At 36.7% G+C, this 71,624-nt stretch overlaps 6 protein-coding genes across 6 annotated transcripts in view; 3 read left to right on the top strand and 3 right to left on the bottom strand.

Moving 5' to 3' along the window:
• Positions 1–499: 499 nt before the first annotated feature.
• LOC132153301 (uncharacterized) lies at positions 500–7,037 on the top strand. The gene is made up of 9 exons (XM_059562672.1): positions 500–741; positions 1,697–1,868; positions 3,101–3,265; positions 3,358–3,445; positions 4,130–4,285; positions 4,454–4,672; positions 5,655–5,820; positions 6,330–6,409; positions 6,786–7,037. The coding sequence occupies exons 1-9, from the start codon at positions 624–626 to the stop codon at positions 7,035–7,037; spliced, it is 1,416 nt and encodes a 471-aa protein (XP_059418655.1). The 5' UTR covers positions 500–623.
• A 6,227-nt stretch (positions 7,038–13,264) lies between these two features.
• On the bottom strand, positions 13,265–19,324 carry LOC132153247 (nuclear factor 7, brain-like). The gene is made up of 6 exons (XM_059562632.1): positions 18,685–19,324; positions 18,225–18,320; positions 17,760–17,990; positions 17,652–17,674; positions 17,450–17,571; positions 13,265–14,311 (listed from the first exon to the last, which is right to left on the bottom strand). Exons 1-6 carry the CDS (start codon positions 19,078–19,080, stop codon positions 13,818–13,820), a joined length of 1,362 nt encoding a protein of 453 aa, XP_059418615.1. The 5' UTR covers positions 19,081–19,324; the 3' UTR covers positions 13,265–13,817.
• Positions 19,325–26,974: 7,650 nt separating this feature from the next.
• Positions 26,975–33,517, top strand: LOC132153300 (uncharacterized). Its single transcript, XM_059562671.1, has 9 exons — positions 26,975–27,221; positions 28,177–28,348; positions 29,581–29,745; positions 29,838–29,925; positions 30,610–30,765; positions 30,934–31,152; positions 32,135–32,300; positions 32,810–32,889; positions 33,266–33,517. The coding sequence occupies exons 1-9, from the start codon at positions 27,104–27,106 to the stop codon at positions 33,515–33,517; spliced, it is 1,416 nt and encodes a 471-aa protein (XP_059418654.1). The 5' UTR covers positions 26,975–27,103.
• A 6,227-nt stretch (positions 33,518–39,744) lies between these two features.
• LOC132153246 (nuclear factor 7, brain-like) lies at positions 39,745–45,970 on the bottom strand. Its single transcript, XM_059562630.1, has 6 exons — positions 45,169–45,970; positions 44,709–44,804; positions 44,244–44,474; positions 44,136–44,158; positions 43,934–44,055; positions 39,745–40,791 (listed from the first exon to the last, which is right to left on the bottom strand). The coding sequence occupies exons 1-6, from the start codon at positions 45,562–45,564 to the stop codon at positions 40,298–40,300; spliced, it is 1,362 nt and encodes a 453-aa protein (XP_059418613.1). The 5' UTR covers positions 45,565–45,970; the 3' UTR covers positions 39,745–40,297.
• Positions 45,971–53,533: 7,563 nt separating this feature from the next.
• Positions 53,534–60,062, top strand: LOC132153299 (uncharacterized). The gene is made up of 9 exons (XM_059562670.1): positions 53,534–53,791; positions 54,745–54,916; positions 56,149–56,313; positions 56,406–56,493; positions 57,174–57,329; positions 57,498–57,716; positions 58,680–58,845; positions 59,355–59,434; positions 59,811–60,062. Exons 1-9 carry the CDS (start codon positions 53,674–53,676, stop codon positions 60,060–60,062), a joined length of 1,416 nt encoding a protein of 471 aa, XP_059418653.1. The 5' UTR covers positions 53,534–53,673.
• Positions 60,063–66,330: 6,268 nt separating this feature from the next.
• LOC132153241 (nuclear factor 7, brain-like) overlaps positions 66,331–71,624 on the bottom strand; it is a 6,002-nt gene continuing 708 nt past the window's right edge. The window contains exons 2-6 of the mRNA XM_059562627.1: positions 71,291–71,386; positions 70,826–71,056; positions 70,722–70,744; positions 70,520–70,641; positions 66,331–67,377 (exon numbers count right to left, since the gene is read on the bottom strand). Of these exons, the coding sequence (XP_059418610.1) occupies positions 66,884–67,377; positions 70,520–70,641; positions 70,722–70,744; positions 70,826–71,056; positions 71,291–71,386 (966 nt within the window). The 3' untranslated portion in view covers positions 66,331–66,883. The remainder of the gene's footprint in view (positions 67,378–70,519; positions 70,642–70,721; positions 70,745–70,825; positions 71,057–71,290; positions 71,387–71,624) is intronic.

Here is a 71,624-nt window from a genome sequence, read left to right as displayed (position 1 = left end):
ATATTTATAAAACAAAATACTTCATGCAGTTTTTTAATAAATATTTTCAAAGACAATCATGATGAAATACATTTATCATTGGTCTCCATGCAATTTGTCGTTTGCTTTCCATTGCAATCTATCCTACCAAATTACTGTTTCATGCACGATTGGTTGCTGTGTTAAATAATTTGCATAGCAACAAGACACTGATTGGTCGAAGGCGGCGGCGCTGCTGCAGCCGTTACGGAATTTTCTCTGTCATTAAGGAGAGCGGGAAGAAGCACTTCTGAAACACACGTCCAGGCATTTTGCCTCTTGTCTTTTTCGACTTAAAAGCTTAAAAAAATTAAGAAGGTGGATTTTAATGAACAAATAGTTCGTAGACGAAATGTAAAGGTGAGTTTTGACTATTTGTGTTTATATTTAGTTCATGAGGCAAACAATTTAAATGTTTCAACTATTCAAAGCGAAATTAGCAACGTAAATTTAGCATATTTGACACCATGCAATGCTGTTAGCCATTTGTGTACACTTTTTGACATTTTTAAAGCAGTTAATTACTTTAATATTACGTTACAATACACAATATGGCATTAGGCATTGCAACACGACATTGATGGGCCAAAGAATTTTCAAACGGAATGGAGAGCGGGAAGCAGACAACCATGGCTTTATCGTCGATGTCGTCAGAAAAACTCCTATTAAAATTAACAGAGGCCGGACTCGAATTCTCAGAGGAAGAAAAGAGAAAATTCAAAGGTGAGTTTTATATTTAATCAAATCAAAAATGTATAAAATGTTATACAACTCTTTAAGCATGGCATTAGCAAGTGTATTTAGCTTATGTATGAATCCAGTGCTATTAACCGTCCGCTTATAGTATAAAGTGATTTAGTTTGTGTGCTGCAATTCTGGTAAATTAAGTTATGCCTGGTTCAGATTAATTTACAAGATTTTTGTGTCTGTTATGATAGTCACGGTGTCAGATTACACGATTTTGACTCCTAAAATCTTGTGTTGTGGACAAGAAACATGTCAGACTACACGTTGCTTTCCGACCAGTCATCGCGTGCCGACACACACACACACACTGTCCCTCGCCCACACACCCATACACACACACTGTCGCTCACTCACTCACTGTTGCTCGCTCACATACTCACTCACTCTTGACAGAACCATAGTGGAGGACCGTTAAAAAATTAAACATGCTAGTCTTTTTGTCGTGATGTCCTGAAGCATCGCAGACGCGACATTGGTTGTCGCCTACTATGACACACTATACGAGAGATGAAATGAAACTATTGAATCTTGCGTCCCGACGCCGGTTGTCGTTTACGAATCCCCACGACACCCTACGTCAAACGGATCTGTTAAAATCGTGTAATCTGAACCAGGCATTAATTTAACGTTTGACATTCGTTACACATACGGTTTCATACCTATTAAACTCTGTGCATTTCATGTTTGCAGCCCAAACCCAACTCAGATATACAAATAACCTCCGTCTTGTGCATGTTCACAAAGTATATCTTGCAAAAGTCCAGACAAACTTGTGACGTGTGTTCTTTGTGGTCTGCCCATCACTCTTTCCCTGTGTTTAAAATAGTGTGATTAACGTTACCTGATTCTGCCCTATCTATAAGTCATATACATTTCATTCAGTGTATTACATAAGTTTTTGAAACTTAGCAAATGTCTCTTTGACTCTTAGATTTTGAAGTTGATGGGGAAACTGTCAGTGCTGGTCTCACGGATCACATGATAGGACAACTTTTTGAGAAGTCTTTTAAGAAGCAAGTTAAATTTATCAAACTTATCCAACAACTTAAAGAGAACCAGAGTGAAGAACTGTCTGAAAGTCTGACTACACCTTCAGCTTTGAGGCAAGTATTAGTATTTTTTTATTTATGTTCCCTTATATTTTCTACTGATTGACTGATTTTCTTTAAGTCCTTAAATTTATTTATTTTTTTGCCAGAATGACATTGATGTCAGTCTTGATAAAGCACAATAAAACTGCACTTCAAATTAAAGTCTGAAAGATTTCACAGAAGTCACTTTATTAAAAGTCTATTCACCCAAAATTCTGATGCTTCAGAACTTCAATAAAGAGATCGTAAAATAAGTCCAAATGAATTAAGTCGGTTAATTAATTTGTTTATTTAAAATTTGGCCATCATTTTATGTTACAAAAAGTGCATAATGCTGCTAATTTTTGTTGGTTTCGACATACAACTCTGTGAAGTGATTTCAGTATATGTGAATACTTTTTGAACATTCCAGAACATTTTATCAATAGCTGCGTTTACATGGACACTTGTAATTGAATTGATGGCTCAATCGGACTAAAAAACCTTCATGTAAACACCTTAATCGATCCGATTTAGCTTGATCCGGATGAAATTTCGATCGGATTGAAATGGGTGGTTTATCCCTTTTGTAATCCTAGCGAGAGAACATGTAAACACTTGATCGGATTGAAAACTGAAAAGACTGTGCAATGACGTTAAATAGCGTAATGACGTATGGCGCGTGGAACGAGCTGTTCTTCCTGTTGAATAAAGTGTCATATTAATAAGTTTCCCGTCATTCTAAAATCCTCATTTCACTCGCGTCTCTGTGAAGTGAAGCAGGACAACGTCCCACCAGTCCTTGTTTTGGATTCTCATCCACAGACGTCTGGTTTTGGCCGTGGGGAGGGGCACTTTTCCTGCGTGATCAATAAGCAGCATGGCAAAACGGTTAATCTGCTCTAAATTATGACCAGAGACGAATTAATATTACGTCTGCTGTTTAAAACAAATAAATAACCAATAGAGGAGAATATTTATGCGCGAACAGCGGGAAACTGTATATTTGTGCAGTGTGCGCATGTCAAAACATCAAATCCGATTTGAAACTTGTGACACATAAACGCGCACATCAACCCGATTACTTTATTTATCATTCATGTAAACACCTTGTTCGGATTCATCAATTGTATTGATTTCATTCTGATTGTGTCCATGTAAACGTATGCTGTTAAAATTCAGAGATCATTTTGGTGACTATAATCATGATATGAACATTTCATACTGTTTCATCTCTATTCTGCGTCATTCCTCTGTCTAAACAGCCAAGAGCAAAGAATTCCAGCCCCATTTCCTCTTGTCTTCTCACTACCAAAATTCCCAAAGGATGTTCAGTTAAAATTGGATAACAAAGAACCATGTCATAAGATCAGCACTTACCGGCATACAATTGTACGAGTGCTGCACGAGACTATGGCTCAGCACACACTGTAAGTTTAATAAACACTATTTTGTTTTTTAAATTCCAAACCCTGGTAAACATTTGTAGTAAATTTGCACACTTTTTTTAATCTTCTGATAGATATCCTTCAAACAGTGACTATGTTTGCGCAGTCAAGGCTCTTATCTCCAAATACCCTTTCCTGAGAGATGCAGAGGGAAATGGATATGTAAGTCAAATGTTTAATATTTATTTTTAGACAATGTAATTTATAGACCTGCTTAAAAGGTCATGAAACCTGCTGTTTAAGCACCAGTTGGTTCTCGCTACAGTTTCAAATTTTTCTTTTTGAAAATTTTATTATGGCAATATTCACTTGTTCAGTGCACTTTCTCTTAAAAGATGAATTTTGAGTTCGTAAGCTTTCGAATGATTCCTTATCTATGATGATTACTAAAATGTGATATGAAAAAAGGCAATAAATAAGAGCGCCAATCGTCCCGCTAGCAGGATGTGACAGTTAATTAAACCTGTTTTTCTCAAAATTCCGTTCCTGAAAATCATAGCGATCAGCCGACTTAAGATAACCATAAAGTATTACCAACAAACAATGTAAGAAATAAAAACAGATTTCAAAAGGGCTTGAAACAAGCTTTAATATGGTATCAATTACATAATAGTGGCATCCATAATCGTAATCGCGATTGAAAATTAGATTAATTGTACAGCCCTAATCAAAATTCACTATTTTCTTTTACAATTGAAACTCAGATTTAGTTTACTGTTTCATGACCCTTTAACAATACTGCTATTTGGCTTTTTGTCAACCATCGACTAGTAGGGCACATTTTAACTGCCTTCCCAGAAAACACTAACTTCAGCTTGACATCATTTGTTTTGTTTTTTACAACAGCATACGTGGCACATGTCCCTGAAAAGAAAATTTAAAACTGAAAGGTCCCCACTTGTTAACGAAGAGGAGGTAAAAAAGATTAAAATGAAATATGGTCACAATGTAAAGAAACCTGGAGAAAAAGAGGCTAGTTGTCAGAGAACCAGCAGATCTGTGGTAAGCAATGTCTAGCAGTGATGCATCACAATATAAAACTCTAAAATAAATGTTTAGAATCTACAGCTTTAAACTGTAGTCTTTCATCAAAAGAATAATTCACTCAGATTATATATGACTAAATCTTGAAACCTGTAATCTTGTCATTACATGTGTTTTGCATTATAGGCAGATGAAGACTGCGTGTCTTCTATTGGTGAGGATGCTATTTCAATCAATGCCCATGTAAAGACCTTACAGGACCAGTACAAGAAGACCCAACCAGATGCTGCAATAGTGGATGAAAAAATGAAACAAACATTTGCTTGGAGGAGGAGGGAAATAACCAATGGCATTCCTACTGCAGAAATTTTTCAAAAATATCCCTTCCTTAAGACCCCTTCAGTTGTAAGTAAAAAAAAAAAAAGCTTATACATATTGTTTACTGATTTCCATACAATGGCAGCTGATTATTACTTTAAAAACAATTCTGAAAGCATAAAAAAATATATATTTATAAAAATAAAATATTTTACTTTTTACCGTACAGTACTGTTTCCCACAGTATTTTTGTGGGTGGAGCTTGGTACCTCTGGAGGGTGGGGTGGGGGGGTTCTGTGGACATGCACTTTTTTTTTTTTTTTACATTTTAAAGATAAATTCATTAATCGCCACTTAACATTAAATCAGAATCATCCTCGCGTTTTCGGTGATTCCCTAGTTATACAATTTTTTTAATATTGAAAATTCTTTAAATCAGGGCATTTGTCCGGTCAGGCAAGTACAATTCTCTTTCACTTGTCCCTTAAAAAAACACGCGTGTCACAGACGAGCGTTATTATCAAGCCCTGATATGTTTTCCTTTAATGTTTTTCCCTGAAGAGAATTACGTTGTTTAAAACGAAAGTGTCGCACGTTCTTTGCGTTTTACAGTGATGAGAGTTCCGTGTCTTTATTAAACTCAACGCATTATAATGATTTATTTGTCATCCACCCTTGATTAATTAAAATGTTATGTTTTTATTAAAAAAATGTATTAAAAAAATTTATCTGAGCATGTGACTGTCTGTCCCAGTTTTGTTTGAGATCCGGCACGAAATTTGACTTAGGCGGCCGCCTTGTAATTCTCTCTTTAGGAAAAACCCTGCTCTCCTTTGAACATTCAAGAGTGCATGAGAGAAGCCCATTCACAATAGCTGTGCATAAATGCTGCTTAAGTGAAAACAATATTTTTGTGTAAACAACACAATTTCTCAATGTGGGAACAAGCTTTTGAAAGTTTCCATTAGAGCATGGTGTGTGAACGGTTGCTTTATACTATGGTGAGAAAAGAAATAACATTAATTTAAATTAATTGTTTTTTTTTTTCCTTTTCGTATTTGTATTTCAGTTATTCCAGGAAATGGGTCGAATGCATGCCGTAAATTTAAGCCGGTGTTTCCAGGATTCCTTCAGCAAAATTGTGTCCAATGTTTTGAGTTTGGCTAAGGGGAAATCCGTTATAGAAGCACATTACATGGATGCCAGAAGAGAAGCTGTTGCAGAGAGCCTTTGTGGTATGCATTTTTGTATTGAAAATACAAACTGAATATTGTACGTCTTTATAACTGCTATAAGCTGCCTGTGGGGCGGGATGTTAAATCACTAATTCGAGAGTAAAACGTTCACATTTTTAATTGTAGTGTTGTTCTCTAACTGAACTAAATTACTTTTGTTACCATAAGAACATTGGGTAAGTGATGTAACCGGTGTTGCAGCTGAGCACCGGTAACAATAATGGTTTGTAACAATAATATGGTTTGTTGAAGAAAAATTGTGTGAAACAGTTCCACTATCCAAAATAATTACCAGAAAAACCTGAAAAGCACTTTATTTTATTTGTATCTTTGCTTTATTGTATTTATTTGTGCAGTTGCTTGTAGTTTGATTTTTTTTTTTTTGTCAGTAGACCTTTTTCTCTGAACATGACATGTACCAAAACCATGACCCTTAAAACCATGATACAAACAGAACCGTGAGCAATTTGAACTGTTACACTACTAATACCTATTCAATGTCTTTTTAGATATGGATTTTCGTGCTGCTCTGGTTTTACTTCCGGTGATTTTCAGGGAGAAAGTGGACGATTATGTCACAATCAGACAGGTATTTAATGCAAAGAATCTAAAGCAAGTAGGGATGCACCGAAATTTCGACTTTCGAAAATTATTTTCATTTATTGGCTTGTATGTTTTAAATTCAGAATCATTAAATAATTGAATTTAATTAAAGTCTTTTAATAATACAATTATACAAAAAAAAAAAAAAAAAAATTATTTTTAAAAAGTAATTTTCGGTTTTCGGCCAAGTGCATCTAGAAGTTTTGGCCCTGAATTTATTCGGTGCATCCCTAAAAGTAAGATAATATAAAAACTATTCTGGCTTAAGTGTAGATAAACAGTTGTAACTAGTCATTGGGAACATGAATTTAATCCAGATTTTCTTTTGATGTTTGTAATATTGTTTTTTCCATTCTGTTTAGGAAGAACCAGCCACACCATATCCCACTGTACAGATGGACTGTGTGAACTTTTCACAGACACGAGGAGCAGTGTCATTCATTTACAACAGACTGCTCAAGCTCAGCTGTGGAAAGCTCCCCATCACCACGACATGGGAAAAGGAATTAGCTCCTTGCAAACTAAATTGGGACTGGATATGGGACACTATTCCAACATTGTCAAAAAATCTTGCCCATCAGTTAATACACTATAAACTGCTGCATAGGGCTTGAAACAATTAATAGATAATCATAAAAACCAAACCAATGCAATCAGGCTTTGTTGATGCAATGAAGCAGCTCATGAACTTTTTCTGTCAACTTTATCTTAAAGCTATTAACCAAACCCCTGCAACAACTAAGTGTTGGCTTTTTTTACTCACCATTTTTTACTCACCATCCCTGTGGCGGGATTTAAACCTATCCAGCAGTTTACTGTGCTATCAATGCTAACACATTTATCAGTTCCCAACTTACATTTTTTGCATTCCTCCACTATAACTGATTTTCCCACACAAATGTTAATGCTTTGATGCCAACCTAAGTTTGCTAATAAAACTGCTATTTAAATATGTTAGTTTTATAGGCTAAACAAAATAAACAAATAAATAAATAAATAGGCTGAATAAGCTGATCTATAATATCTTAAAGGGTGGTCGTCCAGTCTATTTCTGGTACACCCCCCTAAGCTCACAGAAATGGTTTGACCCAAGTCTTCAGCAGCAAATGATACTGACCTGTTTTCTAGATGTTAAACAATTTATCCTCTGATGATCAGATTAGGCTATTTAAAAACAAAGTCCATCCTCCTGAGATGTAAATTCAGAACTGCTATAAAAGCTAAGATGTAAACTCAGAATTCTTAAAAGAAACAGAATTTCAAGATTTGTACTTAAAAAAAACAAAAAAACGTGCATGATGTAAACTGAACTGTTAAAAACAACTGAATTGAAATATGCAAACTTAAGAGTTATATCAAATAATTTGCAAGATGTAGTCATAAATCTTAATAAATTGCAAAAATTTGCAAGAATTCTTAAAAAAAGTAAGATTTAAACTCATAATTATAAAAAAAAAAAAAAAAAAAAAAAAAAAAAACAGTAATCTCAAAATTCTAAAGAAAAAAAAACAATGGGAAGATGTAAACTCAACTCTTACGAGAATTAGCAAGATTTAAACACAGAATTCTTAAAGTCAAGTCAAGTCTGTAGATTTAGATACAACTATACAATAAGGGAATGTAAAAAAGACATATAATAAAATTAAAACTCAAGTTAAATAAACCATGTGCAAGGCACATGGCAGATAGAGTGCAAATCAGTGAAGTGAACAAACAGTGCAGATAAAAGATTTTTAGTGCAAAAAGAAGCTTATTCAGTCTGATTAAATTGACAAAGGGCTCAAGAGCAGTTATTTTATTTAACTGACTGATGAGTTGGTAGAATGACGCCAGTTCCATGCTGAATGAGGTAGTGAGCAGACCAATGCAGGACAAAGTGACTGGTGCATGATATTGTATATTAGTGTGTGTGTGTGTGTGTGTGGAAGGATGGGGATGTGGAATCTGGGGGGGTACATAGTTCAGTGGTGCAAGTTCGGGAGCGAGTTTAGCTTCCTGACAGCCTGCTGGATGAAGCTGTCCTTCAGTCTGCTAGTCCTGTCCTGGAGACTCCGCAGTCTCCTCCCTGATGGTAGCAGACTGAAGAAGCTGTGTGATGGGTGGGTGGGATCACCTGCGATGCAGAGGGCTTTGCGGGTGAGACCGGTACCATAAATATCCTGCAGGGAGGGGAGAGAGACACCAATGATATTCTCTGCTGCTCTCACTATGCGTTGCAGAGTCTTTCGGCAGGACACGTTGCAGGCTCCATAACACACAGTGATGCAGCTCGACAGGATGCTATCGATGGTGCCTCTGTAGAAGGTGTACATGATGGGGGCCAGGGCTCTGGCTCTCCTCAGTTTGCGGAGGAAGTAGAGACGCTGTTGTGATTTCTTGGCCAGTGTTGCTGTGTTTTCAGTCCAGGAGAGCTCCTCTGTGATGTGCCACCCAGGAACTTGGTGCTGCTCACTCTCTCCACAGTCGCACCATTGATGGTCAGAGGAACATGCTGAGTGTGTGCTCTCCTGAAGTCTACAACAATCTCCTTTTGTCTTCTCCATGTTCAGAGAGAGATTGCACCACTGCACCACCCGGCCAGGCGGCTCACCTCGCTCCTGTAGTTTGTCTCATCTTTGTTGCTAATGAGACCCACCACAGTCGTGTCATCTGCAAACTTAATGAAGAGGTGGAGTTGCGTGACGGTGTGCAGTCATGGGTCTGTAGAGTAAAGAGGAGGGGGCTCAACACACATCCTTGGGGGGCCCCAGTGTTCAGTGTGATGGTGCTGGATGTGTTGCTGCCGACCCGTACTGCCTGAGGTCTTCCAGTCAGAAAGTCCAACAGCCAGTTGCACAGCGAAGTGTTGAGCCCCAGCTGGACCAGTTTGTAAATGAGCTATTGAGGGATGATTGTGTTGAATGCTGAACTGAAGTCAATGAACAGCATTCTGACATATGATTCCTAAAAAAGTACAAACACAGAATTCTTAAAAAAAAAAGATTTACACTCAGAATTCTAAAAACAAACAAACAAACAAACAAACAAACAAACAAAAAAAACCTGCAAGATTTAAACATATATATAAAAAAATGCAAGATGTAAAATCAATTACAAAAAATGTGCGAGATTTAAACTCGGATTTGTTAAAAACAACTGAATTACAAGATGTAAATCCAAAATAGCTGCTGCTGCTGCATTGACTGTTTGAGGATCTTTAGATACATCTATGTATATGAGTTACTTTAAAACTAGGTGTTGTCTTATTTTATTTTAATAAGCCACTCACACTTACTTTAGCAGCCTAAATCCTTTAATATGTCTTTTATTTTGTCAATATTAACTTCTGGCATGAAATTATACATTCATAAATGTATGTTTTTCAAAACTCCCCACGTTTAGTGGCGTTTAATTTGGAGACGTTAAAAGGAATGAAAAGTCCCAAAGCAAGGTTTATGTATTCTTCATTAGAGGACTTTGGTTTCTTAATGTGAAAATCTGTTAACCCCTACTTTTTCTTTATCTTTATATATATTCTTTTTTCTTAAATGTTTTTTTTATTTATTTATTTTACATTTATTTTGTTTTATGATGTACAGAGTGTGAACGAAAATTGAGTGTAATCTCAGACCGTATTTGTAAATCTACCAGTAATGAATGCCTTTCTGTGTTAATGTTCAAAGCAACTGATGTTTTTACTTTAAAAATTAGGTTAACATATACGATTTTTTCTATTTTAAAAGTCCTTGTTGGAAAAAAGTGATGTTTTATTTTATTTTGATAAGTCACTCACACATACTTTAGTAGCCTAAATCCTTTAATATGTATTTTATGTTGTCAATATTAACTTCTGGCATTGCTATATCAGTTTAAACCCTGTAGACGCATACAAATATTAAACAGGAATGAATGTGGTAAGTCAAGATGGGATTTTCTTGCCAAAGAAACTTTTACAACATTACACGGAAGGCTAAATATATTTCATCTCAAGTCGTGCACAGAAACGCGTCTGGTGTCTGGCATCTGATGTCTTTGTGTTTAAGGTTACGACCATGTCAACGAAGATTGTAAAACATCTAAAGGTTTTCGGGGATTGCAACTGGACTGTAAACGAATTAGTTTTGCCGGGGTTCTGGCGTTGTAAATGGTGGTGGTGCAGGTCAGCTAAAGTTCAAAAAATGTTGTGTATTCAGTGATCAAAGGGTGACAATTTCAACTTTATGACGTAGACCTGTTAGTTCATTTACTGGTCAAAAGGATGTTTGATCTTTTAACAAGTCAGACCATAGGAAAATGTTGTTTAATTTGAGTTAATTTAGTTTTATTTTAGCTACATTTATAATTTTTTATTAAAACCCCTAGATCTTTCAACCTCAACATAAAAGTACTGAGAATGCAAACAAGTACACAAACACAGGCATAATCACAAACAAACTTAAACACACACACACACACACACACACACACAAACAAAATAGGTCACAAACACGAAAATACCTATAATAGATTGAAAATGAGTTGTCATAAGTTTTCTTTGAAACCAAAAGTGTTTGTTGCTACAAATGTCTCCCAGAACTTTTTACAACAGATTAGACGTGGTTTCTCACTTTACAAATGGTGTTGTTAACCATACTGTATAAAATAGTTTTAAAAAGTATTCTTTTTTAGCTTTCATGTAGGATTCATGATTTTAGTAAGAGTCCAGAGAAATGAAAATAGATGCATGAAAAAAAACAAAAAAAAAACTTCTCTTTAAGATGAAAACTGTGTTTGTAGTAAAGTAGTTTGTAGTAAAATCACATATATAAGCTAAAACATTTTTCTTTCAAACCACAGTTTTCACAAACACTCCTCACAAAACTGCCAACAAGGACCTTAAGTATTGTTTTAACGTTTAGCTGTAGCTGAGACCTTGGTGGAATTATTTTATTCACAGATTTGGGGAGGTTACTATGAACTTTGTAATAGGTTATAGATCACAAATTACCCTGTTCAAAATCTAAAAGGTTGTGCAACTATATCAATTTCATTAAAAAAGTAATGTAACTGATACCATTTGATTACATGTTTTAAGACTTTTCAACCGTTAATCTTTTGAAACGTAAACAGGACGGGGTTAACATTAGAGCGCTCAACAGCTAATGACCGTCAGACTTTTCAAAATCCTTCATCACTTAAATTAGGATTGTGATCATTTCATTTTAAAGCACAACCACCACAAAATCAGATTTGTTTGGAGATTGTTCTGAGATTAACCCTCTCAGGCTCAAATTAAGTTTTAGTAACTTAGTAACTTTAGTAACCTTTAGTAAAGTTTTTAGTACTCCACATACATAAAATATGTATCTGGAGTAATAAGGTTTTTAGTTTTTAACTGTTGCAAATCAGCAACGCCTGCCTTGAGAGGGTTAAATACATATTTAAAAACACAGCAAGAAAGTTTAATAGCTATGATACTGTTTTGAAATCAAGTTTTTGCACACCTATAAAGGGAAATGCCACGGCATCTAACAATCTAATCTGACTGTACCTGATTACATTTATTTTTGTAATCAAAGGATATAATTTAGCTATATGTAACTAGTTGACCCCTAACACTGATTATGAATTCTAACAATAATAGATGGTGAAAGAGTTCATTAACCTCTTTAACTTTAAAAATGCGGACAATGTCACTTTAGCAAACAAGGGTTCGCTCATAAAACAACCCAAACCCGACTTAAAAGCACCGTAACAAGTATAGCCATTGCAGAAATGTATTATTATAGGCTGTATATATAGTTTAATATATAGTTTAATATACTGTTATAGTTTTTACTGATATTTTACATTTTTATTTATTTGTTTTTTTATTTAAATTTCTTTTCTCTTATATCTTCATTTTAATTTTAGTTACAATTTTGTTAACTGATTTTTCCCCAAAGTTTTTTTTTTATGTCTGTATTATTTGTATTGATTTCTGTTTAAGTTATTGTAGTACTTCAATTTAAGATAAATGAAAATGAGCATTTTTTTTTTTTTACATTTTTTTAATGTTAACATTAAATAATCATTTATTTTTTTTAAATCGACTAAAATGTTTTTTTTTTTATTATTCTTATTCTTTTGGATTTAATTAACAATAATAACCCTGAAGGAAAGTCACTCGGGTCTGGAACGACACAAGGGACAGTAAATGATGCCAGAATACTCACTTTTAGGTGAACGATCTGTTAAATAATACTTTGTGACATTATTTTCCAGGCAAATAATCACATTTCCCTCCCACATTCATACATCTTATGGAGAATATTTTCGTCTCATTTGGTTTTATGACTCTTCTATAGTTAAATCACGTTTCGACTGCTGTTAATTTGAGGCAGGAGGAGCTGAAATATATAATGCATATCATTTTGTCAGCTTTTAGGAGTGTTTACAGTGTGTGTTCACTTTTCTTTCCATTTCTTCTTTGTTTCTTTCTTTAGAGCAGTACATTAGACAAACTATAGGAAGATGACACTAAAGGACAAAACAAATGAAAACAAAGCTAAATAATAATAATAATAATAATATATAAAAAATAGTTTTTACAGATGATTATGCGGTGTGCTGTGCATGTGTTTATACATTCATGATAGAGATATACACATGCACAGCATATTAAAGTTATGTGGAAATATTTCTACATTAAATATATATAACAATGTTTGTAGAGTGAAATCATTGATTTTCTTTTATCGCAGCATCACAATACAATAGAAGACTTCTGTGATGTTCTGTGGTTTTAGTTGTTCTGTGTTACTTCATATGTTTCCTGCTTGAACAAAATTGTATATAAGAAAACAAAAATAAACCCAGCTGAATATGATATGAATGACTTTATAAACAGTGATGTAATGGAGATTTAAACTGAAATCTTTCATTATTACACGTCCAGACAATCCAAACGTATGGGTTTCTCCTTGAACTTGCTATAAACATAAACTATTTACCATCTTTACCAGAAAATATGATTTTCACTGTCAATTGATTGATTTGATTGATTTATTTGTTTCTAATGTGAGTGAATGATGACATTCGAGTGCACATCTACTAATTACTACACAGTAATTAATACAGTCAGCGGTTATTAACATCATAAACTGAGAGCAATCTTTCGGTGTCTTACTTATCAAATGTTGTCAAGTTGATCATCCAATCATAAGATGATCCAGCGGCCGAACTTAAAAACACTGCAGACGTCAGTTACCCATCTCTGATTTACACCAGTGAACAAACTGATCAGAGTTATCATTTAATCTCTATAACTGAAATAAACAATTAATCTTTTAGTCTCAAGTTCAGCAAATATTGAAATTGTGATATGGATTGAATATTGAAAACATGATGAGTGTAGAAGATGAAAGCAGATCGATCCAGAACTACAGGAGTCACATTTACTGACTATTGAACGATAAGATCCTCAGAGAGTCAGGAGTATAAGTACAGAAGAAAGGAAAGAGTGTGTGAGTGAAGGTGGTTGTGAATGTGTGTAGATGTGTGTTAGTTACAGGATCAGAGAATGACACTGTTCCTCTCTCATAGTCCAGATCAACTCTCACACGCTCAAGATCCTGTTTAACATGAAAACCAAACTGATCAGAACATCCTCGCTGCACAAACCAGACATCAGTGTTAAAGAAAACACGTCCCTTCCTCTGGTTTGATTCTGTAGTTACTCCAAGAATCCACCATGGACTCTGTTTAACCTCCACATCCCAGCAGTGTGTTCCTGAGTTAAAACCCTCTGAACCCAGAACACAGGAATAATAGTTAAATCTCTCTGGATTATCAGGAAGAGGTTGTTTGTTCCAGCTGTTTCTCACACTGGTCAGATCATCAGACAGGACGAGATCTGGACGTGCAGTGTTTGGATCCAGAATCACAGGAGCTGATGAGACACAATCAACAGCTGCTTTTATTCTGATGTTCATATAATGATCAAGAGTGAACCACACACAGATTATTATGAATTATGACCAGTGTTCATTTTGACACGCATTTCTGATTTAGTCTTAGTCTTTATCTTGAGTCTTAGTCACATTTCATTTGAGTCTTTCATAGTTTTAGTCGATGAAAAGTCATTGCATTTTCGATTTTTCGTCAACTTTTAGTCAAACTGCAGATACTAATATTTATTTTGGTAGCTATTTCATATGTATTTTTCAAACAAAACTAGTCGTTAATTCTTCTCTCTCTCTGGCCCTTTTCGGTCATAATACACACCAATCAATGAATGGAAAAAATACAAAAGGGGCTCTCTCTCTCTCACACACACACACACACACACACACACACACACACACACACACACACACACACACACACACACACTGATACTTATCTAACCAAAAATATCTAAACCTTGACAAAAAGTAATCTTTTAGAATGTCTAGATATAGATCTAAATGCAAAACCTAAAAAAATGAAGAGATGAGGTCTAAAAAACTATGGGAATCCAAAAGCCTCTGTATATATCTAGATATGGTGCTAATACAAGAGGTTAAGCAACATTACACAAGTTTATATTTTTTAATGCCTCCAGATTGCCCAATTCTCACATCAAAAAATTGATTTTAAATGCTTTCACTCTATTTTAATGTGAAATATTGCATTTATTTAAAAAAATTGTAAATAAATAAAGAGATATATCAAAATATATATTAATAGTAATGGAAAAAAATATCCCATTAAAATTGTATAAATATTGCATAGTATCATAAAATTCCCCTTAAAAATCAAAAATAATAATCAAAAAATATTGTTAAACACAAATATATTACATTGGTTTTCCTGAAGAAAAAAAAAGTTAGATTTCAAAGCTTCAGTCACTTTTGACCGCGGAGAAGGTAAGTGTGACTCCTAAACGAAGAGGGACAGAAATCAATTAAGCTTATCAGAAATTTGAATTAAGGATTGTATTTGAAAAAACTTGAATAAATGATGACAAATTTCATTTTTGGATGAGCTATTCCTTTAACAGTAGTGAAAAGGGAGAAAAAAATAAAATATTATAGTTGTTCATATATAATATTGATCACAAAAAATATGATTTATAAATTTTGAAACAGAAGCCAAGGCAATAAGGCTCATTAAGGCAATAAGACAAATATGAAAGAGATGCAAATTAAACACATTTTTCAGATACAGAAGGTTTACTTAACATTTGTACATTTATTTAACATCTTTTGTTGATTAACATTAATGACACGGACAGGTGCATAATTAGGAATACTGTCCCTTTTTAAAGGTCCCATGATGTGGATTATTTTCTTTTTTAAATGCTTTTTTAATGTTCCCTGACGTGTACTTATGATATTGTTAGTATGATTTTTACTTTTAAAATTTAGAAATAAAAGGCATTTTTATATCCTGATTTTATCCCTCTGGCTTGAATGCTCTGTTTGAAGGGGCGTGTCTGCTGTGAGACTCTGTTGTGATTGGCTGACATCTCTGCATTTGAAATGCGTATTACATGTGGACGCCCTCTCAAATACTTTTACTAGTTTTTTTTTTTACTATTACAACTGTCGAGATTTTCATGTCATGGGACTTTTAAGACGGAAGGCATGCGTGTACTGCTATGGTACGATGGTTCTTGACTCGAGAACGAGTCAATGTTTCGTTCGTTATCTGGCTCGGCTCGGTGTTCATCTTCAGTTCTCTCTTCACAGCAGTTCAGTCAGTGTACTGTTTGAGTAAATGAATTACTCCGGGATATTGGTTTGTTTGAACTCAGAGGGAGTGTCAGCCACATTAAAAAAGTTAACAGCTTAAGTCATTTGTGGATTAATGCGTATTGGAGACGTGAACAAGATTTTTGGGTGAACTATCCCTTTAATTTGATCCACTGCTCCACATGGGGAAAAAAAACAAACAAACAAAAATAAAAATACAGACAGGCCAACTAGTTAGTGATCCAGTACCGCTGCTCCCTACACGCAGAGTACGCAGTTTGCATTGGGCACCAACTCCCCGGGGGGCACCATTCAGATACTCAGAAAAGAAAAAGAAAAAGAAAAAGAAAAAAAAGGCGCCTTTCCAACAACCACGCTCGCAAACGCTCGCACCTCATGTTTGCTGGTGAATGCTCATAATTGAAGGATGGACATCTTGTGGAAAAGACATCACCAATCCGGAGCAGAGAGAAGAAAATGGAAGGAAGAAAGTAAAAAAAAAAAAAACAGGCATAAGGTTGATGATAGACTTCGATTATTTAGGGACCGTCTCTAAAGTTTCATGCGATATTGGTTTACACTTGTCTAACGTCAATAGCATTCGAAGAGAATGACGTGCAGTCATAAAAACAAATGTAAACTGTTCATTATTTATAATTCACAGCTTTTACATGTTTTATATTTATTAACATAAACTGTAAATTGTTTATTGTTTTGTGTGTTTATTTTTTAAATATTTTCACCTGAACACTGGGGCAGTGACCAGTTAATCCATGAGTGTTAACTTTGAACACCAACTTTCATCATTCTGGTGTTAATATTATACACCTCAAGAGTTTGCTGGGTAACACTGTCAGAGTGTTAATAATGTTAACTCTTTCAAAAGTGTTAATTTAACACTTTACCAGTGATTCCCATATATACTCTGGGCAAGTGGTAATTTGAACTCTGAGGAAGTTTAATTCACTCTTTAAAATTTGCTTTGTATAGACGAGCCGCACCTGATCTTATATTTAGTTTTAGCTTGTCAACATCTCGTCTTTGTTGAAGAAATGAACACTGATTATGAAACTCGTGTTATTGATCAAACACATCAGACTCTCTCCTCTGATCACTGTCAGTGTTTGTTACAGTAAATATTTTAGATTTGTCGATCAATCAAACTGAACTGAGATCTGCTGTATCACTGTAACTAAATATCATGTGGACCAAAGTTGTTCTTCTCTTGTTTTCGGCTCATTTTGGTGAAGCAGCTCATCTGGTTATTCACACATAATGCTGAAATCTGTCAATATTCCCTCATGCGTCATTCCCAGTGTGTGTGTAACAGCACAGATCTTCTCCAGACTCACTGTTTTGGACGATGTCCTGCATCTTCTTCCAGACTCTGAAGGGCAGGTTGCCCAAGTAACGCGGCACATGAATCAAAGCTCCAGAAGGCGTCTGTGGATCCGGCTGTGATGAGATCTGGACTCTGGAAAAACATTCAGGATCAGATCTGCAGTGGCTTTGGATCAGAAGCAGAGAGAGCAGAGACACCAGCAGATCACTTACCTTTCCATCGTGACTGGAAACTCCTGCAGAACAAACACACCATTGATCATCAAGAACTCAATCAATCATCAATCAATCAATCAATCAATGGATGATCTGAAATCAGACCTTCAGAAAGCAGACGTCACTGGCTTTCATCATCTCCTCCGTGTCTTTGATTGTGTGTGAAAGAGCTGAGATGTGTGTGTTCATCTCCTCCAGCTTCTCCTTCATCATCTGCTTCTTCTGCTCCTCTTCCTCTCTCAGTGCAGTGATTGTAGCTTCTTCTTCATCTCTGAGAAACTGATGAAGCTTCTCAAACTGCTGTTTAATCTGACGCTCTGTGTGCTCAGCTTGAGACTGAAATCAAATCACATTCACTTCAATCAACTCCATCAACACACATCAACACATCACATCATTCAGATCCCAGAGAAACTCAGACAAGGACATATAACAGATCCAGAAGCAGATTGCTGCTCATCATTTACAAAAATAATCAACTGGAATCATTATATGAAATATAACGCATCATAATTGTGTTTAGTGATGCTACAGCTGTACTGAAAATGACTCTTGATTGTGTTTCCTCACCTTGATGTGTTGAACTGTTTTCTCAAACTCTCTTTTAATGTTTTGATTGTGTTGAAGTTTCTTCTGTAAGGACTTCAGTGCTGTATTGAGCTCCTCCTAGAATTGAACAAAATAAAAATACATAAAACAGCAGATTACAGTGAAGAGAAGAGAATACAGTGATCATACAGTGCTGTGTTTGTGTGTATCTCACACTAAATTGATTCAGAAATTAAAAGTAAACGTAAATCAAACACAACCTGAGTAAAAACAAAATACACTTTTTCATCAGTATGAATATGATCTCTTACCCAGTGACTACACTTTAGTTCACAAACACAGAACAAATCAGAGCAGAGTTTATGTCATATGAAGTTGATTAAAACAGCAGAGAGAAATACTGAGTGCATGAATGTGATGATATCTGTGTTTATGACTTATTATTGTTCTTTATAAATGAAACAAGAGACATTTGTCCTACCTTATATGAAGGAACAACTTCACTGATGGGTCTGAATGTGTGACTGACGTGTTTCTGTGAAGTAAAGCACACTACACACGCCGGCTGTTTGTCCTCCAGACAGAAGAGTTTGAGTTTCTCACTGTGTAAACTGCAGATCTCCTCAGATCCTGATGAACGACTCTCATTTCTCTCCTTCAGGAACGACTCACACAAGTTTTGTAATGCCAGATTTAATGGAGGACGATCTTTTGAGGATCTTCTCCTGCAGACAGGACACTCCTGAGTTTTCTTGGTTCTCCAGAACTGTTGAAGACACTCTTTACAGACACTGTGACTACATGATAAAATAACAGGAGTCTTGAAGATATCACAGCAAACGGGACAATTATAGTCATATTCAGCTGATGAAGCCATTTTCACTGTTTGAGCTCCAGCAACCTAAACTTTACTTTCACTTTCTGAACGACGGTTTCAAACACGAATAACCTCGAGAATCACAAAGATCTGCTGTCTGTTCTGAAATACACTTCTTCAAAGTCTTTCTCTTCGTTGTCCTCTGATGACTGATTCTTGTTTGATTTTGTCAAAGAGAAGAAAATCGGTGACAGAAAGAAGAAATAACAAGTCAGTCTCTTCCTGGTTAGTGTTGTAAGAGGGAGGAGTTTCTGATCATCAAACAGTCTGACGACAACAGCAGGACTTCTTCAGGTTATATATCAATAAAATACATTAATGATTAACTTGCATTGAAACTTTCTTAAGTATAATGCTAGAAAACCTTAAATCAAACACAAAAGAACAATGAAAAACACAAATGTTGATAATATGTTTTAGTTCTTGCTCTATATTTCTCACAGAGTTCCTCCAGGATGTCATGTCAGATGATTTCTTCATAAGCTGAGAATTATGGAAGGCCAAAAGCGCCAAAAACATAAATTTTAACGCGTTATCAACAGGTTAAACACGTGTATTTCACATACATATATTAAACATGTGTTTCATGTGTTAAATATATGATGTTTGTGGTTTAAAAATCTGTGCAATAAATATGCATATTCAACTCTTATATAATGTGTTAAATACACATTAAAAATCAGTTTGAATGGGTCAGTGTCATTGACTGCTGAAGACTTGGGTCAAATAATTTCTGTGATCTTAGCGGGGTGTACCATTCATAGACTACCAACATTTATAGATCAGCTTATTCAGCCTATTTATTTTGTCCTTTTTTTGTATAGCCTATAGAAATTCCTCAAATTAATATTTGCATGGGGAAGTCAGTTACTGTTGAGGTAAGCAAAAATGCAAATTCAAGATACAGACCATTCCAGTCAATATATATATATATATATATATATATATATTAGTGGTGGACTGTTATCGGCGTTAACGTGCTGCGTTAACGTGAGACTCTTATCGGGCGATAAAAAAATATCGCCGTTAATCTATTCTCAAAGTTGGGTTGGGAGCTGGGTCTATATTAAGCAAGCTATGATGACTTTCACCTTGATATTTTATATAACCGACTGGCTGAGGCCAGCCTAAAAAGATGCTCAGGACAGTTGACTGGCCACTGCTGTGCATCGTCATGAAAGCTTATCTTTTTCATGTGTTTTTAAGCCGTACCGCTTGTCGATTTAAACATTAAAGAATCCAAACACATGACGCAGAAAAGATGAACAGAGTAGCTAGTTACTCGCGCGCTGTGTTCGGTGCACACGAGAGAGACAGAGAGCCGCGTATCCCGGACAGCGACACTGAACCGAGCTCTCTTCTGCGAAGTTATCCTCGAAGTCCCTCCTGCACCTGAACGAACAAATACAAATCGCAGTTTGAACAAACAAAAAGATGTGAACGAGCCCAATTCAGTACTCGCGCTGTTCTGGTGTTCAGGGCTCATGCAGAGAAAGGCGTCTCAAAACACTTGAACACCGAATTTGCTTCTTTTTGCTCTTGTGCCGACAAATATATACAAAATATGTCAAAATATCCACCTTGGAAATTATGCTCGAAAAAACGGTCAGTTGTTTCTTAAGTGAAAGTAAACAGTTGAGGGAAATAATGGGATGTGTATTATATTGGATGCGTTCATCGTCTCTTAAAGTGACCGCGCCTAATTTAGCTACTGGCTGCTGTAATGTTAATCCAAGAAAATGAAAATCACTCACTGCTCTTGACTGAATTACTTTGTAGTTTTAACAGTCAAACAAAAAATTATTCAGACACCATATATAATTTTTGATATATATAGCAAAACTGTAATAATGTGAGAAATGTTGAAGGTGTCTGAATAAATGTAGGTCTGATTGTATATTTCATTTTAACATTGAAGACTATCCAGTGCTATTTTACATTAAATTATTTGGTTTCTGTACCTTGACACCTACAAACTTGAAAAAAACTTAAACATTATGTATATAGCACAAATAAATAAAAATAAACGAACATACAAATTAAACAATTTCAAACAGGGCCCACTGGTACAACCTTCAGCGGGGCCCCGCTGACCCCAGCTATGGCAATTCGAATGAGCCATTTCAATCTAGATTAATCTAGATTAATTTCAAGATCACAGTGGGATTAATCTAGATTTAAAAAATGTATCTATGCCCACCACTAATATATATATATATATATATATATATATATATATATATATATATACACACAGGTGATGTTATACATTTAAATGTATTTAAAAACTTAAAGTATTTAAACATGGTATTTATAATTTTATATTTATACTACGGGGCCATTGAATGCTTGAATCTGATTGGCTGACGAACATTCTGAGGTGTGCAATTATTTTCTGGGAAATGCACGAATGTAGTTCCAGGCAGCTCTCCTGACCGCATCACGGTTCCATATCACTTCACATAGTTAACAGTTATAACAGTCATGCAGTTTGCACAAAAAGCTACTGTCAGCCCTGCCCTGACGATATTATCAGTTAGCCTATATAGTGTAGCAACTTAAAGGCTACACATGACATTTCTCACTAGCGAGGAGAAATCACTGTTTAGAGACGCTGCAGCAGAAGAGTGTTTAGAGACGCACAGAGGTACGTTAGCCTAATTCACACAAGCTCTCTCTCTCTTTCTTTCTCTGTGTGTCTCTGTCACTCTCGCTCTCTTTCTAATAACTTCATTAATAGCTGCATTTGAATGGTATCAATGGCTCAAGCCTCCATTACCAGCTTTAAAACAACATTTTGGTACTAGCAAAGGAGGCATTGAATGAGATGCGGAAGAAATAGTCCTACTCACAAAAGTGATTTAAGTACTAAAACAGGACGAATCCCTTTAGATAAATCATCGGATCGATGTCTTGAGGTGTGGTAACCGTAATATAAGCCGAATAATTGATTCTGGACCATTGAATTATTAGAAAAATAATTCATACCCGCGATGCGGCCACGACGTGAAGCAGAGTGTGCATTATTTAATATTTCAATACAGTACCACCACTCCCTATACGCAGAGTACACAGTCTGCATAGGGCATCAACTCCCAGAGGGGGCACCATCCCAGTTGCTCAAAAAAAAAAAACACCTTCCGCCATTCTCCCATCCATTCAACTGCTCGCACCTCATGTTTGCGGCTGAATGTTCATAATTGATGGATGGACATGGTAAAGGACATCAGCAATCTGGCCCAGAGAAAAGAAAACTAAAGAAAGTAAAAAAAAATTAATAAAAACAGGCATAACATTGGTTTGATGTTGGACGTTCGAGAGTCTCAAATTTAGGGACAGTATCTAAAATTACATGTGATTTTGGTATACACTTTTCTAACATCAATAGCATTTGAGGAGAAAGACTTGCAGTCATAAAACAATTGTAATGTGTTAATTTAGGTGTCAGCTACAATGCACACCTTATACATTTTTTATATATATTAAAATAAATTATAAATCATTTAGGTAAAAACGAGGCCTGTTTATCACTTTCAGGCAGATACCTGTGAAAGTTTTCCCTTACGAAAATTACCCATGGTTTTAACAATAACACCACAAATCATCGTTCTTGTAGCCATGGTAACTACAAATTAACCATGGCTTTGTTACTTCAAATCATAATTTACAAAGAAGTATTAATATTCTGTAATACTTTGTTGTTGTTGCTATAAAACAGACCTAAGCAATCGATAGCCTTTAAAATGCTGACTTAAAATGCATTATATAAAACAATGAGGCAATAATGATTGGTTAATAATTAACACTGTTAAAATACATAAAGTAGGCAAATACAAAATAAACAATTTATGTATGGTAAATGTCGAGAGCTACAATTGTAATTTGTAAATAATACAACTTATTCATTTATTTTTTTATTTGATCAAAGTTGTATTTTCACCCCTATAGTAGGTGTTTTTTTTTTTACATCATCATATTTGAGGAAGGGGGGCACAACAATACAATCCTGTTTAGGGCACCCATTTGGCCAGCAGCGGCCCTGTTTAAATATGGTTTATTTTTCTAATAATTATTCAGTTAATCCGCTTTTTTAATAATTATTCAATTATTCCGCTTATACTACGGTTACCACACCTCAAGACACCGATCCGATGATTTATTTAAGGCCCCTCGTCAATTATTCCTTACATGAATTTCAGGATTATAATGACAGCTTGTACTCACGTGAGGACAGGTATAAGAACTTGATTTGGCTTTCCTGACAGCAGAAGTATTCTACTGTACAAAAGTCCTAGGTCACCCTGAAAATTGATATTTTAAAGCAATTTATCTGTGAAATGATGAGAACATTCATTAAAGCACTTTATAACATTTAAGTAAACATGTAAACAAAAATACTAAGTAGCTCTTTTTTTTTTTAGAACCACACACATTTAGTTTATACAGTATCTGCAAGTAATTTGGATTGTTACTGAGAATACTACACTCTCAGAAAAAAAGGTACACGGTGGTACAAATAATGTTCCTCGAAGAACGGTTTTGTACCTTTTTAATAATTGTACCCTAAATGGTACAGGAAAGACCTCTGATGATACTGTTTGGTACAAAATTTTTTCTCACCATCCATCCATCCATCTTCTTCCGCTTATCCGGGGCCGGGTCGCGGGGGCAGCAGTCTAAGCAGAGAACCCCAGACTTCCCTCTCCCTAGACACTTCCTCCAGCTCTTCTGGGGGGACACCGAGGCGTTCCCAGGCCAGCCGGGAGACATAGTCTCTCCAGCGTGTCCTAGGTCTTCCCCGGGGTCTCCTCCCAGTGGGACGCGCCCGGAACACCTTCCCGGGAAGGCGCCCAGGAGGCATCCGGAACAGATGCCCGAGCCACCTCAGCTGACCCCTCTCGATGTGGAGGAGCAGCGGCTCTACTCTGAGCTCCTCCCGGGTGACTGAGTTTCTCACCCTATCTCTAAGGGATCGCCCAGCCACCCTGCGGAGAAAGCTCAATTCGGCCGCCTGTATCCGGGATCTTGTCCTTTCGGTCATGACCCAAAGCTCATGACCATAGGTGAGAGTAGGAACGTAGATTGACCGGTAAATCGAGAGCTTCGCCTTGCGGCTCAGCTCTTTCTTCACCACGACAGACCGGTACATCGACCGCATTACTGCAGAAGCTGCACCGATCCGTCTGTCAATCTCCCGTTCCATCCTTCCCTCACTCGTGAACAAGACCCCAAGATACTTAAACTCCTCCACTTGAGGCAGGAACTCTCCACCAACCTGAAGTGGGCAAGCCACCCTTTTCCGACTGAGGACCATGGCCTCGGATTTGGAGGTGCTGATTCTCATCCCAGCCGCTTCACACTCGGCTGCAAACCGTCCCAGTGCATGCTGAAGGTCCTGGCCTGATGAGGCCAACACGACAACATCATCCGCAAAGAGCAGAGACGAAATCGTGTTGTCACCAAACCTGACCCCCTCCGGCCCCTGGCTGCGCCTAGAAATTCTGTCCATAAAAATCATGAACAGAACCGGCGACAAAGGGCAGCCCTGCCGGAGTCCAACACGCACCGGGAACAAGTCTGACTTACTGCTGGCAATACGAACCAAGCTCCTGCTCCGGTCGTACAGGGACCGGATAGCCCTTAGCAAAGGGCCCCGGACCCCATACTCCCGGAGCACCCTCCACAGGCCGCCGCGAGGGACACAGTCGAATGCCTTCTCCAAATCCACAAAGCACATGTGGACTGGTTGGGCAAACTCCCATGAACCCTCCAGCACCCCGTAGAGGGTATAGAGCTGGTCCAGTGTTCCACGGCCTGGACGAAAACCACACTGTTCCTCCTGAATCCGAGGTTCTACTATCGGCCGGATTCTCCTCTCCAGTACCCTGGCATAGACTTTCCCAGGGAGGCTGAGAAGTGTGATCCCCCTGTAGTTGGAACACACCCTCCGGTCCCCCTTCTTAAAAAGAGGGACCACCACCCCGGTCTGCCATCCCAGAGGCACCGTCCCCGACTGCCACGCGATGCTGCAGAGGCGTGTCAGCCAAGACAGCCCCACAACATCCAGAGACTTGAGGTACTCAGGGCGGATCTCATCCACCCCCGGTGCCTTGCCACCGAGGAGTTTCTTGACTACCTCGGTGACTTCAGCTTGGGTGATGGACGAGTCCACATCTGAGCCCTCAGCCTCTGCTTCCTCAATGGAAGAAGTGACAGCGGGATTGAGGAGATCCTCGAAGTATTCCTTCCACCGTCCAACGACATCCCCAGTTGAGGTCAACAGCTCCCCACCTCTACTGTAAACAGCATTGGTAGGGCGCTGCTTCCCTCTCCTGAGGCGCCGGACGGTTTGCCAGAATCTCTTCGAGGCCGACCGATAGTCCTTCTCCATGGCCTCACCGAACTCCTCCCAGGCCCGAGTTTTTGCCTCCACAACCACCCGGGCTGCAGTCCGCTTGGCCTGCCGGTACCTATCAGCTGTCTCAGGAGTCCCACAAGCCAACCAGGCCCAATAGGACTCCTTCTTCAGCTTGACGGCATCCCTTACTTCCGGTGTCCACCACCGGGTTCGGGGATTGCCGCCTCGACAGGCACCGGAGACCTTACGGCCACAGCTCCGAGCGGCCGCTTCGACAATGGAGGTGGAGAACATGGTCCACTCGGACTCAATATCTCCAGCCTCCCTCGGGATCCGGTCGAAGCTCTGCCGGAGGTGGGAGTTGAAGATCTCTCTGACAGGAGGCTCTGCCAAACGTTCCCAGCAGACCCTCACAGTACGTTTGGGTCTGCCGAGTCTGTCCAGCTTCCTCCCCCGCCATCGGATCCAACTCACCACCAGGTGGTGATCAGTTGACAGCTCCGCCCCTCTCTTCACCCGAGTGTCCAAGACATACGGCCGGAGGTCGGATGAAACGACCACAAAGTCGATCATCGACCTACGGCCTAGGGTGTCATGGTGCCACGTGTACTGATGGGCACCCTTATGCTTGAACATGGTGTTCGTTATGGACAAGCTGTAACTAGCACAGAAGTCCAATAACTGAACACCACTCAGGTTCAGATCAGGGGGGCCGTTCCTCCCAATCACGCCCCTCCAGGTGTCACTGTCGTTGCCCACGTGGGCGTTGAAATCCCCCAGTAAAACGATTTTTCAAAATTGTTCTCACATCAAGGGTACATTGAATACCTGTCAACCTTGATAGACAGCTCCCTTATTATTACATTTGCAAATAGCATACAATCTTTGTGAACGAAAATGATTAAATAGTAAAGTTATGAATAATTTACGGATTAAAATATTTAAATGAGCTTATACAACTGTCTTAAATGTACATTATCATAACAGTTCTGAAAAAATAGTGCCAAAAACATGTGAAAACCAGGAGGAAACAGGTTTTGTGATATTTATAAAACAAAATACTTCATGCAGTTTTTTAATAAATATTTTCAAAGACAATCATGATGAAATACATTTATCATTGGTCTCCATGCAATTTGTCGTTTGCTTTCCATTGCAATCTATCCTACCAAATTACTGTTTCATGCACGATTGGTTGCTGTGTTAAATAATTTGCATAGCAACAAGACACTGATTGGTCGAAGGCGGCGGCGCTGCTGCAGCCGTTACGGAATTTTCTCTGTCATTAAGGAGAGCGGGAAGAAGCACTTCTGAAACACACGTCCAGGCATTTTGCCTCTTGTCTTTTTCGACTTAAAAGCTTAAAAAAATTAAGAAGGTGGATTTTAATGAACAAATAGTTCGTAGACGAAATGTAAAGGTGAGTTTTGACTATTTGTGTTTATATTTAGTTCATGAGGCAAACAATTTAAATGTTTCAACTATTCAAAGCGAAATTAGCAACGTAAATTTAGCATATTTGACACCATGCAATGCTGTTAGCCATTTGTGTACACTTTTTGACATTTTTAAAGCAGTTAATTACTTTAATATTACGTTACAATACACAATATGGCATTAGGCATTGCAACACGACATTGATGGGCCAAAGAATTTTCAAACGGAATGGAGAGCGGGAAGCAGACAACCATGGCTTTATCGTCGATGTCGTCAGAAAAACTCCTATTAAAATTAACAGAGGCCGGACTCGAATTCTCAGAGGAAGAAAAGAGAAAATTCAAAGGTGAGTTTTATATTTAATCAAATCAAAAATGTATAAAATGTTATACAACTCTTTAAGCATGGCATTAGCAAGTGTATTTAGCTTATGTATGAATCCAGTGCTATTAACCGTCCGCTTATAGTATAAAGTGATTTAGTTTGTGTGCTGCAATTCTGGTAAATTAAGTTATGCCTGGTTCAGATTAATTTACAAGATTTTTGTGTCTGTTATGATAGTCACGGTGTCAGATTACACGATTTTGACTCCTAAAATCTTGTGTTGTGGACAAGAAACATGTCAGACTACACGTTGCTTTCCGACCAGTCATCGCGTGCCGACACACACACACACACTGTCCCTCGCCCACACACCCATACACACACACTGTCGCTCACTCACTCACTGTTGCTCGCTCACATACTCACTCACTCTTGACAGAACCATAGTGGAGGACCGTTAAAAAATTAAACATGCTAGTCTTTTTGTCGTGATGTCCTGAAGCATCGCAGACGCGACATTGGTTGTCGCCTACTATGACACACTATACGAGAGATGAAATGAAACTATTGAATCTTGCGTCCCGACGCCGGTTGTCGTTTACGAATCCCCACGACACCCTACGTCAAACGGATCTGTTAAAATCGTGTAATCTGAACCAGGCATTAATTTAACGTTTGACATTCGTTACACATACGGTTTCATACCTATTAAACTCTGTGCATTTCATGTTTGCAGCCCAAACCCAACTCAGATATACAAATAACCTCCGTCTTGTGCATGTTCACAAAGTATATCTTGCAAAAGTCCAGACAAACTTGTGACGTGTGTTCTTTGTGGTCTGCCCATCACTCTTTCCCTGTGTTTAAAATAGTGTGATTAACGTTACCTGATTCTGCCCTATCTATAAGTCATATACATTTCATTCAGTGTATTACATAAGTTTTTGAAACTTAGCAAATGTCTCTTTGACTCTTAGATTTTGAAGTTGATGGGGAAACTGTCAGTGCTGGTCTCACGGATCACATGATAGGACAACTTTTTGAGAAGTCTTTTAAGAAGCAAGTTAAATTTATCAAACTTATCCAACAACTTAAAGAGAACCAGAGTGAAGAACTGTCTGAAAGTCTGACTACACCTTCAGCTTTGAGGCAAGTATTAGTATTTTTTTATTTATGTTCCCTTATATTTTCTACTGATTGACTGATTTTCTTTAAGTCCTTAAATTTATTTATTTTTTTGCCAGAATGACATTGATGTCAGTCTTGATAAAGCACAATAAAACTGCACTTCAAATTAAAGTCTGAAAGATTTCACAGAAGTCACTTTATTAAAAGTCTATTCACCCAAAATTCTGATGCTTCAGAACTTCAATAAAGAGATCGTAAAATAAGTCCAAATGAATTAAGTCGGTTAATTAATTTGTTTATTTAAAATTTGGCCATCATTTTATGTTACAAAAAGTGCATAATGCTGCTAATTTTTGTTGGTTTCGACATACAACTCTGTGAAGTGATTTCAGTATATGTGAATACTTTTTGAACATTCCAGAACATTTTATCAATAGCTGCGTTTACATGGACACTTGTAATTGAATTGATGGCTCAATCGGACTAAAAAACCTTCATGTAAACACCTTAATCGATCCGATTTAGCTTGATCCGGATGAAATTTCGATCGGATTGAAATGGGTGGTTTATCCCTTTTGTAATCCTAGCGAGAGAACATGTAAACACTTGATCGGATTGAAAACTGAAAAGACTGTGCAATGACGTTAAATAGCGTAATGACGTATGGCGCGTGGAACGAGCTGTTCTTCCTGTTGAATAAAGTGTCATATTAATAAGTTTCCCGTCATTCTAAAATCCTCATTTCACTCGCGTCTCTGTGAAGTGAAGCAGGACAACGTCCCACCAGTCCTTGTTTTGGATTCTCATCCACAGACGTCTGGTTTTGGCCGTGGGGAGGGGCACTTTTCCTGCGTGATCAATAAGCAGCATGGCAAAACGGTTAATCTGCTCTAAATTATGACCAGAGACGAATTAATATTACGTCTGCTGTTTAAAACAAATAAATAACCAATAGAGGAGAATATTTATGCGCGAACAGCGGGAAACTGTATATTTGTGCAGTGTGCGCATGTCAAAACATCAAATCCGATTTGAAACTTGTGACACATAAACGCGCACATCAACCCGATTACTTTATTTATCATTCATGTAAACACCTTGTTCGGATTCATCAATTGTATTGATTTCATTCTGATTGTGTCCATGTAAACGTATGCTGTTAAAATTCAGAGATCATTTTGGTGACTATAATCATGATATGAACATTTCATACTGTTTCATCTCTATTCTGCGTCATTCCTCTGTCTAAACAGCCAAGAGCAAAGAATTCCAGCCCCATTTCCTCTTGTCTTCTCACTACCAAAATTCCCAAAGGATGTTCAGTTAAAATTGGATAACAAAGAACCATGTCATAAGATCAGCACTTACCGGCATACAATTGTACGAGTGCTGCACGAGACTATGGCTCAGCACACACTGTAAGTTTAATAAACACTATTTTGTTTTTTAAATTCCAAACCCTGGTAAACATTTGTAGTAAATTTGCACACTTTTTTTAATCTTCTGATAGATATCCTTCAAACAGTGACTATGTTTGCGCAGTCAAGGCTCTTATCTCCAAATACCCTTTCCTGAGAGATGCAGAGGGAAATGGATATGTAAGTCAAATGTTTAATATTTATTTTTAGACAATGTAATTTATAGACCTGCTTAAAAGGTCATGAAACCTGCTGTTTAAGCACCAGTTGGTTCTCGCTACAGTTTCAAATTTTTCTTTTTGAAAATTTTATTATGGCAATATTCACTTGTTCAGTGCACTTTCTCTTAAAAGATGAATTTTGAGTTCGTAAGCTTTCGAATGATTCCTTATCTATGATGATTACTAAAATGTGATATGAAAAAAGGCAATAAATAAGAGCGCCAATCGTCCCGCTAGCAGGATGTGACAGTTAATTAAACCTGTTTTTCTCAAAATTCCGTTCCTGAAAATCATAGCGATCAGCCGACTTAAGATAACCATAAAGTATTACCAACAAACAATGTAAGAAATAAAAACAGATTTCAAAAGGGCTTGAAACAAGCTTTAATATGGTATCAATTACATAATAGTGGCATCCATAATCGTAATCGCGATTGAAAATTAGATTAATTGTACAGCCCTAATCAAAATTCACTATTTTCTTTTACAATTGAAACTCAGATTTAGTTTACTGTTTCATGACCCTTTAACAATACTGCTATTTGGCTTTTTGTCAACCATCGACTAGTAGGGCACATTTTAACTGCCTTCCCAGAAAACACTAACTTCAGCTTGACATCATTTGTTTTGTTTTTTACAACAGCATACGTGGCACATGTCCCTGAAAAGAAAATTTAAAACTGAAAGGTCCCCACTTGTTAACGAAGAGGAGGTAAAAAAGATTAAAATGAAATATGGTCACAATGTAAAGAAACCTGGAGAAAAAGAGGCTAGTTGTCAGAGAACCAGCAGATCTGTGGTAAGCAATGTCTAGCAGTGATGCATCACAATATAAAACTCTAAAATAAATGTTTAGAATCTACAGCTTTAAACTGTAGTCTTTCATCAAAAGAATAATTCACTCAGATTATATATGACTAAATCTTGAAACCTGTAATCTTGTCATTACATGTGTTTTGCATTATAGGCAGATGAAGACTGCGTGTCTTCTATTGGTGAGGATGCTATTTCAATCAATGCCCATGTAAAGACCTTACAGGACCAGTACAAGAAGACCCAACCAGATGCTGCAATAGTGGATGAAAAAATGAAACAAACATTTGCTTGGAGGAGGAGGGAAATAACCAATGGCATTCCTACTGCAGAAATTTTTCAAAAATATCCCTTCCTTAAGACCCCTTCAGTTGTAAGTAAAAAAAAAAAAAGCTTATACATATTGTTTACTGATTTCCATACAATGGCAGCTGATTATTACTTTAAAAACAATTCTGAAAGCATAAAAAAATATATATTTATAAAAATAAAATATTTTACTTTTTACCGTACAGTACTGTTTCCCACAGTATTTTTGTGGGTGGAGCTTGGTACCTCTGGAGGGTGGGGTGGGGGGGTTCTGTGGACATGCACTTTTTTTTTTTTTTTACATTTTAAAGATAAATTCATTAATCGCCACTTAACATTAAATCAGAATCATCCTCGCGTTTTCGGTGATTCCCTAGTTATACAATTTTTTTAATATTGAAAATTCTTTAAATCAGGGCATTTGTCCGGTCAGGCAAGTACAATTCTCTTTCACTTGTCCCTTAAAAAAACACGCGTGTCACAGACGAGCGTTATTATCAAGCCCTGATATGTTTTCCTTTAATGTTTTTCCCTGAAGAGAATTACGTTGTTTAAAACGAAAGTGTCGCACGTTCTTTGCGTTTTACAGTGATGAGAGTTCCATGTCTTTATTAAACTCAACGCATTATAATGATTTATTTGTCATCCACCCTTGATTAATTAAAATGTTATGTTTTTATTAAAAAAATGTATTAAAAAAATTTATCTGAGCATGTGACTGTCTGTCCCAGTTTTGTTTGAGATCCGGCACGAAATTTGACTTAGGCGGCCGCCTTGTAATTCTCTCTTTAGGAAAAACCCTGCTCTCCTTTGAACATTCAAGAGTGCATGAGAGAAGCCCATTCACAATAGCTGTGCATAAATGCTGCTTAAGTGAAAACAATATTTTTGTGTAAACAACACAATTTCTCAATGTGGGAACAAGCTTTTGAAAGTTTCCATTAGAGCATGGTGTGTGAACGGTTGCTTTATACTATGGTGAGAAAAGAAATAACATTAATTTAAATTAATTGTTTTTTTTTTTCCTTTTCGTATTTGTATTTCAGTTATTCCAGGAAATGGGTCGAATGCATGCCGTAAATTTAAGCCGGTGTTTCCAGGATTCCTTCAGCAAAATTGTGTCCAATGTTTTGAGTTTGGCTAAGGGGAAATCCGTTATAGAAGCACATTACATGGATGCCAGAAGAGAAGCTGTTGCAGAGAGCCTTTGTGGTATGCATTTTTGTATTGAAAATACAAACTGAATATTGTACGTCTTTATAACTGCTATAAGCTGCCTGTGGGGCGGGATGTTAAATCACTAATTCGAGAGTAAAACGTTCACATTTTTAATTGTAGTGTTGTTCTCTAACTGAACTAAATTACTTTTGTTACCATAAGAACATTGGGTAAGTGATGTAACCGGTGTTGCAGCTGAGCACCGGTAACAATAATGGTTTGTAACAATAATATGGTTTGTTGAAGAAAAATTGTGTGAAACAGTTCCACTATCCAAAATAATTACCAGAAAAACCTGAAAAGCACTTTATTTTATTTGTATCTTTGCTTTATTGTATTTATTTGTGCAGTTGCTTGTAGTTTGATTTTTTTTTTTTTGTCAGTAGACCTTTTTCTCTGAACATGACATGTACCAAAACCATGACCCTTAAAACCATGATACAAACAGAACCGTGAGCAATTTGAACTGTTACACTACTAATACCTATTCAATGTCTTTTTAGATATGGATTTTCGTGCTGCTCTGGTTTTACTTCCGGTGATTTTCAGGGAGAAAGTGGACGATTATGTCACAATCAGACAGGTATTTAATGCAAAGAATCTAAAGCAAGTAGGGATGCACCGAAATTTCGACTTTCGAAAATTATTTTCATTTATTGGCTTGTATGTTTTAAATTCAGAATCATTAAATAATTGAATTTAATTAAAGTCTTTTAATAATACAATTATACAAAAAAAAAAAAAAAAAAATTATTTTTAAAAAGTAATTTTCGGTTTTCGGCCAAGTGCATCTAGAAGTTTTGGCCCTGAATTTATTCGGTGCATCCCTAAAAGTAAGATAATATAAAAACTATTCTGGCTTAAGTGTAGATAAACAGTTGTAACTAGTCATTGGGAACATGAATTTAATCCAGATTTTCTTTTGATGTTTGTAATATTGTTTTTTCCATTCTGTTTAGGAAGAACCAGCCACACCATATCCCACTGTACAGATGGACTGTGTGAACTTTTCACAGACACGAGGAGCAGTGTCATTCATTTACAACAGACTGCTCAAGCTCAGCTGTGGAAAGCTCCCCATCACCACGACATGGGAAAAGGAATTAGCTCCTTGCAAACTAAATTGGGACTGGATATGGGACACTATTCCAACATTGTCAAAAAATCTTGCCCATCAGTTAATACACTATAAACTGCTGCATAGGGCTTGAAACAATTAATAGATAATCATAAAAACCAAACCAATGCAATCAGGCTTTGTTGATGCAATGAAGCAGCTCATGAACTTTTTCTGTCAACTTTATCTTAAAGCTATTAACCAAACCCCTGCAACAACTAAGTGTTGGCTTTTTTTACTCACCATTTTTTACTCACCATCCCTGTGGCGGGATTTAAACCTATCCAGCAGTTTACTGTGCTATCAATGCTAACACATTTATCAGTTCCCAACTTACATTTTTTGCATTCCTCCACTATAACTGATTTTCCCACACAAATGTTAATGCTTTGATGCCAACCTAAGTTTGCTAATAAAACTGCTATTTAAATATGTTAGTTTTATAGGCTAAACAAAATAAACAAATAAATAAATAAATAGGCTGAATAAGCTGATCTATAATATCTTAAAGGGTGGTCGTCCAGTCTATTTCTGGTACACCCCCCTAAGCTCACAGAAATGGTTTGACCCAAGTCTTCAGCAGCAAATGATACTGACCTGTTTTCTAGATGTTAAACAATTTATCCTCTGATGATCAGATTAGGCTATTTAAAAACAAAGTCCATCCTCCTGAGATGTAAATTCAGAACTGCTATAAAAGCTAAGATGTAAACTCAGAATTCTTAAAAGAAACAGAATTTCAAGATTTGTACTTAAAAAAAACAAAAAAACGTGCATGATGTAAACTGAACTGTTAAAAACAACTGAATTGAAATATGCAAACTTAAGAGTTATATCAAATAATTTGCAAGATGTAGTCATAAATCTTAATAAATTGCAAAAATTTGCAAGAATTCTTAAAAAAAGTAAGATTTAAACTCATAATTATTAAAAAAAAAAAAAAAAAAAAAAAAAAAAACAGTAATCTCAAAATTCTAAAGAAAAAAAAACAATGGGAAGATGTAAACTCAACTCTTACGAGAATTAGCAAGATTTAAACACAGAATTCTTAAAGTCAAGTCAAGTCTGTAGATTTAGATACAACTATACAATAAGGGAATGTAAAAAAGACATATAATAAAATTAAAACTCAAGTTAAATAAACCATGTGCAAGGCACATGGCAGATAGAGTGCAAATCAGTGAAGTGAACAAACAGTGCAGATAAAAGATTTTTAGTGCAAAAAGAAGCTTATTCAGTCTGATTAAATTGACAAAGGGCTCAAGAGCAGTTATTTTATTTAACTGACTGATGAGTTGGTAGAATGACGCCAGTTCCATGCTGAATGAGGTAGTGAGCAGACCAATGCAGGACAAAGTGACTGGTGCATGATATTGTATATTAGTGTGTGTGTGTGTGTGTGTGGAAGGATGGGGATGTGGAATCTGGGGGGGTACATAGTTCAGTGGTGCAAGTTCGGGAGCGAGTTTAGCTTCCTGACAGCCTGCTGGATGAAGCTGTCCTTCAGTCTGCTAGTCCTGTCCTGGAGACTCCGCAGTCTCCTCCCTGATGGTAGCAGACTGAAGAAGCTGTGTGATGGGTGGGTGGGATCACCTGCGATGCAGAGGGCTTTGCGGGTGAGACCGGTACCATAAATATCCTGCAGGGAGGGGAGAGAGACACCAATGATATTCTCTGCTGCTCTCACTATGCGTTGCAGAGTCTTTCGGCAGGACACGTTGCAGGCTCCATAACACACAGTGATGCAGCTCGACAGGATGCTATCGATGGTGCCTCTGTAGAAGGTGTACATGATGGGGGCCAGGGCTCTGGCTCTCCTCAGTTTGCGGAGGAAGTAGAGACGCTGTTGTGATTTCTTGGCCAGTGTTGCTGTGTTTTCAGTCCAGGAGAGCTCCTCTGTGATGTGCCACCCAGGAACTTGGTGCTGCTCACTCTCTCCACAGTCGCACCATTGATGGTCAGAGGAACATGCTGAGTGTGTGCTCTCCTGAAGTCTACAACAATCTCCTTTTGTCTTCTCCATGTTCAGAGAGAGATTGCACCACTGCACCACCCGGCCAGGCGGCTCACCTCGCTCCTGTAGTTTGTCTCATCTTTGTTGCTAATGAGACCCACCACAGTCGTGTCATCTGCAAACTTAATGAAGAGGTGGAGTTGCGTGACGGTGTGCAGTCATGGGTCTGTAGAGTAAAAAGGAGGGGGCTCAACACACATCCTTGGGGGGCCCCAGTGTTCAGTGTGATGGTGCTGGATGTGTTGCTGCCGACCCGTACTGCCTGAGGTCTTCCAGTCAGAAAGTCCAACAGCCAGTTGCACAGCGAAGTGTTGAGCCCCAGCTGGACCAGTTTGTAAATGAGCTATTGAGGGATGATTGTGTTGAATGCTGAACTGAAGTCAATGAACAGCATTCTGACATATGATTCCTAAAAAAGTACAAACACAGAATTCTTAAAAAAAAAAGATTTACACTCAGAATTCTAAAAACAAACAAACAAACAAACAAACAAACAAACAAAAAAAACCTGCAAGATTTAAACATATATATAAAAAAATGCAAGATGTAAAATCAATTACAAAAAATGTGCGAGATTTAAACTCGGATTTGTTAAAAACAACTGAATTACAAGATGTAAATCCAAAATAGCTGCTGCTGCTGCATTGACTGTTTGAGGATCTTTAGATACATCTATGTATATGAGTTACTTTAAAACTAGGTGTTGTCTTATTTTATTTTAATAAGCCACTCACACTTACTTTAGCAGCCTAAATCCTTTAATATGTCTTTTATTTTGTCAATATTAACTTCTGGCATGAAATTATACATTCATAAATGTATGTTTTTCAAAACTCCCCACGTTTAGTGGCGTTTAATTTGGAGACGTTAAAAGGAATGAAAAGTCCCAAAGCAAGGTTTATGTATTCTTCATTAGAGGACTTTGGTTTCTTAATGTGAAAATCTGTTAACCCCTACTTTTTCTTTATCTTTATATATATTCTTTTTTCTTAAATGTTTTTTTTATTTATTTATTTTACATTTATTTTGTTTTATGATGTACAGAGTGTGAACGAAAATTGAGTGTAATCTCAGACCGTATTTGTAAATCTACCAGTAATGAATGCCTTTCTGTGTTAATGTTCAAAGCAACTGATGTTTTTACTTTAAAAATTAGGTTAACATATACGATTTTTTCTATTTTAAAAGTCCTTGTTGGAAAAAAGTGATGTTTTATTTTATTTTGATAAGTCACTCACACATACTTTAGTAGCCTAAATCCTTTAATATGTATTTTATGTTGTCAATATTAACTTCTGGCATTGCTATATCAGTTTAAACCCTGTAGACGCATACAAATATTAAACAGGAATGAATGTGGTAAGTCAAGATGGGATTTTCTTGCCAAAGAAACTTTTACAACATTACACGGAAGGCTAAATATATTTCATCTCAAGTCGTGCACAGAAACGCGTCTGGTGTCTGGCATCTGATGTCTTTGTGTTTAAGGTTACGACCATGTCAACGAAGATTGTAAAACATCTAAAGGTTTTCGGGGATTGCAACTGGACTGTAAACGAATTAGTTTTGCCGGGGTTCTGGCGTTGTAAATGGTGGTGGTGCAGGTCAGCTAAAGTTCAAAAAATGTTGTGTATTCAGTGATCAAAGGGTGACAATTTCAACTTTATGACGTAGACCTGTTAGTTCATTTACTGGTCAAAAGGATGTTTGATCTTTTAACAAGTCAGACCATAGGAAAATGTTGTTTAATTTGAGTTAATTTAGTTTTATTTTAGCTACATTTATAATTTTTTATTAAAACCCCTAGATCTTTCAACCTCAACATAAAAGTACTGAGAATGCAAACAAGTACACAAACACAGGCATAATCACAAACAAACTTAAACACACACACACACACACACACACACACAAACAAAATAGGTCACAAACACGAAAATACCTATAATAGATTGAAAATGAGTTGTCATAAGTTTTCTTTGAAACCAAAAGTGTTTGTTGCTACAAATGTCTCCCAGAACTTTTTACAACAGATTAGACGTGGTTTCTCACTTTACAAATGGTGTTGTTAACCATACTGTATAAAATAGTTTTAAAAAGTATTCTTTTTTAGCTTTCATGTAGGATTCATGATTTTAGTAAGAGTCCAGAGAAATGAAAATAGATGCATGAAAAAAAACAAAAAAAAAACTTCTCTTTAAGATGAAAACTGTGTTTGTAGTAAAGTAGTTTGTAGTAAAATCACATATATAAGCTAAAACATTTTTCTTTCAAACCACAGTTTTCACAAACACTCCTCACAAAACTGCCAACAAGGACCTTAAGTATTGTTTTAACGTTTAGCTGTAGCTGAGACCTTGGTGGAATTATTTTATTCACAGATTTGGGGAGGTTACTATGAACTTTGTAATAGGTTATAGATCACAAATTACCCTGTTCAAAATCTAAAAGGTTGTGCAACTATATCAATTTCATTAAAAAAGTAATGTAACTGATACCATTTGATTACATGTTTTAAGACTTTTCAACCGTTAATCTTTTGAAACGTAAACAGGACGGGGTTAACATTAGAGCGCTCAACAGCTAATGACCGTCAGACTTTTCAAAATCCTTCATCACTTAAATTAGGATTGTGATCATTTCATTTTAAAGCACAACCACCACAAAATCAGATTTGTTTGGAGATTGTTCTGAGATTAACCCTCTCAGGCTCAAATTAAGTTTTAGTAACTTAGTAACTTTAGTAACCTTTAGTAAAGTTTTTAGTACTCCACATACATAAAATATGTATCTGGAGTAATAAGGTTTTTAGTTTTTAACTGTTGCAAATCAGCAACGCCTGCCTTGAGAGGGTTAAATACATATTTAAAAACACAGCAAGAAAGTTTAATAGCTATGATACTGTTTTGAAATCAAGTTTTTGCACACCTATAAAGGGAAATGCCACGGCATCTAACAATCTAATCTGACTGTACCTGATTACATTTATTTTTGTAATCAAAGGATATAATTTAGCTATATGTAACTAGTTGACCCCTAACACTGATTATGAATTCTAACAATAATAGATGGTGAAAGAGTTCATTAACCTCTTTAACTTTAAAAATGCGGACAATGTCACTTTAGCAAACAAGGGTTCGCTCATAAAACAACCCAAACCCGACTTAAAAGCACCGTAACAAGTATAGCCATTGCAGAAATGTATTATTATAGGCTGTATATATAGTTTAATATATAGTTTAATATACTGTTATAGTTTTTACTGATATTTTACATTTTTATTTATTTGTTTTTTTATTTAAATTTCTTTTCTCTTATATCTTCATTTTAATTTTAGTTACAATTTTGTTAACTGATTTTTCCCCAAAGTTTTTTTTTTATGTCTGTATTATTTGTATTGATTTCTGTTTAAGTTATTGTAGTACTTCAATTTAAGATAAATGAAAATGAGCATTTTTTTTTTTTTACATTTTTTTAATGTTAACATTAAATAATCATTTATTTTTTTTAAATCGACTAAAATGTTTTTTTTTTTATTATTCTTATTCTTTTGGATTTAATTAACAATAATAACCCTGAAGGAAAGTCACTCGGGTCTGGAACGACACAAGGGACAGTAAATGATGCCAGAATACTCACTTTTAGGTGAACGATCTGTTAAATAATACTTTGTGACATTATTTTCCAGGCAAATAATCACATTTCCCTCCCACATTCATACATCTTATGGAGAATATTTTCGTCTCATTTGGTTTTATGACTCTTCTATAGTTAAATCACGTTTCGACTGCTGTTAATTTGAGGCAGGAGGAGCTGAAATATATAATGCATATCATTTTGTCAGCTTTTAGGAGTGTTTACAGTGTGTGTTCACTTTTCTTTCCATTTCTTCTTTGTTTCTTTCTTTAGAGCAGTACATTAGACAAACTATAGGAAGATGACACTAAAGGACAAAACAAATGAAAACAAAGCTAAATAATAATAATAATAATAATATATAAAAAATAGTTTTTACAGATGATTATGCGGTGTGCTGTGCATGTGTTTATACATTCATGATAGAGATATACACATGCACAGCATATTAAAGTTATGTGGAAATATTTCTACATTAAATATATATAACAATGTTTGTAGAGTGAAATCATTGATTTTCTTTTATCGCAGCATCACAATACAATAGAAGACTTCTGTGATGTTCTGTGGTTTTAGTTGTTCTGTGTTACTTCATATGTTTCCTGCTTGAACAAAATTGTATATAAGAAAACAAAAATAAACCCAGCTGAATATGATATGAATGACTTTATAAACAGTGATGTAATGGAGATTTAAACTGAAATCTTTCATTATTACACGTCCAGACAATCCAAACGTATGGGTTTCTCCTTGAACTTGCTATAAACATAAACTATTTACCATCTTTACCAGAAAATATGATTTTCACTGTCAATTGATTGATTTGATTGATTTATTTGTTTCTAATGTGAGTGAATGATGACATTCGAGTGCACATCTACTAATTACTACACAGTAATTAATACAGTCAGCGGTTATTAACATCATAAACTGAGAGCAATCTTTCGGTGTCTTACTTATCAAATGTTGTCAAGTTGATCATCCAATCATAAGATGATCCAGCGGCCGAACTTAAAAACACTGCAGACGTCAGTTACCCATCTCTGATTTACACCAGTGAACAAACTGATCAGAGTTATCATTTAATCTCTATAACTGAAATAAACAATTAATCTTTTAGTCTCAAGTTCAGCAAATATTGAAATTGTGATATGGATTGAATATTGAAAACATGATGAGTGTAGAAGATGAAAGCAGATCGATCCAGAACTACAGGAGTCACATTTACTGACTATTGAACGATAAGATCCTCAGAGAGTCAGGAGTATAAGTACAGAAGAAAGGAAAGAGTGTGTGAGTGAAGGTGGTTGTGAATGTGTGTAGATGTGTGTTAGTTACAGGATCAGAGAATGACACTGTTCCTCTCTCATAGTCCAGATCAACTCTCACACGCTCAAGATCCTGTTTAACATGAAAACCAAACTGATCAGAACATCCTCGCTGCACAAACCAGACATCAGTGTTAAAGAAAACACGTCCCTTCCTCTGGTTTGATTCTGTAGTTACTCCAAGAATCCACCATGGACTCTGTTTAACCTCCACATCCCAGCAGTGTGTTCCTGAGTTAAAACCCTCTGAACCCAGAACACAGGAATAATAGTTAAATCTCTCTGGATTATCAGGAAGAGGTTGTTTGTTCCAGCTGTTTCTCACACTGGTCAGATCATCAGACAGGACGAGATCTGGACGTGCAGTGTTTGGATCCAGAATCACAGGAGCTGATGAGACACAATCAACAGCTGCTTTTATTCTGATGTTCATATAATGATCAAGAGTGAACCACACACAGATTATTATGAATTATGACCAGTGTTCATTTTGACACGCATTTCTGATTTAGTCTTAGTCTTTATCTTGAGTCTTAGTCACATTTCATTTGAGTCTTTCATAGTTTTAGTCGATGAAAAGTCATTGCATTTTCGATTTTTCGTCAACTTTTAGTCAAACTGCAGATACTAATATTTATTTTGGTAGCTATTTCATATGTATTTTTCAAACAAAACTAGTCGTTAATTCTTCTCTCTCTCTGGCCCTTTTCGGTCATAATACACACCAATCAATGAATGGAAAAAATACAAAAGGGGCTCTCTCTCTCTCACACACACACACACACACACACACACACACACACACACACACACACACACACACACACACACACACACTGATACTTATCTAACCAAAAATATCTAAACCTTGACAAAAAGTAATCTTTTAGAATGTCTAGATATAGATCTAAATGCAAAACCTAAAAAAATGAAGAGATGAGGTCTAAAAAACTATGGGAATCCAAAAGCCTCTGTATATATCTATATATGGTGCTAATACAAGAGGTTAAGCAACATTACACAAGTTTATATTTTTTAATGCCTCCAGATTGCCCAATTCTCACATCAAAAAATTGATTTTAAATGCTTTCACTCTATTTTAATGTGAAATATTGCATTTATTTAAAAAAATTGTAAATAAATAAAGAGATATATCAAAATATATATTAATAGTAATGGAAAAAAATATCCCATTAAAATTGTATAAATATTGCATAGTATCATAAAATTCCCCTTAAAAATCAAAAATAATAATCAAAAAATATTGTTAAACACAAATATATTACATTGGTTTTCCTGAAGAAAAAAAAAGTTAGATTTCAAAGCTTCAGTCACTTTTGACCGCGGAGAAGGTAAGTGTGACTCCTAAACGAAGAGGGACAGAAATCAATTAAGCTTATCAGAAATTTGAATTAAGGATTGTATTTGAAAAAACTTGAATAAATGATGACAAATTTCATTTTTGGATGAGCTATTCCTTTAACAGTAGTGAAAAGGGAGAAAAAAATAAAATATTATAGTTGTTCATATATAATATTGATCACAAAAAATATGATTTATAAATTTTGAAACAGAAGCCAAGGCAATAAGGCTCATTAAGGCAATAAGACAAATATGAAAGAGATGCAAATTAAACACATTTTTCAGATACAGAAGGTTTACTTAACATTTGTACATTTATTTAACATCTTTTGTTGATTAACATTAATGACACGGACAGGTGCATAATTAGGAATACTGTCCCTTTTTAAAGGTCCCATGATGTGGATTATTTTCTTTTTTAAATGCTTTTTTAATGTTCCCTGACGTGTACTTATGATATTGTTAGTATGATTTTTACTTTTAAAATTTAGAAATAAAAGGCATTTTTATATCCTGATTTTATCCCTCTGGCTTGAATGCTCTGTTTGAAGGGGCGTGTCTGCTGTGAGACTCTGTTGTTATTGGCTGACATCTCTGCATTTGAAATGCGTATTACATGTGGACGCCCTCTCAAATACTTTTACTAGTTTTTTTTTTTACTATTACAACTGTCGAGATTTTCATGTCATGGGACTTTTAAGACGGAAGGCATGCGTGTACTGCTATGGTACGATGGTTCTTGACTCGAGAACGAGTCAATGTTTCGTTCGTTATCTGGCTCGGCTCGGTGTTCATCTTCAGTTCTCTCTTCACAGCAGTTCAGTCAGTGTACTGTTTGAGTAAATGAATTACTCTGGGATATTGGTTTGTTTGAACTCAGAGGGAGTGTCAGCCACATTAAAAAAGTTAACAGCTTAAGTCATTTGTGGATTAATGCGTATTGGAGACGTGAACAAGATTTTTGGGTGAACTATCCCTTTAATTTGATCCACTGCTCCACATGGGGAAAAAAAACAAACAAACAAAAATAAAAATACAGACAGGCCAACTAGTTAGTGATCCAGTACCGCTGCTCCCTACACGCAGAGTACGCAGTTTGCATTGGGCACCAACTCCCCGGGGGGCACCATTCAGATACTCAGAAAAGAAAAAGAAAAAGAAAAAGAAAAAAAAGGCGCCTTTCCAACAACCACGCTCGCAAACGCTCGCACCTCATGTTTGCTGGTGAATGCTCATAATTGAAGGATGGACATCTTGTGGAAAAGACATCACCAATCCGGAGCAGAGAGAAGAAAATGGAAGGAAGAAAGTAAAAAAAAAAAAAACAGGCATAAGGTTGATGATAGACTTCGATTATTTAGGGACCGTCTCTAAAGTTTCATGCGATATTGGTTTACACTTGTCTAACGTCAATAGCATTCGAAGAGAATGACGTGCAGTCATAAAAACAAATGTAAACTGTTCATTATTTATAATTCACAGCTTTTACATGTTTTATATTTATTAACATAAACTGTAAATTGTTTATTGTTTTGTGTGTTTATTTTTTAAATATTTTCACCTGAACACTGGGGCAGTGACCAGTTAATCCATGAGTGTTAACTTTGAACACCAACTTTCATCATTCTGGTGTTAATATTATACACCTCAAGAGTTTGCTGGGTAACACTGTCAGAGTGTTAATAATGTTAACTCTTTCAAAAGTGTTAATTTAACACTTTACCAGTGATTCCCATATATACTCTGGGCAAGTGGTAATTTGAACTCTGAGGAAGTTAAATTCACTCTTTAAAATTTGCTTTGTATAGACGAGCCGCACCTGATCTTATATTTAGTTTTAGCTTGTCAACATCTCGTCTTTGTTGAAGAAATGAACACTGATTATGAAACTCGTGTTATTGATCAAACACATCAGACTCTCTCCTCTGATCACTGTCAGTGTTTGTTACAGTAAATATTTTAGATTTGTCGATCAATCAAACTGAACTGAGATCTGCTGTATCACTGTAACTAAATATCATGTGGACCAAAGTTGTTCTTCTCTTGTTTTCGGCTCATTTTGGTGAAGCAGCTCATCTGGTTATTCACACATAATGCTGAAATCTGTCAATATTCCCTCATGTGTCATTCCCAGTGTGTGTGTAACAGCACAGATCTTCTCCAGACTCACTGTTTTGGACGATGTCCTGCATCTTCTTCCAGACTCTGAAGGGCAGGTTGCCCAAGTAACGCGGCACATGAATCAAAGCTCCAGAAGGCGTCTGTGGATCCGGCTGTGATGAGATCTGGACTCTGGAAGAACATTCAGGATCAGATCTGCAGTGGCTTTGGATCAGAAGCAGAGAGAGCAGAGACACCAGCAGATCACTCACCTTTCCATCGTGACTGGAAACTCCTGCAGAACAAACACACCATTGATCATCAAGAACTCAATCAATCATCAATCAATCAATCAATCAATGGATGATCTGAAATCAGACCTTCAGAAAGCAGACGTCACTGGCTTTCATCATCTCCTCCGTGTCTTTGATTGTGTGTGAAAGAGCTGAGATGTGTGTGTTCATCTCCTCCAGCTTCTCCTTCATCATCTGCTTCTTCTGCTCCTCTTCCTCTCTCAGTGCAGTGATTGTAGCTTCTTCTTCATCTCTGAGAAACTGATGAAGCTTCTCAAACTGCTGTTTAATCTGACGCTCTGTGTGCTCAGCTTGAGACTGAAATCAAATCACATTCACTTCAATCAACTCCATCAACACACATCAACACATCACATCATTCAGATCCCAGAGAAACTCAGACAAGGACATATAACAGATCCAGAAGCAGATTGCTGCTCATCATTTACAAAAATAATCAACTGGAATCATTATATGAAATATAACGCATCATAATTGTGTTTAGTGATGCTACAGCTGTACTGAAAATGACTCTTGATTGTGTTTCCTCACCTTGATGTGTTGAACTGTTTTCTCAAACTCTCTTTTAATGTTTTGATTGTGTTGAAGTTTCTTCTGTAAGGACTTCAGTGCTGTATTGAGCTCCTCCTAGAATTGAACAAAATAAAAATACATAAAACAGCAGATTACAGTGAAGAGAAGAGAATACAGTGATCATACAGTGCTGTGTTTGTGTGTATCTCACACTAAATTGATTCAGAAATTAAAAGTAAACGTAAATCAAACACAACCTGAGTAAAAACAAAATACACTTTTTCATCAGTATGAATATGATCTCTTACCCAGTGACTACACTTTAGTTCACAAACACAGAACAAATCAGAGCAGAGTTTATGTCATATGAAGTTGATTAAAACAGCAGAGAGAAATACTGAGTGCATGAATGTGATGATATCTGTGTTTATGACTTATTATTGTTCTTTATAAATGAAACAAGAGACATTTGTCCTACCTTATATGAAGGAACAACTTCACTGATGGGTCTGAATGTGTGACTGACGTGTTTCTGTGAAGTAAAGCACACTACACACGCCGGCTGTTTGTCCTCCAGACAGAAGAGTTTAAGTTTCTCACTGTGTAAACTGCAGATCTCCTCAGATCCTGATGAACGACTCTCATTTCTCTCCTTCAGGAACGACTCACACAAGTTTTGTAATGCCAGATTTAATGGAGGACGATCTTTTGAGGATCTTCTCCTGCAGACAGGACACTCCTGAGTTTTCTTGGTTCTCCAGAACTGTTGAAGACACTCTTTACAGACACTGTGACTACATGATAAAATAACAGGAGTCTTGAAGATATCACAGCAAACGGGACAATTATAGTCATATTCAGCTGATGAAGCCATTTTCACTGTTTGAGCTCCAGCAACCTAAACTTTACTTTCACTTTCTGAACGACGGTTTCAAACATGAATAACCTCGAGAATCACAAAGATCTGCTGTCTGTTCTGAAATACACTTCTTCAAAGTCTTTCTCTTCGTTGTCCTCTGATGACTGATTCTTGTTTGATTTTGTCAAAGAGAAGAAAATCGGTGACAGAAAGAAGAAATAACAAGTCAGTCTCTTCCTGGTTAGTGTTGTAAGAGGGAGGAGTTTCTGATCATCAAACAGTCTGACGACAACAGCAGGACTTCTTCAGGTTATATATCAATAAAATACATTAATGATTAACTTGCATTGAAACTTTCTTAAGTATAATGCTAGAAAACCTTAAATCAAACACAAAAGAACAATGAAAAACACAAATGTTGATAATATGTTTTAGTTCTTGCTCTATATTTCTCACAGAGTTCCTCCAGGATGTCATGTCAGATGATTTCTTCATAAGCTGAGAATTATGGAAGGCCAAAAGCGCCAAAAACATAAATTTTAACGCGTTATCAACAGGTTAAACACGTGTATTTCACATACATATATTAAACATGTGTTTCATGTGTTAAATATATGATGTTTGTGGTTTAAAAATCTGTGCAATAAATATGCATATTCAACTCTTATATAATGTGTTAAATACACATTAAAAATCAGTTTGAATGGGTCAGTGTCATTGACTGCTGAAGACTTGGGTCAAATAATTTCTGTGATCTTAGCGGGGTGTACCATTCATAGACTACCAACATTTATAGATCAGCTTATTCAGCCTATTTATTTTGTCCTTTTTTTGTATAGCCTATAGAAATTCCTCAAATTAATATTTGCATGGGGAAGTCAGTTACTGTTGAGGTAAGCAAAAATGCAAATTCAAGATACAGACCATTCCAGTCAATATATATATATATATATATATATATATATATATATATATATATATATATATATATATATATATATATATATATATATATATATATATATTAGTGGTGGACTGTTATCGGCGTTAACGTGCTGCGTTAACGTGAGACTCTTATCGGGCGATAAAAAAATATCGCCGTTAATCTATTCTCAAAGTTGGGTTGGGAGCTGGGTCTATATTAAGCAAGCTATGATGACTTTCACCTTGATATTTTATATAACCGACTGGCTGAGGCCAGCCTAAAAAGATGCTCAGGACAGTTGACTGGCCACTGCTGTGCATCGTCATGAAAGCTTATCTTTTTCATGTGTTTTTAAGCCGTACCGCTTGTCGATTTAAACATTAAAGAATCCAAACACATGACGCAGAAAAGATGAACAGAGTAGCTGGTTACTCGCGCGCTGTGTTCGGTGCACACGAGAGAGACAGAGAGCCGCGTATCCCGGACAGCGACACTGAACCGAGCTCTCTTCTGCGAAGTTATCCTCGAAGTCCCTCCTGCACCTGAACGAACAAATACAAATCGCAGTTTGAACAAACAAAAAGATGTGAACGAGCCCAATTCAGTACTCGCGCTGTTCTGGTGTTCAGGGCTCATGCAGAGAAAGGCGTCTCAAAACACTTGAACACCGAATTTGCTTCTTTTTGCTCTTGTGCCGACAAATATATACAAAATATGTCAAAATATCCACCTTGGAAATTATGCTCGAAAAAACGGTCAGTTGTTTCTTAAGTGAAAGTAAACAGTTGAGGGAAATAATGGGATGTGTATTATATTGGATGCGTTCATCGTCTCTTAAAGTGACCGCGCCTAATTTAGCTACTGGCTGCTGTAATGTTAATCCAAGAAAATGAAAATCACTCACTGCTCTTGACTGAATTACTTTGTAGTTTTAACAGTCAAACAAAAAATTATTCAGACACCATATATAATTTTTGATATATATAGCAAAACTGTAATAATGTGAGAAATGTTGAAGGTGTCTGAATAAATGTAGGTCTGATTGTATATTTCATTTTAACATTGAAGACTATCCAGTGCTATTTTACATTAAATTATTTGGTTTCTGTACCTTGACACCTACAAACTTGAAAAAAACTTAAACATTATGTATATAGCACAAATAAATAAAAATAAACGAACATACAAATTAAACAATTTCAAACAGGGCCCACTGGTACAACCTTCAGCGGGGCCCCGCTGACCCCAGCTATGGCAATTCGAATGAGCCATTTCAATCTAGATTAATCTAGATTAATTTCAAGATCACAGTGGGATTAATCTAGATTTAAAAAATGTATCTATGCCCACCACTAATATATATATATATATATATATATATATATATATATATATATATATATATATATATATATATATATATATACACACAGGTGATGTTATACATTTAAATGTATTTAAAAACTTAAAGTATTTAAACATGGTATTTATAATTTTATATTTATACTACGGGGCCATTGAATGCTTGAATCTGATTGGCTGACGAACATTCTGAGGTGTGCAATTATTTTCTGGGAAATGCACGAATGTAGTTCCAGGCAGCTCTCCTGACCGCATCACGGTTCCATATCACTTCACATAGTTAACAGTTATAACAGTCATGCAGTTTGCACAAAAAGCTACTGTCAGCCCTGCCCTGACGATATTATCAGTTAGCCTATATAGTGTAGCAACTTAAAGGCTACACATGACATTTCTCACTAGCGAGGAGAAATCACTGTTTAGAGACGCTGCAGCAGAAGAGTGTTTAGAGACGCACAGAGGTACGTTAGCCTAATTCACACAAGCTCTCTCTCTCTTTCTTTCTCTGTGTGTCTCTGTCACTCTCGCTCTCTTTCTAATAACTTCATTAATAGCTGCATTTGAATGGTATCAATGGCTCAAGCCTCTATTACCAGCTTTAAAACAACATTTTGGTACTAGCAAAGGAGGCATTGAATGAGATGCGGAAGAAATAGTCCTACTCACAAAAGTGATTTAAGTACTAAAACAGGACGAATCCCTTTAGATAAATCATCGGATCGATGTCTTGAGGTGTGGTAACCGTAATATAAGCCGAATAATTGATTCTGGACCATTGAATTATTAGAAAAATAATTCATACCCGCGATGCGGCCACGACGTGAAGCAGAGTGTGCATTATTTAATATTTCAATACAGTACCACCACTCCCTATACGCAGGGTACACAGTCTGCATAGGGCATCAACTCCCAGAGGGGGCACCATCCCAGTTGCTCAAAAAAAAAAAACACCTTCCGCCATTCTCCCATCCATTCAACTGCTCGCACCTCATGTTTGCGGCTGAATGTTCATAATTGATGGATGGACATGGTAAAGGACATCAGCAATCTGGCCCAGAGAAAAGAAAACTAAAGAAAGTAAAAAAAAATTAATAAAAACAGGCATAACATTGGTTTGATGTTGGACGTTCGAGAGTCTCAAATTTAGGGACAGTATCTAAAATTACATGTGATTTTGGTATACACTTTTCTAACATCAATAGCATTTGAGGAGAAAGACTTGCAGTCATAAAACAATTGTAATGTGTTAATTTAGGTGTCAGCTACAATGCACACCTTATACATTTTTTATATATATTAAAATAAATTATAAATCATTTAGGTAAAAACGAGGCCTGTTTATCACTTTCAGGCAGATACCTGTGAAAGTTTTCCCTTACGAAAATTACCCATGGTTTTAACAATAACACCACAAATCATCGTTCTTGTAGCCATGGTAACTACAAATTAACCATGGCTTTGTTACTTCAAATCATAATTTACAAAGAAGTATTAATATTCTGTAATACTTTGTTGTTGTTGCTATAAAACAGACCTAAGCAATCGATAGCCTTTAAAATGCTGACTTAAAATGCATTATATAAAACAATGAGGCAATAATGATTGGTTAATAATTAACACTGTTAAAATACATAAAGTAGGCAAATACAAAATAAACAATTTATGTATGGTAAATGTCGAGAGCTACAATTGTAATTTGTAAATAATACAACTTATTCATTTATTTTTTTATTTGATCAAAGTTGTATTTTCACCCCTATAGTAGGTGTTTTTTTTTTTACATCATCATATTTGAGGAAGGGGGGCACAACAATACAATCCTGTTTAGGGCACCCATTTGGCCAGCAGCGGCCCTGTTTAAATATGGTTTATTTTTCTAATAATTATTCAGTTAATCCGCTTTTTTAATAATTATTCAATTATTCCGCTTATACTACGGTTACCACACCTCAAGACACCGATCCGATGATTTATTTAAGGCCCCTCGTCAATTATTCCTTACATGAATTTCAGGATTATAATGACAGCTTGTACTCACGTGAGGACAGGTATAAGAACTTGATTTGGCTTTCCTGACAGCAGAAGTATTCTACTGTACAAAAGTCCTAGGTCACCCTGAAAATTGATATTTTAAAGCAATTTATCTGTGAAATGATGAGAACATTCATTAAAGCACTTTATAACATTTAAGTAAACATGTAAACAAAAATACTAAGTAGCTCTTTTTTTTTTTAGAACCACACACATTTAGTTTATACAGTATCTGCAAGTAATTTGGATTGTTACTGAGAATACTACACTCTCAGAAAAAAAGGTACACGGTGGTACAAATAATGTTCCTCGAAGAACGGTTTTGTACCTTTTTAATAATTGTACCCTAAATGGTACAGGAAAGACCTCTGATGATACTGTTTGGTACAAAATTTTTTCTCACCATCCATCCATCCATCTTCTTCCGCTTATCCGGGGCCGGGTCGCGGGGGCAGCAGTCTAAGCAGAGAACCCCAGACTTCCCTCTCCCTAGACACTTCCTCCAGCTCTTCTGGGGGGACACCGAGGCGTTCCCAGGCCAGCCGGGAGACATAGTCTCTCCAGCGTGTCCTAGGTCTTCCCCGGGGTCTCCTCCCAGTGGGACGCGCCCGGAACACCTTCCCGGGAAGGCGCCCAGGAGGCATCCGGAACAGATGCCCGAGCCACCTCAGCTGACCCCTCTCGATGTGGAGGAGCAGCGGCTCTACTCTGAGCTCCTCCCGGGTGACTGAGTTTCTCACCCTATCTCTAAGGGATCGCCCAGCCACCCTGCGGAGAAAGCTCAATTCGGCCGCCTGTATCCGGGATCTTGTCCTTTCGGTCATGACCCAAAGCTCATGACCATAGGTGAGAGTAGGAACGTAGATTGACCGGTAAATCGAGAGCTTCGCCTTGCGGCTCAGCTCTTTCTTCACCACGACAGACCGGTACATCGACCGCATTACTGCAGAAGCTGCACCGATCCGTCTGTCAATCTCCCGTTCCATCCTTCCCTCACTCGTGAACAAGACCCCAAGATACTTAAACTCCTCCACTTGAGGCAGGAACTCTCCACCAACCTGAAGTGGGCAAGCCACCCTTTTCCGACTGAGGACCATGGCCTCGGATTTGGAGGTGCTGATTCTCATCCCAGCCGCTTCACACTCGGCTGCAAACCGTCCCAGTGCATGCTGAAGGTCCTGGCCTGATGAGGCCAACACGACAACATCATCCGCAAAGAGCAGAGACGAAATCGTGTTGTCACCAAACCTGACCCCCTCCGGCCCCTGGCTGCGCCTAGAAATTCTGTCCATAAAAATCATGAACAGAACCGGCGACAAAGGGCAGCCCTGCCGGAGTCCAACACGCACCGGGAACAAGTCTGACTTACTGCTGGCAATACGAACCAAGCTCCTGCTCCGGTCGTACAGGGACCGGATAGCCCTTAGCAAAGGGCCCCGGACCCCATACTCCCGGAGCACCCTCCACAGGCCGCCGCGAGGGACACAGTCGAATGCCTTCTCCAAATCCACAAAGCACATGTGGACTGGTTGGGCAAACTCCCATGAACCCTCCAGCACCCCGTAGAGGGTATAGAGCTGGTCCAGTGTTCCACGGCCTGGACGAAAACCACACTGTTCCTCCTGAATCCGAGGTTCTACTATCGGCCGGATTCTCCTCTCCAGTACCCTGGCATAGACTTTCCCAGGGAGGCTGAGAAGTGTGATCCCCCTGTAGTTGGAACACACCCTCCGGTCCCCCTTCTTAAAAAGAGGGACCACCACCCCGGTCTGCCATCCCAGAGGCACCGTCCCCGACTGCCACGCGATGCTGCAGAGGCGTGTCAGCCAAGACAGCCCCACAACATCCAGAGACTTGAGGTACTCAGGGCGGATCTCATCCACCCCCGGTGCCTTGCCACCGAGGAGTTTCTTGACTACCTCGGTGACTTCAGCTTGGGTGATGGACGAGTCCACATCTGAGCCCTCAGCCTCTGCTTCCTCAATGGAAGAAGTGACAGCGGGATTGAGGAGATCCTCGAAGTATTCCTTCCACCGTCCAACGACATCCCCAGTTGAGGTCAACAGCTCCCCACCTCTACTGTAAACAGCATTGGTAGGGCGCTGCTTCCCTCTCCTGAGGCGCCGGACGGTTTGCCAGAATCTCTTCGAGGCCGACCGATAGTCCTTCTCCATGGCCTCACCGAACTCCTCCCAGGCCCGAGTTTTTGCCTCCACAACCACCCGGGCTGCAGTCCGCTTGGCCTGCCGGTACCTATCAGCTGTCTCAGGAGTCCCACAAGCCAACCAGGCCCAATAGGACTCCTTCTTCAGCTTGACGGCATCCCTTACTTCCGGTGTCCACCACCGGGTTCGGGGATTGCCGCCTCGACAGGCACCGGAGACCTTACGGCCACAGCTCCGAGCGGCCGCTTCGACAATGGAGGTTGAGAACATGGTCCACTCGGACTCAATATCTCCAGCCTCCCTCGGGATCCGGTCGAAGCTCTGCCGGAGGTGGGAGTTGAAGATCTCTCTGACAGGAGGCTCTGCCAAACGTTCCCAGCAGACCCTCACAGTACGTTTGGGTCTGCCGAGTCTGTCCAGCTTCCTCCCCCGCCATCGGATCCAACTCACCACCAGGTGGTGATCAGTTGACAGCTCCGCCCCTCTCTTCACCCGAGTGTCCAAGACATACGGCCGGAGGTCGGATGAAACGACCACAAAGTCGATCATCGACCTACGGCCTAGGGTGTCATGGTGCCACGTGTACTGATGGGCACCCTTATGCTTGAACATGGTGTTCGTTATGGACAAGCTGTAACTAGCACAGAAGTCCAATAACTGAACACCACTCAGGTTCAGATCAGGGGGGCCGTTCCTCCCAATCACGCCCCTCCAGGTGTCACTGTCGTTGCCCACGTGGGCGTTGAAATCCCCCAGTAAAACGATTTTTCAAAATTGTTCTCACATCAAGGGTACATTGAATACCTGTCAACCTTGATAGACAGCTCCCTTATTATTACATTTGCAAATAGCATACAATCTTTGTGAACGAAAATGATTAAATAGTAAAGTTATGAATAATTTACGGATTAAAATATTTAAATGAGCTTATACAACTGTCTTAAATGTACATTATCATAACAGTTCTGAAAAAATAGTGCCAAAAACATGTGAAAACCAGGAGGAAACAGGTTTTGTGATATTTATAAAACAAAATACTTCATGCAGTTTTTTAATAAATATTTTCAAAGACAATCATGATGAAATACATTTATCATTGGTCTCCATGCAATTTGTCGTTTGCTTTCCATTGCAATCTATCCTACCAAATTACTGTTTCATGCACGATTGGTTGCTGTGTTAAATAATTTGCATAGCAACAAGACACTGATTGGTCGAAGGCGGCGGCGCTGCTGCAGCCGTTACGGAATTTTCTCTGTCATTAAGGAGAGCGGGAAGAAGCACTTCTGAAACACACGTCCAGGCATTTTGCCTCTTGTCTTTTTCGACTTAAAAGCTTAAAAAAATTAAGAAGGTGGATTTTAATGAACAAATAGTTCGTAGACGAAATGTAAAGGTGAGTTTTGACTATTTGTGTTTATATTTAGTTCATGAGGCAAACAATTTAAATGTTTCAACTATTCAAAGCGAAATTAGCAACGTAAATTTAGCATATTTGACACCATGCAATGCTGTTAGCCATTTGTGTACACTTTTTGACATTTTTAAAGCAGTTAATTACTTTAATATTACGTTACAATACACAATATGGCATTAGGCATTGCAACACGACATTGATGGGCCAAAGAATTTTCAAACGGAATGGAGAGCGGGAAGCAGACAACCATGGCTTTATCGTCGATGTCGTCAGAAAAACTCCTATTAAAATTAACAGAGGCCGGACTCGAATTCTCAGAGGAAGAAAAGAGAAAATTCAAAGGTGAGTTTTATATTTAATCAAATCAAAAATGTATAAAATGTTATACAACTCTTTAAGCATGGCATTAGCAAGTGTATTTAGCTTATGTATGAATCCAGTGCTATTAACCGTCCGCTTATAGTATAAAGTGATTTAGTTTGTGTGCTGCAATTCTGGTAAATTAAGTTATGCCTGGTTCAGATTAATTTACAAGATTTTTGTGTCTGTTATGATAGTCACGGTGTCAGATTACACGATTTTGACTCCTAAAATCTTGTGTTGTGGACAAGAAACATGTCAGACTACACGTTGCTTTCCGACCAGTCATCGCGTGCCGACACACACACACACACTGTCCCTCGCCCACACACCCATACACACACACTGTCGCTCACTCACTCACTGTTGCTCGCTCACATACTCACTCACTCTTGACAGAACCATAGTGGAGGACCGTTAAAAAATTAAACATGCTAGTCTTTTTGTCGTGATGTCCTGAAGCATCGCAGACGCGACATTGGTTGTCGCCTACTATGACACACTATACGAGATGAAATGAAACTATTGAATCTTGCGTCCCGACGCCGGTTGTCGTTTACGAATCCCCACGACACCCTACGTCAAACGGATCTGTTAAAATCGTGTAATCTGAACCAGGCATTAATTTAACGTTTGACATTCGTTACACATACGGTTTCATACCTATTAAACTCTGTGCATTTCATGTTTGCAGCCCAAACCCAACTCAGATATACAAATAACCTCCGTCTTGTGCATGTTCACAAAGTATATCTTGCAAAAGTCCAGACAAACTTGTGACGTGTGTTCTTTGTGGTCTGCCCATCACTCTTTCCCTGTGTTTAAAATAGTGTGATTAACGTTACCTGATTCTGCCCTATCTATAAGTCATATACATTTCATTCAGTGTATTACATAAGTTTTTGAAACTTAGCAAATGTCTCTTTGACTCTTAGATTTTGAAGTTGATGGGGAAACTGTCAGTGCTGGTCTCACGGATCACATGATAGGACAACTTTTTGAGAAGTCTTTTAAGAAGCAAGTTAAATTTATCAAACTTATCCAACAACTTAAAGAGAACCAGAGTGAAGAACTGTCTGAAAGTCTGACTACACCTTCAGCTTTGAGGCAAGTATTAGTATTTTTTTATTTATGTTCCCTTATATTTTCTACTGATTGACTGATTTTCTTTAAGTCCTTAAATTTATTTATTTTTTTGCCAGAATGACATTGATGTCAGTCTTGATAAAGCACAATAAAACTGCACTTCAAATTAAAGTCTGAAAGATTTCACAGAAGTCACTTTATTAAAAGTCTATTCACCCAAAATTCTGATGCTTCAGAACTTCAATAAAGAGATCGTAAAATAAGTCCAAATGAATTAAGTCGGTTAATTAATTTGTTTATTTAAAATTTGGCCATCATTTTATGTTACAAAAAGTGCATAATGCTGCTAATTTTTGTTGGTTTCGACATACAACTCTGTGAAGTGATTTCAGTATATGTGAATACTTTTTGAACATTCCAGAACATTTTACCAATAGCTGCGTTTACATGGACACTTGTAATTGAATTGATGGCTCAATCGGACTAAAAAACCTTCATGTAAACACCTTAATCGATCCGATTTAGCTTGATCCGGATGAAATTTCGATCGGATTGAAATGGGTGGTTTATCCCTTTTGTAATCCTAGCGAGAGAACATGTAAACACTTGATCGGATTGAAAACTGAAAAGACTGTGCAATGACGTTAAATAGCGTAATGACGTATGGCGCGTGGAACGAGCTGTTCTTCCTGTTGAATAAAGTGTCATATTAATAAGTTTCCCGTCATTCTAAAATCCTCATTTCACTCGCGTCTCTGTGAAGTGAAGCAGGACAACGTCCCACCAGTCCTTGTTTTGGATTCTCATCCACAGACGTCTGGTTTTGGCCGTGGGGAGGGGCACTTTTCCTGCGTGATCAATAAGCAGCATGGCAAAACGGTTAATCTGCTCTAAATTATGACCAGAGACGAATTAATATTACGTCTGCTGTTTAAAACAAATAAATAACCAATAGAGGAGAATATTTATGCGCGAACAGCGGGAAACTGTATATTTGTGCAGTGTGCGCATGTCAAAACATCAAATCCGATTTGAAACTTGTGACACATAAACGCGCACATCAACCCGATTACTTTATTTATCATTCATGTAAACACCTTGTTCGGATTCATCAATTGTATTGATTTCATTCTGATTGTGTCCATGTAAACGTATGCTGTTAAAATTCAGAGATCATTTTGGTGACTATAATCATGATATGAACATTTCATACTGTTTCATCTCTATTCTGCGTCATTCCTCTGTCTAAACAGCCAAGAGCAAAGAATTCCAGCCCCATTTCCTCTTGTCTTCTCCCTACCAAAATTCCCAAAGGATGTTCAGTTAAAATTGGATAACAAAGAACCATGTCATAAGATCAGCACTTACCGGCATACAATTGTACGAGTGCTGCACGAGACTATGGCTCAGCACACACTGTAAGTTTAATAAACACTATTTTGTTTTTTAAATTCCAAACCCTGGTAAACATTTGTAGTAAATTTGCACACTTTTTTTAATCTTCTGATAGATATCCTTCAAACAGTGACTATGTTTGCGCAGTCAAGGCTCTTATCTCCAAATACCCTTTCCTGAGAGATGCAGAGGGAAATGGATATGTAAGTCAAATGTTTAATATTTATTTTTAGACAATGTAATTTATAGACCTGCTTAAAAGGTCATGAAACCTGCTGTTTAAGCACCAGTTGGTTCTCGCTACAGTTTCAATTTTTTTTTTTGAAAATTTTATGGCAATATTCACTAGTTCAGTGCACTTTCTCTTAAAAGATGAATTTTGAGTTCGTAAGCTTTCGAATGATTCCTTATCTATGATGATTACTAAAATGTGATATGAAAAAAGGCAATAAATAAGAGCGCCAATCGTCCCGCTAGCAGGATGTGACAGTTAATTAAACCTGTTTTTCTCAAAATTCCGTTCCTGAAAATCATAGCGATCAGCCGACTTAAGATAACCATAAAGTATTACCAACAAACAATGTAAGAAATAAAAACAGATTTCAAAAGGGCTTGAAACCAGCTTTAATATGGTATCAATTACATAATAGTGGCATCCATAATCGTAATCGCGATTGAAAATTAGATTAATTGTACAGCCCTAATCAAAATTCACTATTTTCTTTTACAATTGAAACTCAGATTTAGTTTACTGTTTCATGACCCTTTAACAATACTGCTATTTGGCTTTTTGTCAACCATCGACTAGTAGGGCACATTTTAACTGCCTTCCCAGAAAACACTAACTTCAGCTTGACATCATTTGTTTTGTTTTTTACAACAGCATACGTGGCACATGTCCCTGAAAAGAAAATTTAAAACTGAAAGGTCCCCACTTGTTAACGAAGAGGAGGTAAAAAAGATTAAAATGAAATATGGTCACAATGTAAAGAAACCTGGAGAAAAAGAGGCTAGTTGTCAGAGAACCAGCAGATCTGTGGTAAGCAATGTCTAGCAGTGATGCATCACAATATAAAACTCTAAAATAAATGTTTAGAATCTACAGCTTTAAACTGTAGTCTTTCATCAAAAGAATAATTCACTCAGATTATATATGACTAAATCTTGAAACCTGTAATCTTGTCATTACATGTGTTTTGCATTATAGGCAGATGAAGACTGCGTGTCTTCTATTGGTGAGGATGCTATTTCAATCAATGCCCATGTAAAGACCTTACAGGACCAGTACAAGAAGACCCAACCAGATGCTGCAATAGTGGATGAAAAAATGAAACAAACATTTGCTTGGAGGAGGAGGGAAATAACCAATGGCATTCCTACTGCAGAAATTTTTCAAAAATATCCCTTCCTTAAGACCCCTTCAGTTGTAAGTAAAAAAAAAAAAAGCTTATACATATTGTTTACTGATTTCCATACAATGGCAGCTGATTATTACTTTAAAAACAATTCTGAAAGCATAAAAAAATATATATTTATAAAAATAAAATATTTTACTTTTTACCGTACAGTACTGTTTCCCACAGTATTTTTGTGGGTGGAGCTTGGTACCTCTGGAGGGTGGGGGGGTTCTGTGGACATGCACTTTTTTTTTTTTTTTACAATTTAAAGATAAATTCATTAATCGCTACTTAACATTAAATCAGAATCATCCTCGCGTTTTCGGTGATTCCCTAGTTATACAATTTTTTTAATATTGAAAATTCTTTAAATCAGGGCATTTGTCCGGTCAGGCAAGTACAATTCTCTTTCACTTGTCCCTTAAAAAAACACGCGTGTCACAGACGAGCGTTATTATCAAGCCCTGATATGTTTTCCTTTAATGTTTTTCCCTGAAGAGAATTACGTTGTTTAAAACGAAAGTGTCGCACGTTCTTTGCGTTTTACAGTGATGAGAGTTCCGTGTCTTTATTAAACTCAACGCATTATAATGATTTATTTGTCATCCACCCTTGATTAATTAAAATGTTATGTTTTTATTAAAAAAATGTATTAAAAAAATTTATCTGAGCATGTGACTGTCTGTCCCAGTTTTGTTTGAGATCCGGCACGAAATTTGACTGTAATTCTCTCTTTAGGAAAAACCCTGCTCTCCTTTGAACATTCAAGAGTGCATGAGAGAAGCCCATTCACAATAGCTGTGCATAAATGCTGCTTAAGTGAAAACAATATTTTTGTGTAAACAACACAATTTCTCAATGTGGGAACAAGCTTTTGAAAGTTTCCATTAGAGCATGGTGTGTGAACGGTTGCTTTATACTATGGTGAGAAAAGAAATAACATTAATTTAAATTAATTGTTTTTTTTTTTCCTTTTCGTATTTGTATTTCAGTTATTCCAGGAAATGGGTCGAATGCATGCCGTAAATTTAAGCCGGTGTTTCCAGGATTCCTTCAGCAAAATTGTGTCCAATGTTTTGAGTTTGGCTAAGGGGAAATCCGTTATAGAAGCACATTACATGGATGCCAGAAGAGAAGCTGTTGCAGAGAGCCTTTGTGGTATGCATTTTTGTATTGAAAATACAAACTGAATATTGTACGTCTTTATAACTGCTATAAGCTGCCTGTGGGGCGGGATGTTAAATCACTAATTCGAGAGTAAAACGTTCACATTTTTAATTGTAGTGTTGTTCTCTAACTGAACTAAATTACTTTTGTTACCATAAGAACATTGGGTAAGTGATGTAACCGGTGTTGCAGCTGAGCACCGGTAACAATAATGGTTTGTAACAATAATATGGTTTGTTGAAGAAAAATTGTGTGAAACAGTTCCACTATCCAAAATAATTACCAGAAAAACCTGAAAAGCACTTTATTTTATTTGTATCTTTGCTTTATTGTATTTATTTGTGCAGTTGCTTGTAGTTTGATTTTTTTTTTTTTGTCAGTAGACCTTTTTCTCTGAACATGACATGTACCAAAACCATGACCCTTAAAACCATGATACAAACAGAACCGTGAGCAATTTGAACTGTTACACTACTAATACCTATTCAATGTCTTTTTAGATATGGATTTTCGTGCTGCTCTGGTTTTACTTCCGGTGATTTTCAGGGAGAAAGTGGACGATTATGTCACAATCAGACAGGTATTTAATGCAAAGAATCTAAAGCAAGTAGGGATGCACCGAAATTTCGACTTTCGAAAATTATTTTCATTTATTGGCTTGTATGTTTTAAATTCAGAATCATTAAATAATTGAATTTAATTAAAGTCTTTTAATAATACAATTATACAAAAAAAAAAAAAAAAAAATTATTTTTAAAAAGTAATTTTCGGTTTTCGGCCAAGTGCATCTAGAAGTTTTGGCCCTGAATTTATTCGGTGCATCCCTAAAAGTAAGATAATATAAAAACTATTCTGGCTTAAGTGTAGATAAACAGTTGTAACTAGTCATTGGGAACATGAATTTAATCCAGATTTTCTTTTGATGTTTGTAATATTGTTTTTTCCATTCTGTTTAGGAAGAACCAGCCACACCATATCCCACTGTACAGATGGACTGTGTGAACTTTTCACAGACACGAGGAGCAGTGTCATTCATTTACAACAGACTGCTCAAGCTCAGCTGTGGAAAGCTCCCCATCACCACGACATGGGAAAAGGAATTAGCTCCTTGCAAACTAAATTGGGACTGGATATGGGACACTATTCCAACATTGTCAAAAAATCTTGCCCATCAGTTAATACACTATAAACTGCTGCATAGGGCTTGAAACAATTAATAGATAATCATAAAAACCAAACCAATGCAATCAGGCTTTGTTGATGCAATGAAGCAGCTCATGAACTTTTTCTGTCAACTTTATCTTAAAGCTATTAACCAAACCCCTGCAACAACTAAGTGTTGGCTTTTTTTACTCACCATTTTTTACTCACCATCCCTGTGGCGGGATTTAAACCTATCCAGCAGTTTACTGTGCTATCAATGCTAACACATTTATCAGTTCCCAACTTACATTTTTTGCATACCTCCACTATAACTGATTTTCCCACACAAATGTTAATGCTTTGATGCCAACCTAAGTTTGCTAATAAAACTGCTATTTAAATATGTTAGTTTTATAGGCTAAACAAAATAAACAAATAAATAAATAAATAGGCTGAATAAGCTGATCTATAATATCTTAAAGGGTGGTCGTCCAGTCTATTTCTGGTACACCCCCCTAAGCTCACAGAAATGGTTTGACCCAAGTCTTCAGCAGCAAATGATACTGACCTGTTTTCTAGATGTTAAACAATTTATCCTCTGATGATCAGATTACTATTTAAAAACAAAGTCCATCCTCCTGAGATGTAAATTCAGAACTGCTATAAAAGCTAAGATGTAAACTCAGAATTCTTAAAAGAAACAGAATTTCAAGATTTGTACTTAAAAAAAACAAAAAAACGTGCATGATGTAAACTGAACTGTTAAAAACAACTTAATTGAAATATGCAAACTTAAGAGTTATATCAAATAATTTGCAAGATGTAGTCATAAATCTTAATAAATTGCAAAAATTTGCAAGAATTCTTAAAAAAAGTAAGATTTAAACTCATAATTATATAAAAAAAAAAAAAAAAAAAAAAAAAAAAAAACAGTAATCTCAAAATTCTAAAGAAAAAAAAACAATGGGAAGATGTAAACTCAACTCTTACGAGAATTAGCAAGATTTAAACACAGAATTCTTAAAGTCAAGTCAAGTCTGTAGATTTAGATACAACTATACAATAAGGGAATGTAAAAAAGACATATAATAAAATTAAAACTCAAGTTAAATAAACCATGTGCAAGGCACATGGCAGATAGAGTGCAAATCAGTGAAGTGAACAAACAGTGCAGATAAAAGATTTTTAGTGCAAAAAGAAGCTTATTCAGTCTGATTAAATTGACAAAGGGCTCAAGAGCAGTTATTTTATTTAACTGACTGATGAGTTGGTAGAATGACGCCAGTTCCATGCTGAATGAGGTAGTGAGCAGACCAATGCAGGACAAAGTGACTGGTGCATGATATTGTATATTAGTGGGTGTGTGTGTGTGTGTGTGTGTGTGTGTGTGGAAGGTCCTGGGGATGTGGGATCTGGGGGGGTACATAGTTCAGTGGTGCAAGTTCGGGAGCGAGTTTAGCTTCCATACAGCCTGATGGATGAAGCTGTCCTTCAGTCTGCTAGTCCTGTCCTGGAGACTCCGCAGTCTCCTCCCTGATGGCTGCAGACTGAAGAAGCTGTGTGATGGGTGGGTGGGATCACCTGTGATGCAGAGGGCTTTGCGGGTGAGACCGGTACCATAAATATCCTGCAGGGAGGGGAGAGAGACACCAATGATATTCTCTGCTGCTCTCACTATGCGTTGCAGAGTCTTTCGGCAGGACACGTTGCAGGCTCCATAACACACAGTGATGCAGCTCGACAGGATGCTCTCGATGGTGCCTCTGTAGAAGGTGTACATGATGGGGGCCAGGGCTCTGGCTCTCCTCAGTTTGCGGAGGAAGTAGAGACGCTGTTGTGATTTCTTGGCCAGTGTTGCTGTGTTTTCAGTCCAGGAGAGGTCCTCTGTGATGTGCACACCCAGGAACTTGGTGCTGCTCACTCTCTCCACAGTCGCACCATTGATGGTCAGAGGAACATGCTGAGTGTGTGCTCTCCTGAAGTCTACAACAATCTCCTTTTGTCTTCTCCATGTTCAGAGAGAGATTGCACCACTGCACCACCCGGCCAGGCGGCTCACCTCGCTCCTGTAGTTTGTCTCATCTTTGTTGCTAATGAGACCCACCACAGTCGTGTCATCTGCAAACTTAATGTAGAGGTTGGAGTTGCGTGACGGTGTGCAGTCATGGGTCTGTAGAGTAAAGAGGAGGGGGCTCAACACACATCCTTGGGGGGCCCCAGTGTTCAGTGTGATGGTGCTGGATGTGTTGCTGCCGACCCATACTGCCTGAGGTCTTCCAGTCAGAAAGTCCAACAGCCAGTTGCACAGTGAAGTGTTGAGCCCCAGCTGGACCAGTTTGTAAATGAGCTATTGAGGGATGATTGTGTTGAATGCTGAACTGAAGTCAATGAACAGCATTCTGACATATGATTCCTAAAAAAGTACAAACACAGAATTCTAAAGAAAAAAGAGCAATATATAAACAGAATTCTTAAAAAAAAAAAAGATTTACACTCAGAATTCTAAAAACAAACAAACAAACAAACAAAAAAACCTGCAAGATTTAAACATATATATAAAAAAATGCAAGATGTAAAATCAATTACAAAAAATGTGCGAGATTTAAACTCGGATTTGTTAAAAACAACTGAATTACAAGATGTAAATCCAAAATAGCTGCTGCTGCTGCATTGACTGTTTGAGGATCTTTAGATACATCTATGTATATGAGTTACTTTAAAACTAGGTGTTGTCTTATTTTATTTTAATAAGCCACTCACACTTACTTTAGCAGCCTAAATCCTTTAATATGTCTTTTATTTTGTCAATATTAACTTCTGGCATGAAATTATACATTCATAAATGTATGTTTTTCAAAACTCCCCACGTTTAGTGGCGTTTAATTTGGAGACGTTAAAAGGAATGAAAAGTCCCAAAGCAAGGTTTATGTATTCTTCATTAGAGGACTTTGGTTTCTTAATGTGAAAATCTGTTAACCCCTACTTTTTCTTTATCTTTATATATATTCTTTTTTCTTAAATGTTTTTTTTATTTATTTATTTTACATTTATTTTGTTTTATGATGTACAGAGTGTGAACGAAAATTGAGTGTAATCTCAGACCGTATTTGTAAATCTACCAGTAATGAATGCCTTTCTGTGTTAATGTTCAAAGCAACTGATGTTTTTACTTTAAAAATTAGGTTAACATATACGATTTTTTCTATTTTAAAAGTCCTTGTTGGAAAAAAGTGATGTTTTATTTTATTTTGATAAGTCACTCACACATACTTTAGTAGCCTAAATCCTTTAATATGTATTTTATGTTGTCAATATTAACTTCTGGCATTGCTATATCAGTTTAAACCCTGTAGACGCATACAAATATTAAACAGGAATGAATGTGGTAAGTCAAGATGGGATTTTCTTGCCAAAGAAACTTTTACAACATTACACGGAAGGCTAAATATATTTCATCTCAAGTCGTGCACAGAAACGCGTCTGGTGTCTGGCATCTGATGTCTTTGTGTTTAAGGTTACGACCATGTCAACGAAGATTGTAAAACATCTAAAGGTTTTCGGGGATTGCAACTGGACTGTAAACGAATTAGTTTTGCCGGGGTTCTGGCGTTGTAAATGGTGGTGGTGCAGGTCAGCTAAAGTTCAAAAAATGTTGTGTATTCAGTGATCAAAGGGTGACAATTTCAACTTTATGACGTAGACCTGTTAGTTCATTTACTGGTCAAAAGGATGTTTGATCTTTTAACAAGTCAGACCATAGGAAAATGTTGTTTAATTTGAGTTAATTTAGTTTTATTTTAGCTACATTTATAATTTTTTATTAAAACCCCTAGATCTTTCAACCTCAACATAAAAGTACTGAGAATGCAAACAAGTACACAAACACAGGCATAATCACAAACAAACTTAAACACACACACACACACACACACACACACAAACAAAATAGGTCACAAACACGAAAATACCTATAATAGATTGAAAATGAGTTGTCATAAGTTTTCTTTGAAACCAAAAGTGTTTGTTGCTACAAATGTCTCCCAGAACTTTTTACAACAGATTAGACGTGGTTTCTCACTTTACAAATGGTGTTGTTAACCATACTGTATAAAATAGTTTTAAAAAGTATTCTTTTTTAGCTTTCATGTAGGATTCATGATTTTAGTAAGAGTCCAGAGAAATGAAAATAGATGCATGAAAAAAAACAAAAAAAAAACTTCTCTTTAAGATGAAAACTGTGTTTGTAGTAAAGTAGTTTGTAGTAAAATCACATATATAAGCTAAAACATTTTTCTTTCAAACCACAGTTTTCACAAACACTCCTCACAAAACTGCCAACAAGGACCTTAAGTATTGTTTTAACGTTTAGCTGTAGCTGAGACCTTGGTGGAATTATTTTATTCACAGATTTGGGGAGGTTACTATGAACTTTGTAATAGGTTATAGATCACAAATTACCCTGTTCAAAATCTAAAAGGTTGTGCAACTATATCAATTTCATTAAAAAAGTAATGTAACTGATACCATTTGATTACATGTTTTAAGACTTTTCAACCGTTAATCTTTTGAAACGTAAACAGGACGGGGTTAACATTAGAGCGCTCAACAGCTAATGACCGTCAGACTTTTCAAAATCCTTCATCACTTAAATTAGGATTGTGATCATTTCATTTTAAAGCACAACCACCACAAAATCAGATTTGTTTGGAGATTGTTCTGAGATTAACCCTCTCAGGCTCAAATTAAGTTTTAGTAACTTAGTAACTTTAGTAACCTTTAGTAAAGTTTTTAGTACTCCACATACATAAAATATGTATCTGGAGTAATAAGGTTTTTAGTTTTTAACTGTTGCAAATCAGCAACGCCTGCCTTGAGAGGGTTAAATACATATTTAAAAACACAGCAAGAAAGTTTAATAGCTATGATACTGTTTTGAAATCAAGTTTTTGCACACCTATAAAGGGAAATGCCACGGCATCTAACAATCTAATCTGACTGTACCTGATTACATTTATTTTTGTAATCAAAGGATATAATTTAGCTATATGTAACTAGTTGACCCCTAACACTGATTATGAATTCTAACAATAATAGATGGTGAAAGAGTTCATTAACCTCTTTAACTTTAAAAATGCGGACAATGTCACTTTAGCAAACAAGGGTTCGCTCATAAAACAACCCAAACCCGACTTAAAAGCACCGTAACAAGTATAGCCATTGCAGAAATGTATTATTATAGGCTGTATATATAGTTTAATATATAGTTTAATATACTGTTATAGTTTTTACTGATATTTTACATTTTTATTTATTTGTTTTTTTATTTAAATTTCTTTTCTCTTATATCTTCATTTTAATTTTAGTTACAATTTTGTTAACTGATTTTTCCCCAAAGTTTTTTTTTTATGTCTGTATTATTTGTATTGATTTCTGTTTAAGTTATTGTAGTACTTCAATTTAAGATAAATGAAAATGAGCATTTTTTTTTTTTTACATTTTTTTAATGTTAACATTAAATAATCATTTATTTTTTTTAAATCGACTAAAATGTTTTTTTTTTTATTATTCTTATTCTTTTGGATTTAATTAACAATAATAACCCTGAAGGAAAGTCACTCGGGTCTGGAACGACACAAGGGACAGTAAATGATGCCAGAATACTCACTTTTAGGTGAACGATCTGTTAAATAATACTTTGTGACATTATTTTCCAGGCAAATAATCACATTTCCCTCCCACATTCATACATCTTATGGAGAATATTTTCGTCTCATTTGGTTTTATGACTCTTCTATAGTTAAATCACGTTTCGACTGCTGTTAATTTGAGGCAGGAGGAGCTGAAATATATAATGCATATCATTTTGTCAGCTTTTAGGAGTGTTTACAGTGTGTGTTCACTTTTCTTTCCATTTCTTCTTTGTTTCTTTCTTTAGAGCAGTACATTAGACAAACTATAGGAAGATGACACTAAAGGACAAAACAAATGAAAACAAAGCTAAATAATAATAATAATAATAATATATAAAAAATAGTTTTTACAGATGATTATGCGGTGTGCTGTGCATGTGTTTATACATTCATGATAGAGATATACACATGCACAGCATATTAAAGTTATGTGGAAATATTTCTACATTAAATATATATAACAATGTTTGTAGAGTGAAATCATTGATTTTCTTTTATCGCAGCATCACAATACAATAGAAGACTTCTGTGATGTTCTGTGGTTTTAGTTGTTCTGTGTTACTTCATATGTTTCCTGCTTGAACAAAATTGTATATAAGAAAACAAAAATAAACCCAGCTGAATATGATATGAATGACTTTATAAACAGTGATGTAATGGAGATTTAAACTGAAATCTTTCATTATTACACGTCCAGACAATCCAAACGTATGGGTTTCTCCTTGAACTTGCTATAAACATAAACTATTTACCATCTTTACCAGAAAATATGATTTTCACTGTCAATTGATTGATTTGATTGATTTATTTGTTTCTAATGTGAGTGAATGATGACATTCGAGTGCACATCTACTAATTACTACACAGTAATTAATACAGTCAGCGGTTATTAACATCATAAACTGAGAGCAATCTTTCGGTGTCTTACTTATCAAATGTTGTCAAGTTGATCATCCAATCATAAGATGATCCAGCGGCCGAACTTAAAAACACTGCAGACGTCAGTTACCCATCTCTGATTTACACCAGTGAACAAACTGATCAGAGTTATCATTTAATCTCTATAACTGAAATAAACAATTAATCTTTTAGTCTCAAGTTCAGCAAATATTGAAATTGTGATATGGATTGAATATTGAAAACATGATGAGTGTAGAAGATGAAAGCAGATCGATCCAGAACTACAGGAGTCACATTTACTGACTATTGAACGATAAGATCCTCAGAGAGTCAGGAGTATAAGTACAGAAGAAAGGAAAGAGTGTGTGAGTGAAGGTGGTTGTGAATGTGTGTAGATGTGTGTTAGTTACAGGATCAGAGAATGACACTGTTCCTCTCTCATAGTCCAGATCAACTCTCACACGCTCAAGATCCTGTTTAACATGAAAACCAAACTGATCAGAACATCCTCGCTGCACAAACCAGACATCAGTGTTAAAGAAAACACGTCCCTTCCTCTGGTTTGATTCTGTAGTTACTCCAAGAATCCACCATGGACTCTGTTTAACCTCCACATCCCAGCAGTGTGTTCCTGAGTTAAAACCCTCTGAACCCAGAACACAGGAATAATAGTTAAATCTCTCTGGATTATCAGGAAGAGGTTGTTTGTTCCAGCTGTTTCTCACACTGGTCAGATCATCAGACAGGACGAGATCTGGACGTGCAGTGTTTGGATCCAGAATCACAGGAGCTGATGAGACACAATCAACAGCTGCTTTTATTCTGATGTTCATATAATGATCAAGAGTGAACCACACACAGATTATTATGAATTATGACCAGTGTTCATTTTGACACGCATTTCTGATTTAGTCTTAGTCTTTATCTTGAGTCTTAGTCACATTTCATTTGAGTCTTTCATAGTTTTAGTCGATGAAAAGTCATTGCATTTTCGATTTTTCGTCAACTTTTAGTCAAACTGCAGATACTAATATTTATTTTGGTAGCTATTTCATATGTATTTTTCAAACAAAACTAGTCGTTAATTCTTCTCTCTCTCTGGCCCTTTTCGGTCATAATACACACCAATCAATGAATGGAAAAAATACAAAAGGGGCTCTCTCTCTCTCACACACACACACACACACACACACACACACACACACACACACACACACACACACACACACACACACACTGATACTTATCTAACCAAAAATATCTAAACCTTGACAAAAAGTAATCTTTTAGAATGTCTAGATATAGATCTAAATGCAAAACCTAAAAAAATGAAGAGATGAGGTCTAAAAAACTATGGGAATCCAAAAGCCTCTGTATATATCTATATATGGTGCTAATACAAGAGGTTAAGCAACATTACACAAGTTTATATTTTTTAATGCCTCCAGATTGCCCAATTCTCACATCAAAAAATTGATTTTAAATGCTTTCACTCTATTTTAATGTGAAATATTGCATTTATTTAAAAAAATTGTAAATAAATAAAGAGATATATCAAAATATATATTAATAGTAATGGAAAAAAATATCCCATTAAAATTGTATAAATATTGCATAGTATCATAAAATTCCCCTTAAAAATCAAAAATAATAATCAAAAAATATTGTTAAACACAAATATATTACATTGGTTTTCCTGAAGAAAAAAAAAGTTAGATTTCAAAGCTTCAGTCACTTTTGACCGCGGAGAAGGTAAGTGTGACTCCTAAACGAAGAGGGACAGAAATCAATTAAGCTTATCAGAAATTTGAATTAAGGATTGTATTTGAAAAAACTTGAATAAATGATGACAAATTTCATTTTTGGATGAGCTATTCCTTTAACAGTAGTGAAAAGGGAGAAAAAAATAAAATATTATAGTTGTTCATATATAATATTGATCACAAAAAATATGATTTATAAATTTTGAAACAGAAGCCAAGGCAATAAGGCTCATTAAGGCAATAAGACAAATATGAAAGAGATGCAAATTAAACACATTTTTCAGATACAGAAGGTTTACTTAACATTTGTACATTTATTTAACATCTTTTGTTGATTAACATTAATGACACGGACAGGTGCATAATTAGGAATACTGTCCCTTTTTAAAGGTCCCATGATGTGGATTATTTTCTTTTTTAAATGCTTTTTTAATGTTCCCTGACGTGTACTTATGATATTGTTAGTATGATTTTTACTTTTAAAATTTAGAAATAAAAGGCATTTTTATATCCTGATTTTATCCCTCTGGCTTGAATGCTCTGTTTGAAGGGGCGTGTCTGCTGTGAGACTCTGTTGTTATTGGCTGACATCTCTGCATTTGAAATGCGTATTACATGTGGACGCCCTCTCAAATACTTTTACTAGTTTTTTTTTTTACTATTACAACTGTCGAGATTTTCATGTCATGGGACTTTTAAGACGGAAGGCATGCGTGTACTGCTATGGTACGATGGTTCTTGACTCGAGAACGAGTCAATGTTTCGTTCGTTATCTGGCTCGGCTCGGTGTTCATCTTCAGTTCTCTCTTCACAGCAGTTCAGTCAGTGTACTGTTTGAGTAAATGAATTACTCCGGGATATTGGTTTGTTTGAACTCAGAGGGAGTGTCAGCCACATTAAAAAAGTTAACAGCTTAAGTCATTTGTGGATTAATGCGTATTGGAGACGTGAACAAGATTTTTGGGTGAACTATCCCTTTAATTTGATCCACTGCTCCACATGGGGAAAAAAAACAAACAAACAAAAATAAAAATACAGACAGGCCAACTAGTTAGTGATCCAGTACCGCTGCTCCCTACACGCAGAGTACGCAGTTTGCATTGGGCACCAACTCCCCGGGGGGCACCATTCAGATACTCAGAAAAGAAAAAGAAAAAGAAAAAGAAAAAAAAGGCGCCTTTCCAACAACCACGCTCGCAAACGCTCGCACCTCATGTTTGCTGGTGAATGCTCATAATTGAAGGATGGACATCTTGTGGAAAAGACATCACCAATCCGGAGCAGAGAGAAGAAAATGGAAGGAAGAAAGTAAAAAAAAAAAAAACAGGCATAAGGTTGATGATAGACTTCGATTATTTAGGGACCGTCTCTAAAGTTTCATGCGATATTGGTTTACACTTGTCTAACGTCAATAGCATTCGAAGAGAATGACGTGCAGTCATAAAAACAAATGTAAACTGTTCATTATTTATAATTCACAGCTTTTACATGTTTTATATTTATTAACATAAACTGTAAATTGTTTATTGTTTTGTGTGTTTATTTTTTAAATATTTTCACCTGAACACTGGGGCAGTGACCAGTTAATCCATGAGTGTTAACTTTGAACACCAACTTTCATCATTCTGGTGTTAATATTATACACCTCAAGAGTTTGCTGGGTAACACTGTCAGAGTGTTAATAATGTTAACTCTTTCAAAAGTGTTAATTTAACACTTTACCAGTGATTCCCATATATACTCTGGGCAAGTGGTAATTTGAACTCTGAGGAAGTTAAATTCACTCTTTAAAATTTGCTTTGTATAGACGAGCCGCACCTGATCTTATATTTAGTTTTAGCTTGTCAACATCTCGTCTTTGTTGAAGAAATGAACACTGATTATGAAACTCGTGTTATTGATCAAACACATCAGACTCTCTCCTCTGATCACTGTCAGTGTTTGTTACAGTAAATATTTTAGATTTGTCGATCAATCAAACTGAACTGAGATCTGCTGTATCACTGTAACTAAATATCATGTGGACCAAAGTTGTTCTTCTCTTGTTTTCGGCTCATTTTGGTGAAGCAGCTCATCTGGTTATTCACACATAATGCTGAAATCTGTCAATATTCCCTCATGCGTCATTCCCAGTGTGTGTGTAACAGCACAGATCTTCTCCAGACTCACTGTTTTGGACGATGTCCTGCATCTTCTTCCAGACTCTGAAGGGCAGGTTGCCTAAGTAACGCGGCACATGAATCAAAGCTCCAGAAGGCGTCTGTGGATCCGGCTGTGATGAGATCTGGACTCTGGAAGAACATTCAGGATCAGATCTGCAGTGGCTTTGGATCAGAAGCAGAGAGAGCAGAGACACCAGCAGATCACTCACCTTTCCATCGTGACTGGAAACTCCTGCAGAACAAACACACCATTGATCATCAAGAACTCAATCAATCATCAATCAATCAATCAATGGATGATCTGAAATCAGACCTTCAGAAAGCAGACGTCACTGGCTTTCATCATCTCCTCCGTGTCTTTGATTGTGTGTGAAAGAGCTGAGATGTGTGTGTTCATCTCCTCCAGCTTTTCCTTCATCATCTGCTTCTTCTGCTCCTCTTCCTCTCTCAGTGCAGTGATTGTAGCTTCTTCTTCATCTCTGAGAAACTGATGAAGCTTCTCAAACTGCTGTTTAATCTGACGCTCTGTGTGCTCAGCTTGAGACTGAAATCAAATCACATTCACTTCAATCATCTCCATCAACACACATCAACACATCACATCATTCAGATCCCAGAGAAACTCAGACAAGGACATATAACAGATCCAGAAGCAGATTGCTGCTCGTCATTTACAAAAATAATCAACTGGAATCATTATATGAAATATAACACATCATAATTGTGTTTAGTGATGCTACAGCTGAACTGAAAATGACTCTTGATTGTGTTTCCTCACCTTGATGTGTTGAACTGTTTTCTCAAACTCTTCTTTAATGTTTTGATTGTGTTGAAGTTTCTTCTGTAAGGACTTCAGTGCTGTATTGAGCTCCTCCTAGAATTGAACAAAATAAAAATACATAAAACACCAGATTACAGTGAAGAGAAGAGAATACAGTGATCATACAGTGCTGTGTTTGTGTGTATCTCACACTAAATTGATTCAGAAATTAAAAGTAAACATAAAACAAACACAACCTGAGTAAAAACAAAATACACTTTCAACAGTTTGAATTAAAACAGCAGAGAGAAATACTGAGTGCATGAATGTGATGATATCTGTGTTTATGAAT

The sequence above is a fragment of the Carassius carassius genome, chromosome 11 (assembly GCF_963082965.1).
Source record: "Carassius carassius chromosome 11, fCarCar2.1, whole genome shotgun sequence".
In the NCBI taxonomy this organism is placed as follows: domain Eukaryota; kingdom Metazoa; phylum Chordata; class Actinopteri; order Cypriniformes; family Cyprinidae; genus Carassius; species Carassius carassius.
The sequence above is the reverse complement of the archived record's forward strand: the minus strand, read 5'-3'. Positions and strand labels throughout refer to the sequence as shown.

What these genes read in the sequence shown, in the direction of transcription:
- LOC132153301 (XM_059562672.1), top strand. Translation starts at nt 624, where the DNA reads ATGGAGAGCGGGAAGCAGACAACCATGGCTTTATCGTCGATGTCGTCA. An exon ending in ACTACACCTTCAGCTTTGAG is followed by an intron (nt 1,869 to 3,100) that starts GCAAGTATTAGT and finishes CTGTCTAAACAG; the next exon opens with CCAAGAGCAAAGAATTCCAG. An exon ending in ACTATGGCTCAGCACACACT is followed by an intron (nt 3,266 to 3,357) that starts GTAAGTTTAATA and finishes ATCTTCTGATAG; the next exon opens with ATATCCTTCAAACAGTGACT.
- LOC132153247 (XM_059562632.1), bottom strand. Translation starts at nt 19,080, where the DNA reads ATGGCTTCATCAGCTGAATATGACTATAATTGTCCCGTTTGCTGTGAT. An exon ending in GTGACGTCTGCTTTCTGAAG is followed by an intron (nt 17,675 to 17,759) that starts GTCTGATTTCAG and finishes TTTGTTCTGCAG; the next exon opens with GAGTTTCCAGTCACGATGGA. An exon ending in GCAGGACATCGTCCAAAACA is followed by an intron (nt 14,312 to 17,449) that starts GTGAGTCTGGAG and finishes GTGTCTCATCAG; the next exon opens with CTCCTGTGATTCTGGATCCA.
- LOC132153300 (XM_059562671.1), top strand. Translation starts at nt 27,104, where the DNA reads ATGGAGAGCGGGAAGCAGACAACCATGGCTTTATCGTCGATGTCGTCA. An exon ending in ACTATGGCTCAGCACACACT is followed by an intron (nt 29,746 to 29,837) that starts GTAAGTTTAATA and finishes ATCTTCTGATAG; the next exon opens with ATATCCTTCAAACAGTGACT. An exon ending in TCCTTAAGACCCCTTCAGTT is followed by an intron (nt 31,153 to 32,134) that starts GTAAGTAAAAAA and finishes TTTGTATTTCAG; the next exon opens with TTATTCCAGGAAATGGGTCG.
- LOC132153246 (XM_059562630.1), bottom strand. Translation starts at nt 45,564, where the DNA reads ATGGCTTCATCAGCTGAATATGACTATAATTGTCCCGTTTGCTGTGAT. An exon ending in AAACAGTTCAACACATCAAG is followed by an intron (nt 44,475 to 44,708) that starts GTGAGGAAACAC and finishes ATTTGATTTCAG; the next exon opens with TCTCAAGCTGAGCACACAGA. An exon ending in GTGACGTCTGCTTTCTGAAG is followed by an intron (nt 44,159 to 44,243) that starts GTCTGATTTCAG and finishes TTTGTTCTGCAG; the next exon opens with GAGTTTCCAGTCACGATGGA.
- LOC132153299 (XM_059562670.1), top strand. Translation starts at nt 53,674, where the DNA reads ATGGAGAGCGGGAAGCAGACAACCATGGCTTTATCGTCGATGTCGTCA. An exon ending in ACTACACCTTCAGCTTTGAG is followed by an intron (nt 54,917 to 56,148) that starts GCAAGTATTAGT and finishes CTGTCTAAACAG; the next exon opens with CCAAGAGCAAAGAATTCCAG. An exon ending in ACTATGGCTCAGCACACACT is followed by an intron (nt 56,314 to 56,405) that starts GTAAGTTTAATA and finishes ATCTTCTGATAG; the next exon opens with ATATCCTTCAAACAGTGACT.